This window comes from Carassius auratus, chromosome 45, assembly GCF_003368295.1.
Source record: "Carassius auratus strain Wakin chromosome 45, ASM336829v1, whole genome shotgun sequence".
Lineage (NCBI taxonomy): Eukaryota > Metazoa > Chordata > Actinopteri > Cypriniformes > Cyprinidae > Carassius > Carassius auratus.
This window is the reverse complement of record NC_039287.1, coordinates 18,268,878-18,340,966: the sequence shown is the minus strand read 5'-3', so window position 1 is coordinate 18,340,966 and position 72,089 is coordinate 18,268,878. Positions and strand designations below refer to the sequence as shown.

The 72,089-nt window shown below is 41.7% G+C and overlaps 1 protein-coding gene and 1 long non-coding RNA gene across 2 annotated transcripts; both read right to left on the bottom strand.

Moving 5' to 3' along the window:
- Positions 1–12,799: 12,799 nt before the first annotated feature.
- LOC113063476 (monocarboxylate transporter 10) lies at positions 12,800–49,957 on the bottom strand. Its single transcript, XM_026233912.1, has 6 exons — positions 49,430–49,957; positions 32,281–32,425; positions 30,726–31,155; positions 21,080–21,223; positions 20,751–20,979; positions 12,800–14,964 (listed from the first exon to the last, which is right to left on the bottom strand). The coding sequence occupies exons 1-6, from the start codon at positions 49,722–49,724 to the stop codon at positions 14,732–14,734; spliced, it is 1,476 nt and encodes a 491-aa protein (XP_026089697.1). The 5' UTR covers positions 49,725–49,957; the 3' UTR covers positions 12,800–14,731.
- Positions 34,712–41,943, bottom strand: LOC113063477 (uncharacterized). The gene is made up of 2 exons (XR_003278691.1): positions 38,045–41,943; positions 34,712–37,936 (listed from the first exon to the last, which is right to left on the bottom strand). It is a non-coding gene; the product is annotated as an uncharacterized LOC113063477 (long non-coding RNA).
- Positions 49,958–72,089: the final 22,132 nt, after the last annotated feature.

Below are 72,089 nucleotides of genomic sequence, written 5' to 3'. Positions count from 1 at the left end.
CAGTGAGTTTCCTGGGGGAGTGAGTGTCCTGAAACAGGATAGGTGGGGAGTGTCCTGTGTACTGGGACAGGTGAGGGAGTGAGTGTCCTGGGACAGGAGAGGGGGCGAGTGTCCTGTATACTGGGAAAGGTGAGGGGGCGAATATCCTGTGTCCTGGGACAGGTGAGTGTCCTGGGACAGGTGAGGGAGTAAGTGTTATGGGAGAGGAGACAGGGCAAGTGTCCTGTGTCCTGGGACAGGTGAGGGCGCAAGTGTCCTGTGTACTGGGACAGGTGAGGGGATCAATTGTCCTGTGTCCTGGGTCAGGTGAGGGGATGAGTGTCATGTCTACTGGGACAGGTGATGGGGTGAATGTCCTGTGACAGGTGAGGGGGGGGGGTTAGTGTCCTGGGACAGGTGAGGGGGCGAGTGTCCTGTATACTGGGACAGGTGAAGGGGCGAGTGTCCTGTGTCCTGGGACAGGTCAGGGGAGGCGAGTGTCCTGGGACAGGAGAGGGGGTGAGTGTCCTGTGTCATGGGACAGGAGAGGGGGCATTTGCCATGTGTTCTGGGACAGAAGAGGGGGCGAGTGCCCTGTGTCCTGGGACAGGAGAAGGGGCGAGTGTGCTGTGTCCTGGGACAGGAGAAGGGGCGAGTGTCCTGTGTCCTGGGACAGGAGAGGGGGCCAGTGTCCTTGGACAGGAGATTGGGTGAGTGTCCTGTATCCTGGGACAGGAGAGGGGGCGAGTGTCCTATGTCCTGAGACAGGAGAGGGGGTGAGTGTCCTGTGACCTGGGACAGGTGAGGGGGTGAGTGTCCTGTGTCCTGAGACAGGTGAGGGGGTGAGTGTCCTGTGTCCTGGGACAGGTGAGGGGGTGAGTTTTCTATGTTCTGGGACAGGAGAGGGGGCAGGATTCCTGTGTCCTGGGACAGGTGAAGGGTGAGTCTCCTGGGACAGGTGAGGGGTGAGACTCCTGGGACAGGAGAAGGGGTGAGTCTCCTGTGTTCTGGGACAGGTGAGGGGGTGAGTGTCCTGTGCCCTGGGACAGGAGAACGGGTGAGTGTTCTGTGCCCTGGGACAGGTGAAGGGTTGAGTGTCCTGTGTTTTGGGACAGGAGAGGGGGCGAGTGTTCTGTGTCCTAGGACAGGTGAGGGGTTGAGTGTCCTGTGTCTTGGGACAGGTGAGGGGGAGAGTCTCCTGGGACAGGTGAGGGGCAGAGTTTCAGCTAGAAAAAAAATGGTGCCGGTCAAAGTGACTGGCAGAGGTTTCCTTTTGCGGACATTTTGATGATATGGCGGTCAAGTATCGGCTCTTAATTAGTCAAGGTGAGGAAAACTGGAGGCAGGCTATGTAACGTAAAAAATGACATAATCAGGCCGCCGAATGCAACATGTTTATTAGCCTAATTTTCAAATAGACGGAAAAAAAAACATTTTCTACTATGGTTCATTTCTTCATTCGGATCTGTTTGCGATCCATTCCATTCTAAACAAACAAAGCATATGTTTCGTCCTTGTTTCATTATAGATTAAGATAATAATTCATAAATGCACGCATAATTATCAGTGAACTTGATAAAAGTTGCAGATATGTTTTACATGCATGCACAAACAAATGCCTTTCAACTTATGTGTGCAAAATTCAGAATGAAATGAATGTAAAGCAATTTGTACAAATAGAGATTCTAGGTCTACTATACATGTTGTAGACATTAAATAAGCTTATTTAGTTTAATATTTGTTAAAATATTATAATGTTATTTTTTAATTTATGTTGATTATGAAAAGTGAACCGCACGAGTAAGATAAGATGCGCAATATCGAGAGACATGGAGTGGGTCAGACATGATTTTGACCACTTAATTAAGTTTTGTTTAGTAGAAATACTCTTTTGAAGTGAATTTCGTTTTGTATAAATTGTATCTTAATTTTAATAATTTTTTTTTTATCAACCAATTGCCTGGATTTAATACATAAGAAGCAAATATAGCAGACGACAGGCCTAATCATGCAGGCGCCCTCACGGCCACTTGCATTGCTAGTGAACTGGAGTGCATCTCATCCTAATTTAACGAAACTCAGCGTAGGCCTCACAGACATGAAATATATCTTGAAATGTCTTTTTAACAATTTAAAACGATTTTTTTTTTAACCTATGCTAATTACACATTAAATTCAGGTAGACTGAGTCGCTGTCCTCAGTGCCCAGAAAAGCGCTGAAACGGAGATGAAAGGGGAACCAGTTTTTTTTTTTTTTTTTTTTTTTTTTTGGCTTATTTTAACTGGCCCATCCAGTTTTCTGGAGGCCCACCTACAATCAAAATCCTGGCGCCGCTAGTGCTTCGCAGCGGTCTGATATCAAGAAATAACAGACCGCATTCTACATTGGAATTCAACCAAGCCATGTAATAATGTTTAATAACTTTCAAACGAGCCTGTTCCTTCATAACATAGCCAAAGTTCGGTGTATTTTTGCTTTATACATTTTAGGCTTATTCTCAAATTCAGATTGTGTTAGGGGGGGCGGGATTATTAGGCAATTTTATTCGGACAATTTGACCGGAGAGATTTAATTTTGTCGGACATTTCATTTTTTTTCCGGCCAATGTCCGGCAATTACCGGACAACGGAAACCCTGGTGAGGGGTGAGTGTCCTGGGAAATGAGAGGGGGTGAGTCTCCTGTGTTCTGGGACAGGTGAAAGGGCGAGTGTCCTGTGTCCTGGGACAGGTGAGGGGGTGAGTGTCCTGTCTCCTGGGACAGGTGAGGGGGTGAGTCTCCTGGGACAGGAGAGGGGGTAAGTGTCCTGTGTCCTGGGATAGTTGAGGGGGCGAGTGTCCTGTGTTCTGGGACAGGAGAGGGGGCGAGTTGCCTGTGTCCTGGGACAGGTGAGAAGGTGAGTCTACTGGGACAGGTAAGGGGTGAGTTTCCTGGAACAGGAGAAGGGGCGATTCCCCTGGGTCCTGGGACAGGAGAGTGGGCGAGTCTCCTGTATTCTGGGACAGGTGAGGGGTCGAGTGTCCTGTGTCCTGGGACAGGAGAAGGGGCGAGTGTTCTGTGTCCTGGGACAGGTGAAGGGTTGAGTGTCATGTGTCCTGGGACAGGAGTGGGGGTGAGTGTCCGGTGTCCTGGGACAGGTGAGGGGGCGAGTATCCTGTGTCATGGGACAGGTGAGGGGGTAAGTGTCCAATGTTTTGGGATGGGAGAGAGGGCAAGTGTCCTATGTCCTGGGACAGGTGAGGGGGCCAGTATCCTGTATCCTGGGACAGGTGAGGGGGTGAATGTCCTGTGTTCTGAGACAGGAGAGGGGACGAGCATCCTGTGTCCTGGGACAGGTGAGGGGGTGAGTGTCCTGTGTTCTGAGACAGGAGAGGGGACGAGCGTCCTGTGTCCTGGGATAGGTGAGGGGGCGATTGTTTTCTAGGTAACAGGTGAGTCAGGGGATCAGCGCAATATTTTACACAAACGTCCTAAAGTCACGCAATAATAAGTGTGTGAAGTGAATGAATGTAAACTTTATGAATGAAAAGAGCACATATCAAACACCGCATTGCTGTTGCCTCTCTGTGCATCTCTCAGAAATCAAAGCTTGGCAAGAGTAATATCAACTAAAATAATACATCATACATGTTCTACTATTTGTGTATATTTAAAAGGCAATGATTTAAACCTTATAGGCTAGGAAATAATACATGAATGAATAGAATAAGCACTGCACGATCATCAATCAAAAAGCCGCGTTGCAGTCTCTAATAGCTAGCCTACTTTTTTAAACTGCGCAGGAACGAGTGAGCCAAAGGAAATCATGTTGATTTACATAGACCTCTAATATTACAATGCAGTAGCAAGTGTGTAAAGTAAATGAGTGTAAATTTTATAAATGAAATAAGCACAAATTAAATAGCAGTGTTGCACTTGCCTTTTTCCATGCATTTCCTGGAAATTACTTAAATCGATTTTCATATTTCGAAGGCATCCTTACTGTTTTAATTAGAAGATTATTTATGGAATATTTATAGAATATTTATGGATCATGAAAAGTCCCCAAAATGGGACTTGAACTCGCGCTCAAAACTTTGTCTATACAAGGGTATCAGCTTCGACTGTTAGAAGATATTTAAATAAATTTTATAATCATTACAGTTTTATAGTTAAACACTGCATATTTGTTCAGTGATAACTATGAAAAAAAACAAAGTCTCTAAAACCATAACGGTCTTAGCAACTATAATTCTACAAAATTCTGGTTCAAGCTAACAAATACTGGCTTTGCTGATCACCACTACTGTATACTGTACAATATTCTGTGAGGTAGTTTAATCTACAACAATGCATCATGTTGTAAAAGACCATATTTTTGTAGTGCTGCTGTCCTGTGAGAAAAAAAGTAGATCTTTATATCTGTTCTTAACGAATGTACTTCCATGAAGTCCACCTCTGATTAATTTGAAAATGAAAATAACATTTATTGTCAGAATATGAATAAATGTATGCCTAACTATATGAAGGACTGCATCTGAAGGACTCAAACAGAGCACTGTTCAGCTGTCACAGCTGCTGCTGTACTATGATCTTTTTATTTATTTTTTTTAATTCAGTTTTATTTTTATGGTTAACTGCCTAAAATATCTGGGTTGCAAACCTGTCTACATATGATCACCATGGTCAAGACAATAAACTACATAAAATCGCACCTTTGTATCAGTCAGCATTTGAACTGCTATGTGTGTGTGTTTGTGTGTATTTTGTAGCTATTCATATGTATCATTACATTATTCAAGTAAGCTCCAAGCCATGCCTGCATTTAAAGTTGTAATCGGACAAAGGATGCAGCGAACCAGTGTAACATGGTCTTGGCTAAGCCTGAGGTACAGCACCGTCTCCTACATTATGACGTAAAACAACAACAACAAAAATGTGCAACTCTGGCTCCACCTATGCTAGCAGGATTGTCCTCTCTTCATCTCCACTCTTGCACTGTTATTACACCTGGTGGAGGAATTAGGAAATCCTGTTAAGGTGGGGCATCCCACGCACTTTTCTTTTCTCCTTCTCCTCTCTCTCGCTCCAGTTTTTCACAAGATCATCAAACAACCACAGTAAAAGAATATTTAATCAAGCACGGTGAGTAATGGCTTCTCCTGCTATTGTTATTTGCACCTCTTGCCACCTGTAAAGTTTATCTATCTCTGTCGCTGATGAGGGATTCACATGTGATAAATGCAGGGAAATAGTTAGGCTGACAGAGAAGATTTCAGAATTAGAGACACGCATCCAAACTTTAATTGAGAACAGTAAGAATGTTAGGGCTCTAGATACGGCTTTGGATGTGTATAACTCAGGGATTCCTGTACATTGTCCGGTTCTGGCAGAGCCCCTGCAGCAGGGCAACTGGGTGACGGTGAGGCAGCGTAGTCGTGGGTCAAAACACCGCTCTTCTGTTCCGATCAAAACATTAAACAGGTTCTCCCCACTCAGTGATGCACCCACTGAGAAACCTGATGAAAGTGCTCTAGTTATTGGCGATTCTATTGTACGGAACGTGAATATAGAGACACCAGCCACCATAGTCAAATGTTTACCGGGAGCCAGAGCGCCTGACATCTTACAGTTAGGAACCTAGGTGTGCTGTTTGATCGCAATCTTTCCTTAGAAAGCCACATTTCTAGCATTTGTAAAACTGCATTTTTCCATCTCAAAAATATATCTAAATTATGGCCTATGCTCTCAATGTCAAATGCAGAAATGTTAATCCATGCATTTATGACCTCAAAGTTAGATTATTGTAATGCTTTATTGGGTGGTTGTTCTGCACGCTTAGTAAACAAACTACAGCTAGTCCAAAATGCAGCAGCAAAAGTTCTTACTAGAACCAGGAAGTATGACCATATTAGCCCGGTCCTGTCCACACTGCACTGGCTCCCTATCAAACATCGTATAGATTTTAAAATATTGCTTATTACTTATAAAGCCCTGAATGGTTTAGCACCTCAGTATTTGAATGAGCTCCTTTTACATGATCTACACACCAGATCCAGTCTGTATCCAGATCAGAGGGTCACTGCAGTCACCCAGATCCAGTACGTATCCAGACCAGATGGTGGATCAGCACCTAGAAAGGACCTCTACATCCCTGAAAGACAGCGGAGACCAGGACAACTAGAGCCCCAGATACAGATCCCCTGTAAAGACCTTGTCTCAGAGGAGCACCAGGACAAGACCACAGGAAACAGATGATTCTTCTGCACAATCTGACTTTGCTGCAGTCTGGAATTGAACTACTGGTTTCGTCTGGTCAGAGGAGAACTTGCCCCCAACTGAGCCTGGTTTCTCCCAAGGTTTTTTTTTCCATTCTGTCACCGATGGAGTTTCGGTTCCTTGCCGCTGTCGCCTCTGCCTTGCTTAGTTGGGGTCACTTCATCTACAGCGATATCATTGACTTGATTGCAAATAAATGCACAGACACTATTTAATTGAACAGAGATTATATAACTGAATTCAATGATGAACTGCCTTTAACTATCATTTATGTATTTAGTTAAAAGCGCTATATACTGACTTGACACTTTGCGGGCCTGACCTGGCCACAGTTGGCCACTTTGGAACACAGCTTATGTGTTTCCATGCCCTTCTTTGGTTTTTCTGTTCCTGCTCCCTGATTGTTTTCAATTTGTTTCCAGGTGTGTCTCATCTTCCCCTGATTGAGTTATATTCTTAAGGAGTGTTTTGTTCTAGATTCCTAGTGCTACATGTGTCTGCCTACCTGCCTGCCTGCCCTGTAGTTCCCTGTAGTCAAAGATTAAAGACTGTGTTTTATGTTACTCCAGTGTCCTCTTATTCCTCCACAGTAGCCGAAGCATGACAAGTAGGTTATATTGGTACAGGAAATCTGTATACTATATTATGCTCTATTTAAAAGAGAACTGATACCACATAAAAAGTGACATGTGGGTCAGTGGCAAATTCATATGAGATGATGGCAAGGAGAAAAATACATTTTGTTACAAATATACATTTCTTAGGGTTGTTTGGTTTGAACAAAACATACCTTTTCATAAAAAGGTCCAAATATGTTAAATGTGTATCTTTAAAAATCTTAATTATCACATTTGAACCATTTGCCTTACCTTGCTTTATAATTATTTTCATTTCAATCCATTAAATACTTTACAATTTTTCTTTTAAAACAGAATCTGTTTTCACACTGGCCTCTGGATATCAGATAGTCACCATCTGACCTGGTCATTATCAAATATGTTAGGTTTGCTTGGTGGCATAAAAAAGTATGCAATTATTTGTGAATGTAACTGTCTGGAAACACAAGTAAATAATGATTTAAAGATTTCTTATCCCGTGGCTCCCTCTAGTGGACAGCATTTGTTATCTTGAGAGGGCATTTTTACTCAGCCAATGCAAGTCTAAAAATCTTTGATTTTTGATAAATATTCATAGAAAACTTATATAGAAAATGATGATGATTATATGTTTATGATTATAAAATGATTATATAGAAAATATATAGAAAAAAAACTACAGATCAGGTCTAATGTCTCTGACGAGTTTGGTGCTGTAGCATTAAAACCCTAGGGAGATATACAGAACAGTTGAAAAAATTATTGGTCTCAAAATAATAACAATAGGTTTAAATAGTATGACAGTATAAAATAGTATAAATAGCTTATAATTAATAAGTAAAATTAGTGTGCTGGATCAATGAATAGGAGAGATAACACAACCGAATACAATGTTTATATCTTCTTGTTTCTGTCAGGTATTGGTAAGGGAGGAACTCAGGTGCAGACAGGACAACTGACAGTTGTCTCAGGACAACTGACAGGGGACATGACAGGAGCAGACAAGGGACGCGGGGCAACACTTACGGGACGCGGGGCAAGACTTACAGGACGCGGGGAGACGACAGCTGGACACGGGGGAACAACATCTACTGGACACGGGGGGACAACATCTACTGGACACGGGGGGACAACATCTACTGGACACGGGGGGACAACATCTACTGGACACGGGGGGACCACAGGACACGGGGGGACATTAACGAGACACGGGGCCACATCAACAGGACACGGGGCCACATCAACAGGACACGGGGAGACAACGGCTGGACACTTGGGACTTCTGGGGACAGGGTCAGGGGACAAGACAGGACTGACGGGGACTTCTAAAATTTGGACAAGACGGGACAAATAATCAGAAAATGCTTTAGCAGCTAGGACAATTGGCATCTCCTTATGAGATGAAACCGACTGTACAAGAGTCTTTGCTGCAGAGTCGGCCGCGGCTCTCTCCTCCGCTCTCACGACTGCCGACTTGCATACAGCTTTCTTTCCCGGCTCGGGCGCGCTAGCGCTCACCGCTGCTGACTCGGACACGCTCACTGCTGCTGGCTCGGGCACGCTCACTGCTGCTGGCTCGGGCACGCCAGCGCTCTCCGCTGCTGGGTCGGGCACACTCACCGCTGCTGGGTCGGGCACGCTCACCGCTGCTGGCACGGGCACGCCAGCGCTCACCGCTGCTGGCACGGGCACGCCAGCTCTCTCCGCTGCTGGCACGGGCACGCCAGCGCTCACCGCTGCTGGCACGGGCACGCCAGCGCTCACCGCTGCTGACTCGGACACGCTCACTGCTGCTGGCTCGGGCACGCTCACTGCTGCTGGCTCGGGCACGCCAGCGCTCTCCGCTGCTGGGTCGGGCACACTCACCGCTGCTGGGTCGGGCACGCTCACCGCTGCTGGGTCGGGCACGCCAGCTCTCTCCGCTGCTGGCACGGGCACGCCAGCGCTCACCGCTGCTGGCACGGGCACGCCAGCGCTCACCGCTGCTGGCACGGGCACGCCAGCGCTCACCGCTGCTGGCACGGGCACGCCAGCTCTCTCCGCTGCTGGCACGGGCACGCCAGCGCTCACCGCTGCTGGCACGGGCACGCTCACCGCTGCTGGCTCGGGCACGCTCACCGCTGCTGGCTCGGGCACGCCAGCTCTCTCCGCTGCTGGCACGGGCACGCCAGCGCTCACCGCTGCTGGCACGGGAGGAGACAGGGTCACAGGACCGGCAGGCCCCTTCTTCCTCCTCTTCCTCCTCGGGCGCGGTGCAGAGGCTACAGCTGGGTCAGAGGCGGGTTGGGGGAGTTTGGTCTCGGGCAGGGCAGCCTCGGACGCCGAAGACTCTGAAGCTGACTCCCATGAAAGCCGTCTCCCTCGCTTGTTGGGGAGACTTAAGGTAGTGGGAGGTGCCTCAGGATCTTGGGAGGGACCTAACTGATCCCCCAGGGTTGCCACGGCCAGGACACGACCCTCCGGGATCGCCGGCAGCTGGGTAGGTGGGGGGGACCTCTGTGGCTCCTCCTGGGAGATGCTTCCCCACAGCCGGGCATAATTCCGAAGGATCCACTCCCCCTCGGGCGAGTATGGGAGGGTGACCCCCTTCCTGTCGGTGGGGGACGACATCCAACATTGTTGACGGAACTCCAACAAGTGTTGGAGCTCGGGGGACCTCCTGCCTGCTGAGTTCCTTTTTGGTCGGTTCATTCTGTCAGGTTCTTGGTAAGGGAGGAACTCAGGTGCAGACAGGGATTCTCAAACAAAGGGTTTATTACAAAAAGGGGAAAACAAAACCCACGAGGGGGAAAACACGGAGCAAGGTAAAGACTAAATAACTAAAACAGGACTGGACTGACAAGATAAACAAGGACTCTAAATACTAACTATAAACACTCACGGTAATACAAGGACTTCAGCGGGTACAGCACAATCTCACACACAATCACAATTGTAGAACACATAAGTAGTACACAATGAACCGACGCAAGACAGAGCACACTAGGAGATCTAAATAGGGGGAACAATCAAGACACGACAGGTGGCACAGATGGGACAATCAAGACACGACTAGGTTAACAAGGGGGGCGGGGCAAGGGAACGAGACAACACAAGCACATGGCCCAAAGACAAGGCCATGCGCTTGTACACAAAACATGGGTCTGTCATGATCCTGCCTCAAGACTAGGAAAAATCAAGGACACGAGGGCAGGATCATGACAGTTTCAGCTGATGAGAGAGATGAGAACTCCTGACCAGTCTTGTGGACTGAAAGTCAGGCAAGGGAATTTAAAAACAGCCATTCTTTAATGTGCATTAGTGGCTGAGTTAAATTATTAACACTAAACAGTTAGAAATCAGTCCAGTCTCCCCAGTTGTAAATGTCATTGGCTGTTGAAGTCTTCTGTTGCTTATAATAAATTGAGATGTTGATATCACATAAGCAGTCTTTCACAATGCTCTCAGTTACATAGATGCATATTGTTGAATTAGTGAGTATGTGCTGTTTATGGGGATGTTGCTGTGGGATTGTGAGTATGAGGCTGCGAGGGAAAATCAGTATATACCCATTACAAATACTAGACTACACCACTGGTTGGAATCATTGATGACACACATATTCCCATCATCTCACCTTCTGAAAATGAAACGGATATGGAATGGAAGGTGCCAGATAGAAGTGTATTCTGAGATATATGCTGTTAAGCATCAGTGCTTCACCACAGCTGCTATATAAACACAAATTATGCACAGTTTAGTTGGTCATCTTTTTTCCTATAAATACAACAGTTATTCTCTTTTCCTGTTGGATTTTAGTATTCTTCAATATTTGGTGTTATGGAGTCTCCTCTTCATCAGTTCTTTGTTATTTTTGTGACCTTCTTGCTGTTGAGCAGAAGTCAAATGTTAATTTCATTATTCTAATTAAGAAATGCAACAGTTTGGATTATAGAATCTTTAACTATGTGAAAAGATTAGAGTATGTGAAGAAAAGTGGATGATCATTGAAATAGAAACTGAATTAAATTAAATTTATCAAATGTTTGTAAGATCATGTAGCCTAGATCCAGAAACATTTTATGCTTAAAGCTTATTTAATTGGTTTTATACAGTTACACAACTGTCTTTTTTTAGTCACAAGGGGTGTTACTTGTGTATTTTATGATGTAGAATAAAACGTGAAAAAAGCTTGTTCACCACAGACCTTATTTCTGGAGTTTAAACAATAACCCATTCAATTACCCATCGACCTCAGGATGATTAAAGCAGAAGTGCTAAAATACAATTATTTTCTGGGTTTAGACATACACAACTGTATCAGTTCTGCAGATCTCTATTCTGATATGACCGTAGGCTGCATAACCAAACTACTGCCAATTTTACAATATATACATATATATTTTTTAATAAGCTTGTTTCCTTAATTTAAAGTCTCCATGAGTCAGTGTGTATTCAGGTTTAAGTACCCACCAAGATAGAAAAACATGGGTAGCACTTTATTTTTAAGTCCTGTTCCTCACATACATACTATGTACTTATTATAGGAATTACAATAACTATGTAATAACTAGGTACTAAACCTAACCCTAGCCCATGTAATTATCTGTATTACCAGAACTTTCTTGGATAAATACACTGTAAGTACACTATAAGTACATGTAAGTACACGTACTGTAAAATAAAGTGCAACCAAAACACGTAGACTCACACAAACTCGGCTTCTGATTGGCTGGATCTGTAGCTGTTTATAAATGATATCACCTGCGTGTGTTTCCTGTGCTTACATATATTACTCAATCTGGACTGTGATGGAGCAGCGCCATCAGACTGATATGACGTCAGTGTGTGAATGTTACGCACGTCCTGATTTTGCCAAGTCCGATGTGTTCCTAGGTCAACATATTTTGTTGACCCTGGAACAACATTTTACTCCAAAAATATATTCTTAACCATATCCCTACACCTAAACCTAACCTTAACCATGAGTAATCCCTAAAATCAGAGGGAATGATAGATGAATGACACTGATGTACAAGCACCAAACACTGATTTTAAGCATAAACTTCACAAAATCTATAAACTGGTTCTTCAAATCTGATTGGTTAATCACAATGTTGTTCCAGGGTCAACAACGATGTTGTCCCAGGAACATGTCTCACTTGGTAAAATCAGGTTAGGTGAATGTTACTGGATTCTTGTCCATTTCCTTGAATCAGAGGCATGCTGGGACAGATCACTGCTGTGTGAAAACACTCTTGAAGTATTGAATGATCCGCAGTGTTTGTTCACCCATCGAGAAAGACTGGTCTACTCAACAGTTCAGGGATCACATTATTGAATCTTTTATCGAATTATCTATCAATTTTAGCTAGAAAGACAAACATTTTGAAGTTTCTTCAAAGCAAACCTATATATATATATATATATATATATATATTAAAACCTAATTCCTGAAGTGTTTTGTAATTTGAGTGAGTCAATAGTTTATAATAACATCTGATTACTGTGTCAGGATTGATGTCCTCTCCAGTCCTGATAACTGAAGGAGGATGTGATCTGATAGGAACCAGCAGAGCTCTCTACAGTTATCAGTGAGAAAGCTCTGGTTCAGTGTATTAACTTCACTAACCCACCGCTGAAGATAGTTTAGCTTTGTTCACACAGAGTCCTGTTGTCCTGTTTGTTACAAAAATCCATCATCACTGAGAAGCTCTGTATAAACATCTGGACTGATCTAAATACACTGACAGAAATAAACGCCATTGATGGTCTCGTGAGGAACCTTTAACATCAATGGAAGAATTTCATCAGACAGAAGATCCTGAAAAAGCTCTTCAGGTTAATAAACTGTTCTTCACAATGCTTATTTCAAGAACAGTTTCCTGAAAGGTTTTTTGGGGGATCAACATGATTCTTTGATGGTATGACAGCAAAATAATGAAGAATAAAAACAACAACAACAAAAAAACAAAAACAAATATTTCATTAATAAAACCAATAATGTTTTCTTTATTGTAGTTCAGAATCAAATGTGTAGTACATACAAAAAATAGAAATATCATGCAAGCCATTCTAATGAAGCTGTAGTTGCAGATCAGATCCATTGTGAAGTGTTTGTTATTTGATGATTTTCAGAAGCAGTTTATTTTACAGTCCTGTACATACTGTGTACTTTAATGATAACCCGGTAATAACTAGGTACTAGCTTTCTGTTGGTCAGTACAAGTGTGTGCACCTACCATAAAATAAAGTGCAAGCCTATTTTCTTAAGTGCAACCGATGGTGTATTTCGTTTTTCTTGTTATTCAATAAATGTGCTTTTTAAGTGTTACAATCTCAAATAGATGTAGGAAAAGTTTTCAATCAATTGGCGATAATTTGGTGTTTAGCTGAGGCCTAGAGTTATTTGGCAAGTGTGTATGTGTAAGTGTGTGTTTGTTTGTGTGTGTGTTGGTGGGTGTGTGTGTGCGTGTGTGTGTGTTTGCGTGTGTGTGTGTGTGTGTGTGTGCGTGTGTGTGTTTGTGTGTGTGCAGCACAACCTTTTCTGGTTTGGTGTACAACAATGATTTACATGAACATTATACATTTAAAAATCTAATACAAATTGGATCATGTACAAAAAGTAAAAAAAGGAGAGAATCTTCTCAAAAACATGGAAGTGGTTTTTAAAAAGAAAGAATTGAATAAACCAATGAATTTAACAGACGGACACCTCTCTGCACATATTGCTGCTAAGGTTCAGATAAAGGTTGTTTTTTCTGTGAAATGTGTTTGTGTCGTATTGAAATGAGTCAGATACATGCTTTGGAAGCTGCTGGTTAATATTCCATACTAATCAAGAACTCATCTCTGTTCAACAATCATACTGTCAAGGCACTAATAATGCTTGCTGCAAAACATCTGTGAAACACAAGATATAAAACTCAAAAAAGAAGAAGGAAGAGAGCAGGGATACGGATGAAGTACGAGCAGTTGGTGGTCATCGTCACAGACACGCGTCTCTCTTTATTCCCTTACGATCCTCTGATATTTCCAGAATCATGTTAACTGAGGTAGATCACAGGACCAGATGAAGACTCCTGCAGACCGATCATGTGAGATACAGCGGGACTCTTTCAGTCCAGGCCCCAGCGGCTGTGAATCAGCTCACACTTACAGTTAGGCTCGCTCTAACCAACCAATGCCACACAATCCTTAAAACCGAGAGCAATCCCAGTTCATGTCAAACACTGATGTCTGCGCTGAAGGGGCAGGAACACCTGAAAATCATCCTGTAAACGTTCCTCGCCCCGCGTCAAACACAGACTCCGTAAAACACACGCTCGATACTAACTCTCCCCGAGAACACGGACACAGCATTGAAGCAGCATTCATGATTCCTCAGCTGCTACTTCTCAGTCAAATACATCACAGGTAAATGCATATAAAAACACTGTCTCCATGCAGTGACGTTTCCTCTAATAACACTCATGGCTAAAATGTGCATTTGCAAAAGCATGTTTCAGATTTTCCAGGCTCAAGAGGAATGAATACATATTGCATGGCTGATGTTCCCCTTTAAATCAGACGAGTGACTTCATATAGTCTGACATAAAACAATTCATAGCTAGATTCTAAGAGTAAAGCAAACATAAACTGGTTAAAATGAAATCCCATGCATCATCTCTCAGGGCTTCACCAGCAAACATCATCCCTTCTTATCCAATGATTGTCTAACATTTCCCTTTTAAGAAACTCGGTACAAAAATATTCAAGAAAACATTCTGAAAGATGCATAGCTCAAAAATCACAATTGTGGAGAAGCCCTGTTTTATGATGATCCGCATGATCCTGCAGGGATAGAAAACACACACACACACACACACACACACACACACACAGATCTGTCAGTCTCTCCACTGTAAACCTTCACGACTCTCAGATGACAGATTCGGGGTCCTTGGCCTTCATCTCTCCGTCTGTGTCATCTTGTGTGCCACTCTTGCTCTCCAGCATCTTCTCGGTGGTGTCTCCTCCTGTCTGCGCCTCCTTCCTCTTCCTCCGCGCCTCCACCCACGGGATCAGACACAGCATGGCCCCCCCGATGATGGGAGGAATGCCTGCCAGGTAAAAGGCCACGTCATAGCTGCCCAGACGGTCTCTGAGGAAGCCTGCGTACAGAGACAGACAGGTCAACAAGCCACATTTACACCGCTAAAGAGCTTCTGTCTTTCACACTTGAAAGCTGTTCAGAAGTGGCATTAATGCATTTCCACAACAATTCCAGGTGTACACCCTGATACTGGACCTGATGTCACCGAGGGTCTGGTGTGATTTAGTCTTTACACTGAGTTCTGAGCAGGCACAGAGCAGCCTTCAATCAACTGAATCAACACATCCTGAATAAACGAGCCATGTGTGTCTGTGTCATGTTTACATGACTTTTTTAGTACTTTTACCAACACTCTTAATGTTTAGAACTTCAATGTACAGTACAAAACACTTAAATTATAATTTTTCAATTGTTTTTCAGACCTGCTAAGACACTAAACCCCATTCTAAACAGCCTAAACCAACTTGTCAAATAAATCACTCTTTCTGCAAAACTTTGAACAAGTTTGGTCAGTTTAGACATCTAAACATCTCATGCACTCTCTTTGCAAAACTCCAGACACATTCCCTGCAAACAGGCCCTTGGCATGCAGGCTTTTTGCTGGCTCAGTGGGCCAGGACCAGCTCAGACTAAACCTAAACCGGCCCGGTGTGGTCTGGCCCAGAGGAGATCCACAGCTCTCTGTGAGCAGCACACACTACGAGACTGTCCACATTAATCAGACATGAGCAGTTCTCTTCCCTACCACTAGGGATGCTAGAGTGTTTTAGGTTTTGTTAAGTAAAGTCATGTGGTAGAGAGAGTTAGCAATGTGTTCCTGCTCATGTTGGAAGAGAATGAGAAGGTGGATATTATGTCTAAACATACTCTAAAATTAAAACGGTTTAATCTACAAGTTCCATTAAGCAAAGCAGAAGCTAAAGCATACATTAGGAAATATGTGCAATCAGTATGGCAGATATATATTGGGATGATATTTGAACAGCTAGACGTTTATATAATATAGTATACAAAAACACGCTGGTGCTGGGAGGGAGAGCAGGAATCTGAGAATAGGTCACACAGGACTCAATCAGCACCCAACTGGGGAATGAAGTTATTTACTGTAGTCAGCAAGACAGTTCTTCACTGCAGGAAATACTTTTACAAAGGAAGATGTAATATGTGTATATGATTACATCAAGTTATTAAAGAAACAAAGTTAAGTGAAATAATTTAGATTTTTTTTTATTATTTGACTCATTTAGTTTTTATTTATATATATATATATATATATATATATATATATATATATATATATATATATATATATATATATATATATATATATATATATATTATTTTTATTAATACCCCCCCCCCATAAACACAAAAGAAGAAGTAAAAGAAGAAGAGGAAGATGTAGAAAAAGAAGAAGAAGCTGTAGAAGTAGTAGAAGAAGAAGAAGAAGAAGAAGAAGAAGAGGAAGAGTTAGCAGTAGCGAGCGTGGTAGCTCGATGTGTTGTGTCCTAGTTGGGAAAGACGTGATTTCAAGCCCAGTCTAAAGGAGTTTTTTCTCTTCTATATAAAAGTGTACACTGCTGATGTTTTTTGCAGAGATGGTACATGTATGTATGGCCTATGTTTGGACTGATGTTCAGAGTTTAAAACAGTGTATCTGTGTGCATTTTAGCAGTACTCTATATTGATATTGATATTGGTTAGGAAGCATCTGGTGATTGAGAGCTGTGGTGTTTTCTATTTCTCTTACTATCAGCTGACTTCAGCGATGGACAGTGTTTGGACACTGATGTACAGAATGAGAGATGACTTTCACATATATCAACTTTTACATCACCAAATCCTACAATCTTACGTTGCTTTGTTTGCCTTTGTATTATTTATTATTTTAATTTTGTTGTACTTTTGTGTATTTACAGGTTTGTTTATATGTACAGTAGCTGTATTAACCTGAAGTGAACATTTTCTATTTTGTATTTAATAAATCCATTTGAAATTAGAATTTTGGACAATATAGACATGAGGTGTCTGCATCCTTTTCAGATGTATAATAAGAGTTATCCCCACAGACTCAAGTTACAGAAGCTGAACAGATGTGTTGTTCTCGATCAGGGGTACGTTCTGTTCCTGGAGATCTGCCTTCCTGCAGAGTTCAGCTCCAACCCTGATTAAACCAACCTGTCTGTATTATCCAGTGCTCCTTCAGATCCTAACTGGTTTGATCAGGAGCAGGTTGGACCCCCAGTTGTAGATTAACCGTGTGGTCTAAGTGAGGGCTGCCCGTGCAGGGGCCAGCACTAAGGGACCAATGTTTTACCAGGACCTCAGACGTCCTGCGCTGGCCGCCCGCTGGGGGCAGGCTTGTTTGCAGGGAATTCTCTCTCACTAAAACTCTGTCTGCACTGTGATGAACTTGTGATGCAAAACCCTAAACACTAGAAAGCAAAAGCTAAGCACTGTGACATGGTCATCATTTACACACAATAAACCAAAACTGTTCACACTTGCTTCTAAATGTGTGCATACACAAAATACAAAACACCTCAAAGCGCACAGATGGCATGGGTGCATCCATAAAGAGGTGGTGTTAGCGCAGTGGATAAGACACATGCCTTTGGCGTGAGAGACCTGGGTTACGTCAGATAAGGGAGGCAGTGTTGGGGGCGTCCAGGACCAGGGTTGAGAAACACTGCTCTGAGATGTATGTGTGACCTGTGCTGGCAAAATGAGTCGGAACGAGCAGATTTCCACTAATGAGTCCTCTTCACTTCACACTGGAATCTGACTGAGCTACACCTGTTTGGAGACGATAGAGTCAGCAAAGTCAATTCTGAAGGTCCCAGAGCAAAACCACAGAGCAACCTCACATCTTTTCCTCCAGTTCTTATTTAATAATAATTACTATATTATTAATCACAATAAAACTTTCTTTTTTATTTTCCTTTGTTATTAAAAATAGGATATGAAATAAACTGTAGTTTAATCAAGAGCAGCAAATGATTCCATCTTTTAACGTTTGATTAACATTGAGACAGATGTATGTAAGACCTACTGTAATGCATGGATCTGATGTAATATTACACATCAGATCTCTAGACGAGGGCTTAATGAACTCATTTTTGGGAATACCTCAAATTCGACCAAAACTGACATATTCCACTTTTGCTTGTAGCTCAATATCAGACCATGCACATTCACACTCATTCTGCCAGCACAGCTCATATATATATATATATATTCACTAAACTTAGGTGTGATTTCTTTTGTGTGTGTGTGTGTGTGTGTGTACGTTTTATTGCTAAATATTTACTAAATACAATAAACAAGTTTTTTTTTTGTTTGATTGTAACTCCATGCACTCTGTGTTCTCCATGTTTTGATGTAGTGTCTACACAATGATCTGTTGTGTGTATATTACTGACTAATGTGTGTGTGATTCTGAGCACAAGTGAAATGGGTTTGAAGCGATTGTTTGATTTAATTTTGAAGCTTTTGTGTTTGTTTTTAAGGCTTTGAGAAAATGATTGAAGGTTTCATTAAATGTGTTTTTGCAATTCAGAAAAACTGTGACTGACATAAATGTTAATTTACCAGCTTTTCCACAAAGTAAGGCAAATTTTAAAATATAGAAGGAGCAAACAAACCAAAATACTAATTTATAATGTATTATAAGTTTCATATCTTGAAATTATTTAAGATCTGTAAAGTATCTTACTGATATTACAATAAATAAAGTTAAAATCAAATGCACCATATTGCACATTCATCGGATCTTATGGTTGTTTAAGAAAAAACATTATTTTTATATTTATATTTATTGTTGTTGTTTATAAGTGGCCTTTGTCTGCTTTAAGTAATGTGACAAGTTAACAATGGCAAGCTATGAGACTTATAATACAATCCATTGTGAGTTAAGATCATCGGTGTAGATCAGATCGTAAGTGTATTTATTTCTTGTCTCATTAGTGTTTAGAGCAGTTGCTAGGAAACACTTGTTTGTTTACTGTGTGGAGACGTGCTGCGTTTGGTCTCGTACTCTATTGTTGTCAGTGTCATGCGGTTGCTTAGACCTTTATTGTGATAAACAGTAAAGTGCGTTCAGCTGAATTCAATTTCTGCTTTGTCGGGTATAAAAATAAAAAATAAAGGTTAGTATACCACAGCAGTCCTCCAGTTAAGGCCTATTCGTGTGAAGACCGAAGAGTGTAAAGACCATCGACTCTACCGTGAGACTCCACCGGGCAGGGACACCGGCAGGGAATATAAGTATAGTTTTGATTAATCTCTTTTTCCTTCTCCTTGTTTCATTTCTGTTTCAGTTGTTGTTTTTTATAACCAATTCTTACTGTGTTTCCAGATCCCTACTATCATAACCACTCGCAAACCACACATCACACAATGTAGACAGCACAATCTTAACAATCTGCACACTTTGCCTATGTCTGCTAATACACTACTTTCTTTTTCTATTGGTCTCTGGAATTGCCAGTCTGCTGTAAACAAAGCTTTTGATTTCATTACTTATATTATTAGTCATTCAAAGCTTAATCTCATGGCCCTATCAGAGACCTGGATCAAACCAGAGGACACTGCTACACCTGCAGCACTCTCCAATAATTTCTCATTTTCCCACTCCCCCCGTTTGACTGGAAGAGGTGGAGGTACTGGTCTTCTCGTCTCTGATGATTGGAAATGTAATCCTTTACCATCTTTGGGTATCAACAGCTCCTTTGAATCTCATTCAGTTACTGTTACCTACCCTTTTAAAATACATTTTTTAGTTGTCTATCGACCCCGAGGACCACTGGGTAACTTTCTTGATGAATTAGATGTGTTGCTCTCAACCTTTTCTGAGGATGGTACTCCCCTAGTTATGCTTGGAGATTTCAACATCCACCTAGATAAACCTCTGTCTGCTGATTTCCACTCTCTGCTTGCCTCTTTTGATCTCAACCGAGTGTCAACTACTGCTACTCACAAATCAGGCAACCATCTGGACCTTATTTATACATGACACTGCTCTACTGATCATGTTCTGGTTACTCCACTGCACACGTCAGATCACTTCCTCCCACCCTCAACCCATCTCTTTTAGAGAACTACAGACCAGCTTCAGTACTTATTCTGCTTGATCTGTCCGCTGCTTTTGACACAGTTAACCACCAGATCCTGCTATCAACCCTACTGGCAAAGGCGATCTCAGGAACAACACTTCAATGGTTTGAGTCTTATCTATCAGATAGGTTCTTCAAAGTATCTTGGAGAGGTGAGGTGTCCAAGTCTCAACATCTAACTACTGGGGTGCCTCAGGGCTCGGTTCTTGGACCACTTCTCTTCTCTGTCTACATGGCATCATTAGGTTCTGTCATTCAGAAACATGGCTTTTCATACCACTGCTATGCTGATGACACTCAACTCTACTCTCATTCCATCCTGATGATCCGACGGTAGCTATTCGCATCTCAGCTTGTCTAACATACATTTCTTCCTGGATGATGGACCATCACCTTCAACTCAACCTGGCCAAGACAGAACTGTTTGTGATTCCAGCAAACCCATGGTTTCATCACAATTTCACCATCAAGTTAGCCACATCAACCACAACCATAGCTGTTACTGTTAAAATTATGATCAGTTTTTACAGTGAAGAATGCTTCTGTGAGTTTCTCAGTCATTCAGATTTACACAGAATCGTGTGTGTTTAAGAAAGTCTCTAAATCTGTTTATCTGGCATGTCATTTGTAATGTCATTGAGTCATCTTCTGAATGTATGTGTGTAGACGTCAGAGGGAACAGAGCTGAACTCCAGCCAGCAGGTGGCACATGATGATCAGGCTTCATTACCTGCGATGGGGGGCCCGACCGTCATGGGGACGGACATCATGCCCAGGAGGAAGCCAATGGCCTGCGACACGTTTTGGGAGCCGACCAGCTCGAATGCAATGGGAGCCATGATGCAGATGAAGCATCCGTCAAACAGACCCATGAGCAGACACACGGCGATGAGTCCTCCGAACACGTGACACAGAGGAATCATCATAGACATCAGCCCGATCACCAGGAACGAGGACACCTGCAGAGACACACACATCACAGCCACTGAAGGCACACGTAACAGACTCGTGTGTGTGTGTGTGTGTGTCCAGACTCCACAGTGTTGATCAGTCTCTCACCTGCAGGAAGACTTTGTTGACTCCAGGGACGTAGTCGGCCACTCTCCCGAAGATCAGACGACCCACTCCAGACGTGATGCCGATACAGGTGAGCAGAACCTCTTTATTAGTGTCTGCACCGAAACGCTCCTCCACATGCTTCATCTGAGAGACAGAAGGATCTTAATCAGAGGCGGCACTCACACACAAACACACACATCACATGACACATACTTCACCCAGACCTGTGGTAGCGGTGTACACCTTCTGTTTATCTTTATAGAGAATAACCACTGTCCTCGTCAGTCTTGTCATTACTATCACAGAAATCATGCCAGGGTCAATTTTAATATGAAACATTTGTAGCCCTTTTTCTTATGTTCGAATATAAGCAGAAAACAGCAGTTAAGAAGAGTTTTATTCTTAAGGACCTGCCATGAATCCAGCCGCTGCGCTTCATTTCATCTGATGCATGTTTTAACAGACAGAACAGAAAAAGCTTGATTCCTCAGCTAGTCAGAAGCATCTGTGTGTGTGTGAGTGTGTGTGTGTGTGTGTGAGTGTGTGTGTGCGTGTGTGTGTGTGTGAGTGTGTGTGTGTGTGTGTGTGTGTGTGTGTGAGTGTGTGAGTTTGTGTGTGTGTGTGTGTGTGTGTGTGAGAAAGTGTGTTTGTGTGTGTGAGTCTGTGTGTGTGTGTGTGTGTGTGTGTGTGTGTGTGTGTGTGAGTATGTGAGTTTGTGTGTGTGTGTGTGTGAGTGTGTGAGTTTGTGTGTGTGTGTGTGTGTGTGTGTGAGAAAGTGTGTTTGTGTGTGTGAGTCTGTGTGTGTGTGTGTGTGTGTGTGTGTGTGTGTGTGAGTATGTGAGTTTGTGTGTGTGTGTGTGTGAGTGTGTGAGTTTGTGTGTGTGTGTGTGTGTGTGTGAGAAAGTGTGTTTGTGTGTGTGTGAGTCTGTCTGTGTGTGTGTGTGTGTGAGACTGTGTGTTTGTGTGCGTGAGTCTGTGTGTGTGTGTGTGTGAGTGTGTGTGTGTGTGTGTGTGTGTGAGTGTGTGAGTTTGTGTGTGTGTGTGTGTGTGTGTGAGAAAGTGTGTTTGTGTGTGTGAGTCTGTGTGTGTGTGTGTGAGTGTGTGAGTTTGTGTGTGTGTGAGTGTGTGAGTTTGTGTGTGTGTGTGTGTGTGTGAGAAAGTGTGTTTGTGTGTGTGTGAGTCTGTCTGTGTGTGTGTGTGTGTGTGTGAGACTGTGTGTTTGTGTGCGTGAGTCTGTGTGTGTGTGTGTGTGTGTGTGTGTGAGTGTGTGAGTTTGTGTGTGTGAGTGTGTGTGTGTGTGTGTGTGTGTGTGGGTGTGTGTGTATGCTTGTGTGTGTGTGTGTGTAAGAAAGTGTGTTTGTGTGTGTGAGTCTGTGTGTGAGTCTGTGTGTGTGAGTGTGTGTATGTTGAGGACAAACAGGAATTCACTCGGAGCGAACAGACAGGAAAAGTGGCCTGTTTAAGGGACTGTTCTGTTACAGCACTCCAAGCTGATACTTGAACCCGCTTCCTGCACAGCGCTACATTGTGTGTGTGTGTGTGTGTGTGTGTGTGTGTGAGCAGAACCACCCCCCAAACATTTTCATGATGTCTATTATTATTATGTTGGCTTGGCAACAAGCCAACATACTGTTATGCTATTTAAACTTCTTCTTTTTTTTCTTATTATTATTTTTCTGACAGAAATTCTGAACGCTACTCCTCCTAGGGCTTTAAAGCCACAAGCCCCAAACTCGGCAGAAACCTGCGGGATAGAGCGGTGCTGGTTGCTATATCTTTTCAGACTGATCAGACTTAAAGTTTTTTTTTAATTAATTTTTAAATGTCAAATTACATTACCCATAGACTTACATTATCTGAGAAAAATTGCGCCCCTAGTTGCAATAACCGAGATTAAAGGGAGGAGTCAGGTTTCGTTTCACTTTTAAACCGGTTAAAAATACCAAGTAAATAATACAATTTCCCTCAAACTGACAAGCTAAACCAACATATCTGATTATTACAGGGGTCAGGGCTCATTAATAATTTATTTCTGGGCAGAGAGCAGTTAGAAAGACGAGAGAAGAATCAATGCTGCTCAGCTCAGGCACTGTCTCCAGGAGCTCACAACGAGCGAATTCATTCTTATTTAAGACCTTTTAAAACGGCGACTGCACGCAATCCACACGTTAGAACACACCAAGAGCTAAATTCAGATGTTTCTGAACTGTTTAAAGTAATAACATGATATATTCGCGGCAGCCAAATGTCCGCGAGCCCGCGATGTATTTCTCTGAACACTTGAAGTCCACATGACAGCCGCGTTTCGGGGCGAGATCGGACAAATAAATAGGCTAGCTATATAAACTGACAAGCTAAACCAACATATGTTATTATTACCGGGTCAGGTCTCATTTATAAATTATGTCTCTGGCCAAAGAACAGCGAGAAAGACGAGAGAGAAATGAGCGCTTCATCCGCATTTTTAAGCGCTTCCAAAAATAATATCACAGCGAATTGCACTAATCCACCCATTAGAACACAACAAGAGCAGAATTCAGGTGTTTTTGAACTGTTTATGTGTGCAAAATGAAATATAATTTGACAACGTGATACAGCTTATGAATACTTGATGTCTGGGCAGAGAGCAGTCAGACAGACGAGAGAAGAATCACGGCTGCTCAGCTCATGCTGTCTCCACGGAGCTCACAACGAGCGAATTTATTCTTATTTAAGACCTTTTATAATTAAATTATATCGGCGATTGCACGCAATCCACACGTTAGAACACACCAAGAGCTAAATTCAGATGTTTCTGAACTGTTTAAAGTAATAACATGATATATTCGCAGCAGCGCGACTGCCCGCGAGCTCGCCATGTATTTCTCTGAACACTTGAAGAGAATTTACAGCCTGTCACATTAAAACACTGCAGCGAAACGGCACAAAACAATTAGAACAATATATTATACACATGAAAATGAGTGTTTATATGTGATTGTGAGATTTTATCTGTCAGGCTGAACCTCACATCAATTGTTATCCATCGTCACAACATGGTAAAGTCATTTATATATATATTTTTAAGAGCTTCTTAAAATAAATATTCCTGCGAATGCACACAATCCACCAATTAGAACACACTAAGAGAAAAATCCAGGGGTTTTTGAGCCGTGTATGTGTGCAAAATGCAATATTTGACATCGCGAAGGGAAAAAAAAGTCACATGACAGCCGCGTTTGGGGCGAGATCAGACAAATAAATAGGCTACACATTTCATTCACTCTGACAAGCCAAATCAACATATGTTATTATTACCGGGTCAGATATCTCATTAATAAATTATGTCTCTGACCAAAGAACAGAGAGAAAGACGAGAGAGAAATGAGCACTTCATCAGCATTTTTTAAGAGATTCCAAAAATAATATCACAGCGAATTGCACTAATCCACCCATTAGAACACAACAAGAGCAGAATTCAGGTGTTTTTGAGATGTTTATGTGTGCAAAATGACATATAATTTGACAGCGCGATACAGCTTATGAATACTGGAAGGAAAAAAGTCACGACAGCCTTTTAACTCTGGAGTCGATTAACGCATATACGCGTTTTGAGTCATTTTCTGCTGATAACCCTGACAATTACTTAAATTACATTTTCAGTTTTAAACGTACAGATAAGAGCAATACATCAATCGAATCTGTAAAGGGTCTACTTTTTTTTGGATACAAACACAATAACAACAAAACTTTGTGCACTTATAAAATAAAGATAACAAACAAGGTGTGCCGTCTTCAACCTTGTCTGCGCTGATCTTCATTTACAAACACGTCATTAAAATGAACTGTAACTCCATGAATACTCAACGAAGAGACATGAGAGATATATCTATAGAAAGTTTGACATGTCTACTTTTAAACTAAACAAGTGCTGCCGAACAAATATTCTGTAATAAAGTACGCGATGTCCTTTTTTCACGTCTCCCTTCTAATGTGTATGGAAGGCCAAGAGGGTCAAATACACGTTAAATACGCGTTGTTTACTCATGAAAAATCAGCTATATTTCACGTTTTAAATACACGTTAAATACACGTGAAATACACGTGAAGTATGCCTTAAAAATCAGTTTGAACAGGTCAGTGTCATTGGCTGCTGAGGACTTGGGTCAAACCACTTCTGTGTGCTTAGAGGGGTGTACCATTCATAGACAGGCAACCACCATTTAACATGCTATAGATCAGCTTATTCAGCCTTATTATTTAGTCTTTTTTCTTTTCTGTTTTGTATAGCCTATAGAAATAATATATTTAAGTTTCAGTTTTATGAAATATTTATTTTTTAATAAATATTAATTAAAATTTTGTGGTGATAGCATAACGTTTATAAAAGTTACAGTATTTTGTAATGAAACAGGACTTTTTGTTTAGCTCTTGACTCACCGAAGTATACTATATATACTGTCCCTTCTTTAATTTTTCAGTAGTGTGATAACTTAAAATATGTTGTCAGTACTATTAAAATAACATTAAATTGAATGGTATTTAGGAGATTATGGTTTTTGCATGACTTATTTCGCATTCAGCTAGACAACCCTGTCGTAGCTGTTATCATAGCCTAGGCTTTTTATTAAAAAAGAAAACAGCAAGGGACCATGGAAAAAGACTGTTGCAGGTGTATTTTTTATGGTATTATTTATTTATTTTTTTTGCAGCGGGGCAACTCAAGAATGTTGGGCACACAAGTACTGTGGCTCTTTTGCCCCATGGCCAAGATGGCCAAGCCAACATCAAAGTTAGTTCACTAACTTTTAATTCTAGTTCATACTTACTGCTGTACAGCCTAACAGTGAACCATACACACACACACACACACACACACACACACACACACACACACACACACACACACACACACTCATTCAGAAAGAAAGACGTAAGCAGATCAGAACCGGAGGTGTTCAGTTAGTACAGAAGAGGACATGGAAACGTGAAAACACAGGAGCAGATGTAGATGGGATCCTAGGCGTTTGGGTTCCTCCTCCCAAAACACACCAATCTGAGGGCTGCGAGAGGAGCGGCCCACACACGGCACCACGACACACACACACACACACACACACTTACAGAGTTTCACTGCATAAACATGAAGAACAACATAACGCCTGGCAGCCTGCTCGTGTTCTGATTGAGTTGATCCATGACCTGTGCTGAACACATGAAGACCTTACAGACGATACACACCAGCTCGAGGACGACTGACAGCCAGGATCAGCTCCAGACCCCTGCATGCTTCTTTATGTCTTTCTGTAGGAAGTGTTATGTTCATATAAACACATGAACAGTTCTGAAACTCTCTCGCTGACCCGGGCCGTCAGTCGTCCTTATTTTACCATAGGAATTGGGCGTTTTGAATACACTATGTGGGTCATCATGATATCCCACTGGCTAACACAAACAAGGGTTTCTTCAAATTATAAGAGTGATGGTTTTGGCAGCATCTGTCAAAATGTGTTCAAATTAAAAAACCAGTTACATAAACCAGAAGCGCAAGAAATCATTCTTTAGTAAATTGCATTGGGATTTTTAGATATCTGCATTAATTGGTCAAAAAATGTAATCCGATTAAAGTCACAAGTATAGACAAACAGTGTGCTAAAGCAAACAACATGCACACAATTATGATCTTTCATGTCTTTACTGAACACATCCCCCATAAAAATATTCACAGTGCAGTGGAAAAAGTAATTGAACTTTACCTGACGACTTCCATGAGTAGATCATGAGTTGTTTGTTTGTCCATGACAGATTATAATTGTTTGTAAGGTATTTGCTTAAGCACATTTTGTCAAAACTTATGACTTTGATGAACATTTTATGGCCAGTTAATATAGAAAACCAACCAATTCCAGTTTTTAACACTTTATGAATGTCTAATGACTGTAAATGTAAATGTTTTGAAATGAGAAATAATCATGAAATTCAGTCACATGAAAAATGGCAATGGCTGTGACGTGCAGGTAGTGATTATTGTCTTGAGCATTTACAATACTCAGATTGTGCTGGAGTTGGTGTTTAAATCATTGTTTACATATTGCCACATTTCATTCAGTTTTCACATGCATGTGATTTATGAATAGTCTGACTGGCTTTACAAGAGTCCATTTAATCTACACTATGGCTTTACTTTGGGCATCCAGAAACAAAGCTTCAAACTGCAATAGTGAGTATGATGATTATATTAGCTGTGTGCTGAAAACGTGGAGGCGTGGTAGTGTTCTGAGCTATTTATACTTGAGTACACCTTTTTTTAAAGAAAAATCTGTTATGAATCAAAAAATCTTCAATGGTTTAGAAATAGTTATATCACAGATGAGACGTGAAGCAAGTACAAGACATTTCACAATGTGTTTGATAAAGTGTGCAGATGATGACAGTTCATGTGTGACAGCAGGTGAACCGCTGACCTTTAACTGCTGGATCATTATCATAAACGAATAAAAGAATGGACTCTGACTGCTGAAAGTGCTCATCTGCATTTCTTGATGCTTCAGCGCATAACTGCTGACCTCAGCGGCTTCAGAAATGCAATATCATGTCACTGTCAGCATCATGAGACCAGTTTCCTCCAGCAAACAGTCAGCTACACTTACCCATAAAGAATATATAATGCATCCCAACAAAATGGTTTAGAAAATGTGAGTGATGAAATGGGGTGAGCTGTGGGACACGAGGGAGTAGGTACAGTAAATGATAAACAATAAAGAGCCAAGAATAGATCCCTGTGGGACACCTGTTATGATATCAGATGACTAAAATCGAAAATGGCTTAGTTGTTCAAACCAAATATGACGTGAGAGATACTGTATGAGGAAGGAACTACCAACAATTCCTATGGAATGCAAAATATCTATTAAGATTTTATGTGGAATGCCGATAAATCATGAAAAATGGATACAGAAAAAAGTCCAGAGTCAGCTGCTACCAATAAGTAATTTAAAATCTTGACCTGGGCATTCTCAATATTATGACGGGAAAGAAAACTGTTCATTGGTTTTCATTCATTCTTTGTGCAAGCATTCATTGTGGACAGCAAAGTAAGAATTTCATTGCTCAGGGAAACTTGTTTTTCTCACTGTGTGTATGACAATACATGCTTTGAATCCTTGAATATGAATGTAAATAGCATGCAATTTAAGTGTCTGAAAAGTTCACACTTATAAACACACACCTGTGTATCCTTTTAGATCATAATAAGTTAAATAATCTGTCACCGATGGAGTTTCCTTGTCACTGTCGCCTTTGGGCTCTCTTAGTCGGGGGCACTTAATATTTAGCAATTAAACTGGCAATATTATCACCTTGACTGGACAGACACCATTGAAGAGAACTGACCTGAGCTGATGAAGATAGGACCGAATCAACCATGAACTGACTTTAACTGAAAAATTGTCAGTTTACTATTTAGAGCTGCTTTAAAGCGGAATTGAAATTTGTTTGCATTATTGAAACTATTTTCCTGTTTAACAATGTAAAGCTGCTTTGACACAATCTGTGCTGTATAAAGCGCTATATAAATAAAGTTGACTTGACTTAAGTGCTGTTCTTAAAAATTAGCTATGGTGTGCTTCTTTTACACAAGGGAACAGAAAGCAACCAAAAGATTCCTGACCATTTCTTGTCCTGTCTGCTACCTTAAATAATCAGGAAAAGACACATGCAAGTTCTGAGCTTTAGACGACCACACACGAGCACATCAGACTAATATATCAGAGCGTGCATGCTAACAGCCACGACTACTAGAGACTATATGAACAGAGAATACTTGAAGAAACCAGTTTGAGGTGTTAACCTGCTGTTAACCTGAAGTGACGTGTGTTGTTTGGAGTGAAGCAGCGATCGCTGTGAGGACTTCACAACAACACCCAAACCCAGCGAGGCCATGTGCCCTCCAAACTCAAGGAACATGCTTTTGTTTTGACTTGAACAGTTCAAGTGAGCTCTTCAGCCTCTGGCAGATGACAATGACACGCTGAGATGTGTGTTTATCCACTGCTAACCTCCTCGACCCAGAGAGAGCGGCAGGAAAACATCCAGAGGATTCCCAATGAGAGAACAGCTCTCCACAGATAAACAACCTCTTTCTCTTTCAGTGCTGCCCATCATCCAGCCTCTGCAAGGCAACTTAACCTGAGCAAAACACGTCTGGCGATACTACAATAACAGAGCCGATGTTTGTGTAGAGCACAGTCTGCAGCTATGCCCATGCTTCTCACATCAAACTGACCTTTTATTTCAATAAACCTCACAGCATCAACTTCCATCCAATCTGAACAGATTTTAGAACACTAGGTATCACAAACGTTCTGAATACAACACATTCACAAATAGCAAAAACTGCAGTCTGGCTCCAACTTTTGCTAACTATCTTCAACTCATCCAGATTCTTAATCGGAGAAAAAATCAGTACAAAAATTGCGTAGTGCAATCCAGCCTTAAACTAGCAGTTTAACTGGAGGAAGTGTTCTGGATTATGGGCTCATATTTTAGGCGGAAGCAATGGTTTGAAGATAAATATGTTTTAAAGATAGATTTGATTCTTTCGAACACACAGCTTTTGTCTTCAGATGTTAACTGACTGGAGTGCTGTGGATTACTTGTAGATTATTGTGATGTTTTTTTTTCAGATGTTTGGACTCTGATGGCACCCATTCACTGCAGAGATAATGATTCAATGCTACATTTCTCTTAATCTGATGAAGAAACAAACTCATCTACATCTTGGATGACCTGAGAGTGAGCACATTTTCAGCAAATGCAAATGCATAATTATTCCTTTAAGACAGGGGTGCCCTCCTGCAGAGTTTAGCACAAACTTGCCTCAACACACCTGCCGGGAAGTTTCTAGCATGCCTAGTTAGTGCTTGATTAGCTGGTCCAGGCATGTTTGATTAAGGTTGGAGCTAAACTCTGCAGTACACTGGCCCTCCAGGACCGAATTTGGGCACCCCTGCTGTAAGACATAAGGGTTTGGAACAGCATGAAGGTCCTCACATTTGGTTAAACGAAGCAGAACATTTCTATAATGAAGTTCCTGAGGCAAAACTCTCATGTTGTTAAATCTAAAGGTCTTTTCACACTGAATGAAAAAATGTTTGGTGCAATGACACTTTTGAATCTAAACAATAGATCCCTGTGGGGCAATTTAAACCAAGCACAATTATTTGCGGTGTTGATTTTTTCCCCCGTTGCTCCAGGAGGAAACAGGCTGTCCAATTAGATTTGAGCTTAGATCACATGCCTGCTAATGTTGCACAGCTAGAAATCACAACCAGAAGTTATTACAAGCATGATGATGGTTCAAATTTGGTTTTTATTCTTGTAAGCATTATAGATAGTTTGTGTTTCTAGTGTAGAACCAAACTATATTTATCTTAATTTAATGCTTTATATTGAGCAGTGGACGATGTTAACTCCATAAATGAGATACATAACTGAGGAAAAATGCATTGTTGGTCAGCGGCACCTAGCATACAGACGTGAATTAGCAGAAGGCAATCAATCGTTTCGCACTCGGTGTGAAAGCTCCGTTCGTCAGTGATTCATCTGGCTTATTTGCTCTCAGTGTGAAACAGTCTTAAAGCAGAACAGAGAAATTCGGCACACTCACCAGATGAACGTAAGGCACATAGTATCCGTACAGGGCTGCAGGGATCCCAAAGGCCCATATGCGGTATCCCAGAGACCTCCAGATGTGAACGTTAAACACCCTCTTGAGCGAGGGACAGCGGCTGCCCGACTTGCTGCTGCTGACGGGTTTGGGCAGCAGGGGTTTGTAGGTGAGTCCTGCCAACATGAGCAAGAACATGAAGATGCTCATCACACGCAGCGTGTATGCGAGTCCCACGCTCTTCAGCAGGCCGGTCAGCATGTACGGGAGTGTGATGGTGAATACACTGCTGCCCGCCGTCACAATGCCATTCACCAGGCCCAGCCTCCGCTTGAAATAGTGACCCAGGATCACCAGACTCGGCTGATATGCAAAACTGCAGCCACATGCAAAGACTATGCCGTAGGTGAAGTACAATGGCCCGAGAGACCTGCAGAGAATAGTGATTGGACTGTGTTAGCTTTGAAGGCACATTATAAATCAAATTGAATACTATTATTAATGCAAATCAAAGCACAATTGTGAAATTTCTCCAGGCAGTTTTTGTGCTATTAAAATTCTTCCTCTTCTCTCATTTTAATGTTGACTGTGTATCAGTGATTAATAGATTGTTTCTGCTGAAGAATGAACCACTGCAACTCTTGTGCTTTCAAAACATTCATCTATTTCACTGACCAATGGCTAATTTTCAGTTCAGTTCTGGTGATGTTAGTGGTGCAAAAATGAATCACGTTAGCTTTAAAGTCAGGAGTGTAAACGTATAATTGCTTTGTGTTCAGCTAAACTCCATTTAGAGCTACAGTAGTTATGCCCTCCAGTTAGGCAGGCTGCAACATGTTTTAGTGCAGTGTATTTAAGTACAGGTGTTTATTTGTTCATCTTCAGTATTTAGAGAAACTCATACAGTCATACAAAGTGCATTAAGTAATCAGATTACTTTTTAAAGTAACCAGTATTCAAGTCATTACTGTTGTATTAATTTCTTTACTTACAATAATAGTCAAATGCCTTCAGAAACATCTTGTGAAGAGAAGAGAAGAGAAGAGAAGAGAAGAGAAGAGAAGAGAAGAGAAGAGAAGAGAAGAGAAGAGAAGAGAAGTGGGCCAAGTACAGAGCCTTGTGGGACCCCAGTGTCAGACTAAAGGAGTAAAATTGTATGTTTCAACTGAACTTTGGGTTCTTTAGAAACAGGAAAAAAAAGTGTCTTAAAGGACTGAGTAAGATGAGAAGACATCATTAGCTGACCCACAGTCCTTCAAATCATGCTTCAGAATGAAAACATTATATTGTCAGGTGTTCGTGATGATCTCCACATCTATACTCCATCCACTGCTTACAGACAAAACCATTACACCCTTTTGACAGCGAACATAAAATCACACTTATCCAGTACAGTCTATTTGCTAAGCACTGGTAAGTAAACTCGGTAGATAAGGATGGTCATTACCACTTATTTCCAGTTATAGGCAATATAAACATTAATTGAACTCATTAGTAAGAAAAACAAAAACAACAACTCTTTACCTAAAACCTGGGGTGAATATAATGTACTTACTTGACGAAGGAACTGCCCAGAAGTCCCACAAATGCCACCGCTGCCCCTCCGACTGCTGTAATCCGGCAGCCAAACAGATCAGTGAACACGCTGACGATCGGTGAGAAGAAGAAGATCATACCCATCGAGAGAGAGCCGACCCATGCTACACACACACACACACACACACACAGTTCATTTATACAAAGCCAGCAGTCTAAGTAAAAATTAAAAAAAAAAAATTTAGTTTACATTTAAATGTGTGTGATAAACAATTATAAAATGCTGTTTTAAAGATTTACATAAAAAAACTACAACAACAGATTGAGTCAAATAACAGAGCATGGTGGCGGCGGCAACAACAATAGTACAACAAGATAAAAGTTACACCTTCTTTCTTTGCGTGAACATCTGGCCAGCGTTATGCAGATCTTCCCACATCGTGACGCAGATATGTGGGGCGTGTTAGAATGAGCCATTTCAGGAGGGGGGGGCGTTGACTATTAAATTTGATAAAGGAGAACTCTTTGGATTTAAGACTTTAGTCTTTGCAACTTTACATCTCCTTTACGCACCAATAGCTTGTAACACTCCACAGAGAAAGGAACAACTGAAATCGCATCAGAAGACCGCTTTAATCTAACACACCACAGACTTACATTATATTTCTGTGGTATGACAAACACAGGTTTCACTACAGGACTGTTGTACAAAAGATAATTAAATGTCCTCAGTCAAGCTTTGAAATGTATTAGCATGAACAGGATCACGTGAGTTTGCAGTAAAAAACATCCGTGTTTGAGTCGAACACGTGAGCCTGACATACATTACTATTCTTCATGCTGCAGTTTCACAAAGGAAGTCAAAGTGATCATGTGATGGTCTGGGTTATGAAGCGAGACTCTCTCCGACAGAAACACACACACACACACACACACACACACGTCCCTCTAACTTCCCTAAAGAACACCACATATTATGACACTCATGAAGAACTATTTATTCTACTTTATTTCAACAAAACTAGAGTCTGTCTATCAAAAAGCTATTTTAGAGTAGAAATAAATTATATTATTTACAATAAGACAAGCAGCAGCTGTATTAGGCATCACTGTCGGACACAGTGTGGTGCAGCTTCATCATGGCCTTTATTTTATATTCACATCAATATCACACAAAATCATCATGAAGACTGGTGAAGCAAGAAAGAAAGAACAAATGAAAGAAAAAAGAGTGCAAAAATGAATGAAGAAACAGGCAAAAGAAAGAAGGAACGAGTGAATCATAATGAGAAGGACAGAGGGTTTGAGACGTGTGTCTGTCTCCAGCATCAGCGAGCAGGACCTGAGTGAAACCATGGTGTGTGTCCAGTCTGTTATGATTCCTCACACACTCCAGAGAGTATCAGAGATGCTGGAAACACACTGTTAGCACAGCAAACAAACACACTCCCACCGGAGCGCACTGATGACAGACGGATCAAACACACACAACTGGACTCAGTCTGACTGCATCTGATGCTCCAGTTACAGTTAACGAATGTTATCATGACGTCCAGACTGTACAGCTCTATAAACACTGCTGATTTTAAAGGAATATTCCAGTTGAAACTTCTGTATCAGCTGAAGAAATTCAATTACTTTTAAATTAATTTTGATTAATTAAAAAAAACGATGTGAATGACATACACTGCCGTTCAAAAGTTTGTGATCAGTAAGACTTGTAATTTAAAGAAGTCTCTTCTGCTCATCAAGGCTGCATTTATTTGAGAAAAAAAATGGAAATAAAACAGTAATCTCGCAAAATGTTATTACAATATAAAATAATGGTTTCTATGTGAATCTCTGTTAAATTGTAATTTATTTCTGTGATTAAAGCTGAATTTATCATCATGACTCCAGTCTTCAGTGTCACCTGATCTTCAGAAATCATGAAAATATGATGATTTATTATTAGACTTATCAGTGTTGTGCTGACAAATACTTTTTTGGAAACTGCAATGCTTTTTTCTGGATTCTTTGATGAATAAAGAGTTCAAAAGAACAGCATTTATTCATATTATAAATCTTTTCTAACAATATAAATCTTTCTTTCACTTAACAATTTAACACACCCTCGCTGAATAAAAGTTTTAATTTCTTTCAAAAAAAGAAAGAATAAAAATGTACTGACCCCAAACTTTTGAACTGTAGTGTATATTGTTCGAAAATATTTATATTTTAAATAAATGCTCTTCTTTTTTACTTTTTATTGATCAAAGAGTCTTGAAAAAAGTATCACAAGTTGCAAATAAAAAAACAACAACAAAAAAACAATCTGAAGCAGCTCTGATAATAAAAAAATCATCATATTATTCTGATTTCTGAAGATCATGTGAAACAGAACACATGACAAACAGCCCAGTGTTCTTTCACTAGCACTCAAATATGTTGTAGTTAACATTTTTTATTAGATTTTATTTGATATTTTCTGCTTTCATGTTAATTTAGTTTGTTGTGTTTTCTTTATTTTAATTTGATTCAGTTACAGTAGTGTCAAGTTAAACTAAACTAAAGTGAGAAACCATCTGAAGGAAAGGAAGCCTGCGCTGTCTCCTCACACAGAGTTATGTCCTCCTGTTCCTGAAAAACAGCTTCCTGAGAGCCACAAATAAGCATCACGCCACCAAACACTTGACTGTGTGACGTGAAGAGCGCACTGAGATCGATTCCAGTTCCTGTGATCAGATCCATCAGAGACACACACCCAGGACGGAGAGTGGAGAGTCCGGCAGCGAACCATGAACCTGATCACCTGCTGCTCTCTGAACATTACACATCTCCAGACAGATACACACACATATCTACTCTCTTGTGAGATTTATGAGATTTTTCTTGCATAACAGTATGTTTACAGACAAAGCACAATTCACAATAGACATAAACGCAGTAAATACAATAGAATTAAACAAATGTATATATATCTCAGGCTCTGGATCAGACGCTCACACTGCACCAGGGTCAGATTGACAAACACTGATATTAATGAAAATAAAGCTGAAGATTATCACTCTTAATGATAAGATAGTGACGTTATCATGAAGTCCACAGTGTGTCGATCTGTATTTATGCTGACAAACATGAGAGTTTTACAGGACAAGGTTCTTCAGGGCTCTATCTAATCAGCCTTATTTCTCCCAAATTCCATTTAATATTTTCCCAAATTAATTTTTTCCATTTTTCTGGATTCCATTTTAACTAAACCTTAATAATCAAAAATCATTTCTAATCTAATGAATACAATTTTCCATAAAACACTAAACGAAAGACTTAAATATATTAAAATATATACCAGTAATACTGCCCTATGATCAGAAATGAGTCGTGGATATTCTTTAAAATAATGTCTGTCTTCATAAACTGTATTATTATTTTGAAAGGGAAATTCTACCTCATTAAGAATATACAGTAATAGATCTGTAGAAGTTCAGCTGAACTCATTTTTCTGAGTGGATTCAGAGTTCACATCTTAACTTCACTCAACGTTATTTGTATATAACGCGCCTCACATCCAATAATCGCAGTAATCTTTGTGCTTACTATTGATTTAAACTCAGCTTTCAAGTTCAATCTCATTGTGAAGTTCAAAAAATGATAAAAATGCCATTTTTTACACTTTAATTTGTCCATTTGAATGTTGAAATAGGTTTAGAAAGTCTTGACACTAGCGGTTCCACAGGCCTTACAGACAAATCTGTTGAAATGTCACATATTTAGTTTTATTTATTTGAGCAGTAACCATTCTGCTCACAAGGAGCGGGCCGAAGCAAAGAGCTTATAAGCGCCCACCCCCAAAATGAATACATGGTAATACGAAAAAATAATAATAATATTAATAATAAATAAAAAATTAATACAATAAAAATTATCATTTTATAATAGTACAATAGCAACAACACAAGGAAACAATATCAACAAGAAAAAAAACAATTAACGTATTTTATACACTCACAGTATCCTATTGTAGAATATCCCAAGTGACAATTCATTTCTTCTTCTCTATACTTTTCAAAAATGTTTTGTTTATTTTTATATTTAAACAGGTTGATATTTGGACATTGTTTCATCCCCATCTCCAAATTATTCCACAATTGTACCCCATTAACTTTAAGACTAAAACTTTTCAAAGTTGTACTGTTTCTGCTTCCTAAAGTTTAATTCATCACGTAATTCATAATAACCAGTACATTCATGAAACCTGCTTTGTGTTTGACTTGTTATTGATTAGAACTCAACAATGTCATAAAACTTCATAAACTTAGATTTTAAAAATAATGAGTTTGTGTGATCCAAAAACCCAGCTTTATGAATGAATGAATGAATTAAATAATTTTTTGCAACTTTACTATAGGTTTTAATGTGCTTTTATAAGTACTACCCCATACCACCGAACAATAATGTAAATGGGGCAAAATCAAAGAACAGCACAAAGTATGCAGAGCTTTGATGTTGAAAATATGCTTTACTTTTGTAATTACTGAAATATTTATTGATATTTTTGTAACTAAATATTTAATATGAGAGTTCCAAGTAATTCTATCATCTATAATTACTCCAAGTAATTTAACTTCATGCACCCGCTCTATAACAACACCCTCTATCTGAATTGTTTCCTGAATATTGAAATTACCATTGCCAAATATCATCATTTTGCTTTTACTTAGATTTAGTGATCATTTATTTCGTCTGAACCACTTATTAACACGTTAAAGTTCTAAAGTAACAATTTGACACAGCTGTTGTAAATCGTTTCCAGATGCATAAATATTTGTATCGTCTGCAAACAAAATGAATCTCAATATTTAAGATTATTTAAGACAAATCTCATTTATTTGTTTTCATAGGGTAATTGTGTACAACAACTTATAATTAGACTTTTTCCATTTGTTTGCATTACTTCTAATAAATGTTGTAAATAATCACACTTAACAGCAGGTCTTCTGGTGTTAAACTACATTACCCATGATCCTGCAGAGAAATCTCTTAGCTCCGCCCACTCCCATGAAGCTGCCAAACTACTTACATGTTTGTATGTATAATAAGAATTTATTTGCAATAAATGTAAAACATATCATTTGTCCATATACACACAACATCATTTGCAATACTTCATGGGATTGCAGTTTTTCTGTTCAGTTCAACTCTTCCACCTTTCTCTTCTTGTCTGATTTCTTGCTCCAAATCAAAGTTGGTAAAAGCTGGTTTTGTTCCTGACTTATAATGCTTTACCGAAGACTGTTGTAAAGGCCTTGTGTGCGCTGTGTTTCAGCATGTTCCACTTCCTACAGCCTCTCTGTTTGATCAGGTCACATGACTGGGTGGGTGGAAAGCGTTTGTGTAATTTTTACCACAGAATGCGATCGCAGGAAGGATCCTCCTGCAGAAAACAGCCGTCAGATCAATCCTGACTCACTGCCAATAATGAAGGCAGAAGTGAGAGGAAACCGCACGAACACATCTGTTAGCACTTACAGAAACATCCAGAGCCGTATCAGTGGAGTTTGTGTAAGTGCTGCTCCTCTGAGAGCATGAAGAACACTGTGCCGCAGCGCTGCTGTTGACGGACACACATCTGCTTCATGAGGCCGTCTCATCCTCACAGAGCTCCAGGATCCACAGCACGACGCCTCGGGCTCTTCCTGAAGATCACAGAGACTTTATGGCATAAGCCAATCCTTCCATTGAGCATTTCCAGCTCTGAGTCCCGCTCATTATCCAGAAGCATGGGGACGCTGGCCGAGACTCACCGTGACTCTGCAGAATCCTCAGGAACATCTGCTGCTCTCTGAGGGACTGGTGCACGGCCGCACAGCTGGCACACATTAGGTCTGACTGGAGGAGGATCTGGATCTGCTGCACGTACAGCTCAGACGGCGTTAGCACAGCTTACTGTAGTCACACAGATGATGTTTCAGTGTCCAGTTTCAGGACTTCAGACACTCACAGGAGCCACCCGAGGAGCCGTGACTGTAGCGCTGTCCCGTGTTGTGCTGAATATCAGAAGCCCTTGTGTTGGGGGTTTAGACTGACCCCAACTGATGTCTATGCAATTCAACAAAAATCAACACTATGGAAATAAAAATACTCATCTACAACCGGAAACCTCTAAAAAATATATATAAAATGAGATATTATGAACCCTACTTAGATTTATTAAGCTCCTCCCTTTGTGTTTTTCGGGTCACTGCATATTTTTATGTTCAAAATTTGCTGCGCAGACACAAACTAAGTTTTTATTTTCAAATGAACATCCGTGAACACTGAAGAGCAAATAACTTAGTATAAATAGTATCTAACATTCTGTGTACTGTGTGTCAATAGCGTCTGCCGTTGTCATGTTTGTTTCTCACACCCTTGTGAGGGTACACCGTACTTCACACACTTATTTATTTTCATGCTGTAACAGACCTGTATCTGAGATCCATAAAACAAACCAGTCATCTCACACATTCTTGACTGTAAACTTTGAATCTTAAATTTATACATTAAATTCTAAAGTTTGTATTTATTTCATACTGTAGTGTTTGACACAAGTTTTATTCGTTTTATTTTTCTGTGTAACACGTGTTGATGTTTTTGGTTGAATTGCATTGCAACCAATGGTAGGAGATTTGTGCAGCTTTCCCAAAACAGACCTAAACAATCAATCTGGGACCGTGACATTTCAAAAGGGACATTTGTGAATCCCATTTGCCCCTGAATGGAACATTTTAGTACCTTAAAGGAACATTTTTGCACCCAAGTCGAAGTTGCACATATTTGTACCTTTCGAAAAGGTTCTGCCCCAGTGACAGCTTTTGGACCTTTCTATATGTTAAATCTTCACATGCAAGGTCCTAAATGAGAAAAAGTCTATTTATTTTTAAGAAGAAATAAATAGTTTAACCAGTGTTTCAAATCAAGTGGGGGTCAAATTGACCTGAAACACATTATTAGGTTCAGAAGGTGTGGCAACACAACCTCCAGGCCGTATGGATGAACTCTTTTAACTCCAGCTGTATCAGGGTCTTATCAACACCCGCGCAGCTAACACTGGCCATGTCCACTTCCACATGACGCGCTGAACCTGTAGGGCGATGTTGCCATTCTGTAGAGAGCCAGCGATTGGTGCTCCTCACTGTGTCCGTGTTTGCTTACCTGTTTATCTGCCAGGAACCTTCACCTAAAGCGTGTGTCAACACAGATCAAACACTCTGTTGAACTCACATGTGAGGCAGTGCACGTAACTCCACCTGCTTCACCGCGGACAGAACCAAGGCCAGGATCATGAATGAAGGAGCAACTGTTGACGAACTGGACACTGCACGTCCTGTTCGAAGTCGACCTCCATAAACACAATCAAAGAGAACATCCCACAAGACAACAGCACAGAATAAAGCCCAAGCAGAGGTTTGAGGAGCCTTGGTATAAACCAGGTGTGTCTAACTCAATTCCTGGAGGGCCGGAGCCCTGCAGAGTTTAAACACACCTGATCTTCTTTGAAAACAACGTGGTATGTGTGTTGGAGCAGTGTTGAAACTAAACTCTGCAGGAATTACAACAACTGGTGTCAGACATCACTTCTGCAGAGCACACACACACTGAAGAGAGCTGGACTGGATGATGACATCACTGAATCCAAATGACTCTCTGTTATCGTCCTCTTGCATCACTGACACACTATTTTCCTGTTTGACTCTTTAAAGCTACTTTGACACGACCAGTGTTTTATAAAGCACTATTCAAATACAGGAGACACCAGAGAGCTGTAGACCACTCATGAAAAACACCGCAAACTGATTACAACCATCGATTATAACTATTAAACATCAGCAAATCCATTCATTTGAAACTCTTTCATTTTAGCCAACTGAATATTGCTTGTTTCACAGCTAGCCATATTTTGACCATTCATACTTTTTGAATCAGAAAACATTTAGCTGCTTTAATACAGTCCTGTGCTGACAGCAGATAACTCCAGCAGAAGCAGGCAGTAAAGCAGAACCATGACACACAGATAATCCAGTCCCCTGAACCCATCTCTGCACTTTCTACTGCTTTCAGACTTTACTCTTGTTTTCAAGTGTGTGTGTGAACGTACAGAACAGACATGAACGGCTGTGTCAATCATTATGAACTTGTTCAGATTCACCATCTTACGGTGATCTCAAATAACCTCATTATTCAGTATAAAAATTAGAATTTATTTAGAACTTAATACAATTTTATTTTAAAAAATCAAGTCTGTATTCGAATTGCATATAAAATTTAATAATATAAACATCCATTTGCATTACTGTTTTAACTTAACTAACGGAAATTGTGATGCATATTTGTCAGTCATGCATAAATGAAGTTGATTGTTTTTATTGACTAGTTGCATCTAATTTTTCATTTAAACAATCGTATTTTAAAATGCATTAAATTAAATTGCTTAGAATTAGAAAAATTCTTAAAACAGATAAATGTTTAAAAAAAAAAGAAAAAAGTATGAACACGGTTAACATATGGCTAGCTGTGAAAAAAGCAATATTCATTTTGGTATTTGACACACATTTAATAGTTTAATAGTAATATTGCAGAAATCTGACCTGTTTCATTGATGCATGACTGACAAAGATGCATCACATGAAATGTATCAGTTTGTGTTAAAATTGTTATGACCATTTTATATGAAACACGTAAACCTTCAATTTAGCAATAAATATAAATAATATTAGTGCTAATAAAAGATGGGTTGTATTTCTTCTGCTGTGTGTGTGTGTGTCTCGTACTCTCAGCTGTTGTGTGTTTAGCTGTCATAAATGAGTTGTGTTGAAGCTTTTCTTGACAAAGTGCTTTGGAAACATTGGGTCACCGAGACACGTTTGACCGAGCAATATCAGTCTGTTGGGAAACATTTCCTTTGGCAGGTGAAGAGCAACTGAACAGCCCAATGACAGTGCAGTGTCCTGTTCGCTCTTATCTCAGCTCAACCTCACCAGCATGAACATGACTGCACTGATAACAGCGTCTGACGTCTGTGGTTCATACAACTCCGTTCACACAACAGCTCGTCTACAGGACTCACAATGCAAGTGTCTGAACAAATAACCCATGTCAGTCCTGATTCCTCTTCTCATGAATGCATCACCATCATTACTGATGAAGCACATTTTTAGACTGAATAACACCATCATCAGAATGAGAATGAGCTCATGCTTTGAGTTAAAAACACAAGTATGCCACTGCATTCTGAAACTGCACAAAGCAATGACAGCCTGCGACTGCTCATACTGATAAGCCACTTCATGAGAAAAACAAGCACTTACAATAAGCATGACAACTAACTAATAATTACTATTCACAGTTAACAAGTCTAATTTCCATATCTGAGAGATAATTGACATTGCTTACAGAAAATAAAGCTTAATGTATTTGACACCCGAACTTTGGCATCACAAGATGATTCAACTTTTAAAAATAGGACTTCTCACTGAAAAATGACAATAAACCTAAAAAGCAAGAACTTTTATTCCTTTATCATACTCAGAAGCACTGTTGGGGAAAGTCTTAATTAAAAGTAATGCATTACGATATTGAGTTACACCATAACAAGACACAAAAGGTCATTGCAAAAGAGGCTGGCTGTTCACAGAGCTCTGTCCAAGCACATTAATAGAGAGGCGAAGGAAAGGAAAAGATGTGGTAGAAAAAAAGTGTACAAGCAATAGGGATAACTGCACCCTGGAGAGGATTGTGAAACAAAACCCATTCAGAAATGTGGGGGAGATTCACAAAGAGTGGACTGCAGCTGGAGTCAGTGCTTCAAGAACCACTACACACAGACGTCTGCAAGACATGGGTTTCAGCTTCGCATTCCTTGTGTCAAGACACTCTTGAACAACAGACAGCGTCAGAAGCGTCTCGCTTCAAAAAGGACTGGACTGATGCTGAGTGCTCCACAGTTATATTCTGTGATGAAAGTAAATTTAACATTTCCTTCAGAAATCAGGGTCCCAGAGTCTGGAGGAAGAGAGGAGAGGCACACAATCCACGTTGCTTGAGGTCCAGTGTAAAGTCAACACAGCCATATACCAGGAAGTTTTAGAGCACTTCATGCTTCCTGCTGCTGACCAACTTTATGGAGATGCAGATTTAATTTTCCAACAGGACTTGGCACCTGCACACAGTGCCAAAGCACTCACCCATTTTGCAAATATTAGCAGTGTAGCATTATTAAACATACAAAGAGTGCATGTGTCTGCCTATTAATCATATAAAATCAACTATAGATCACAACTGGAATTTATTACAAGCACTAGATGATGGTTTAAAGTGGGTAAACAAATACATCAAAAAATACATACATTTTCAAGTGTAAATGGGTGCTAATTGTACTTCTAATTATATTTTAGGATGCAGCCTATTCTCGTAAGCATTATAGATAGTTTGTTTCTGGTGTAAAACCATGTTTATCTTCATTTAATGCTGTATACTGAGCAGCAGATTATATTAAAATCATTAAATCCATAGATACATATCTGTGGAAAAAATGCACCACCTAGCATGCAGTCGTGAATTAGCAGAAGGTGAACAATCTTTTCACGTTCATCAGGTGATTTGCCTCGCTTTTTCGCATTGCGCTCAGCTTGGAAAGGCTTTAAAAGGTCTTGATCTTGTTTTGGGGGTGTACTAGAACAGGCTCTCAAACTAGGTTGTACGAAAAACACATTATTTTTCTCATATTTTACATTATTACAACACCTCTCTCCCCAGTCTGGCATGAATGGCTTGAATAGTTCCTGTATCAAATGAAGGCCCACCTTCTGAAATACGTAATGTGCTGTGATTGGTTAGCAGGGCCTGTGTGTGTTGTGATTGGCTGCATTTGGTGCCAGCTTCAGTGTAAATATTGCATCATTATTAAATTTGAGTTTAAAGGGATACTCCACCCCAAAATGAAAATGTTGTCATTGATCACTTATTGAGACTGTCCCATAGACTGCCAAGTACACAGCAGTGTCAAGGTCCATAAAAGGTATGAAAGTTATTGTCAGAATACTCCATCTGCCATCAGATGTGCAATCTGGGTTATATGAAGCGACGGGAACACTTTTTGTAAGCAAAGAAAACAAAAATAATGACTTTATTCAACATTTCCTTTGTCAACAGTCTCCTCTGTGTCTCTCCGTATCTCCATATCTTTTCTGTGTCAGCCGCGCCACAAGGATATGCTGTTTTCTTTCAAATCAAAGCTAAATACACATAGATACAGCACAACCTTGTGGCGCAGAAGATACATGAAGAGACATTCTCTAGTCTTCATTCTGAATGGAGGTGGATGGAGTTATGAGGTTTTGCTGACAGGTCAGCTGAGGATCCAATGACATTACGAGGTTTAGTCACAAGCTCTTTTCAATGCTTTGGTCATTGGTTAAATGATTTAAAATAATAATAACAAAATATAAGTATTTTTTTTATTTTTCCACGACACAGCTGATAACCTGTCAGGGCACATTAATGGTTGGGAAACACTGGTGTAGAGTGTGGGATGTGACTCTTATAACAGGGCAGCTCACTGACACTCACAGACAGTCAGATACAGAAAAGACAAACAGTCGCTCAATGCTGGATCAACAGAGTCACGCTTGTTTGCTTACACAGGCCTCATGGACTGCAAGTGTTTGAAGAGCAATTTAAAGGACTTTAAATGGATGTTGGCCTTGCTAAACGGTTGCTAAAGTGCTCTGAATGGTTGCTAAGGTTGCTAGAGTGAGTTTACAGCATGTCTTGTGTGCCTTTTGTTTGAACTGATTGACAAACATGAGACTCTGACCATTAGACAAGTATATGCTACAAGTCAAAGTCAAACTAATTTGTACAGCCCTTTCCACAAAACACAGTTTCAAAGTAGCTTCAAAGAAAATCAGGATGATCATAGGGCCCTATGATTTCTGTGATGCCCAAATTGCAGACAGAATCACCATAAAACCAGAATTTACAGTATAACGCAGAATGCCACGGAATTTGTCAAATTTAGGATGAATAAATCAAAAACTTGCAACAAACATACAGAGTTGTTAACGGTCTTACAATGACAGCTGTCAGTGAAAACCTTATTTCTGAGGTGTTTCTGATAAATTTGGGTCAAAGATGGACCTTCGAATAGGACTTAAGTATTGGATGCCATGGAGGGATGTATAAAAGATTACAGATCACAATGCAAACAGGAGAATTATGTTACAGTCGTCATGATTGCAATGGTAACATCCCGGATCAACACCGTTCATATACTGATGTGAAAACAGTTCGCTATTTAGGTTTGTACATTAGCATGGACTCACTAACTTTAACACGAACGTTAGCTAGTTTTAGCCAAAAATACCTTGCTGAAGCACAAGATCACATTAACGTTCTGCTTGAGCAGATGAAAAGTGTATCTTAAAGGGAGTATGATAACCAGAAAATTTACGCTTTCGTCTTGATTGCAATTGGGGTTGGATGTTTAGGGACATTTTGGTTGGATTTAGGAAATGGAATAAAATAAATTACATTGCCTATCCTCTCAGGATAACTGAAATTAGTTTTACAAGTACTTCAACCATTAAACCGATGCGTGCTTCGGATCTTCCAATGTTTCTCTATTGCGCTGAAACCTAAAGATGTCTGAGTTCCACGCCCTGTGCAACTGATACTCGACTGCCATTGGTTCATCTATGTTTTAGGGGGGGGGCTTACTGATTGGCAGACCAATCACAACAGTGATGCGGGAGTCCCGCCTCCCTCATACATGGCTGCTATCGTCCCTACCTCATTCTGGTTCTTCTCACCATGAAGATCTTATTGGGAAGCTATCCTCAGCAGATCATGTAAAGGGTAGCCACTAAACTGGTCAAGGATGAGCCGAATGTGGTTGCTTATTTGGGAAATGTGCAAAGTTAAAGTTAATATTTTCTTTCTGCTTTTCTTTCTCTAGATCTTTTGTAGTGGGAACCAGCATGTCAATGCATGTACCTTCTCAAGCAGCTGCTTTCTGTGAATTATTCCCTCACGTTATGTGCTGTGAAGGATCGGTATGCTTTCCGGCCATGGCCTGGCAGTGCTATGGGTGAGTGACCCCCCCCCCCCAACATGCCTGGAGAACTGGACCTCATTGAAATGTGTAGGAGAGCAGATGCTAAACTTTCTATTGACTGGCCATCTCAGCAAGAGAGCCAGGGCGCAGAGAGTGATTTACATGATGGGAAGATGCTGTCCTCATGCTCTTCCCTAGTCAAGCAACTGATACCAGCCTTCCGAGCATGTATTGCAGAGATGCGGAGCTTCTGGGACAAACCCTTCTCACATTGGGTACCTGTTAAAGCTTCCTCTAAGCAGGATGCTCACTATATGAAGGAGTTGGGAATGTCCAATATTACGAATGAATCATGTCCCGGGAATAATGAATGCAGGGGCAGATCTCCATTCCAAGGGGAATGCTCTGTACGGGGAATGGACTCTCCACCCTCAGGTAGTGGACCAGTTGTGGGAGAGGTTCTGCCCAAACTGCTGTAGATGGAATACTCACTGCCCTGTATTCTTCTCTCTGGTGAGAGAAGGTCAATCTATGGAGCATGACTAAGTTTGATCGTACCGACTCTAAAATGAGTAAGAGAATGCAGGAAACTGTGGCTGATGTGATATCGGCCTCCTTTTGAGCAGATATATAAAACTGATTTAAAGCTCCTGTCAAAACGCGCAAAATGGGTGAGTAAACTTCATGCTTTGTTGGTTCAAGTATTGCTATTTGCTATGGATTTCTCGCGAGTAACTCTCAAAACTAATCCAGCATTTGTGCCTAAAGTCAGCGAGTCAGCTTTTGCCTGTAGACAGGTGGATTTACTGGAAGAAGAAGAGAGGCTTCATTGCTTGTGCCCTGTCCGTGCATTGCATCTCATGGGCTGATTTTCATAAGGGTAAACATATTTCTTGTCAGTGCCTGTCTCACTGGGTAGTGGATGCTATCACACTGGGTTATAATAGCATAGGTCTTTGGGCTGAGGGCTCATAGTACCAGAGGATTGGCCCCCTCGTGGGCATTATTTAAGGGCATTTCAATTCAAGAAGACATTTGTGCTGCGGCAAGCTGGGCTTCACCACACACTTTTGCAAGATTTTATGAGCTCATTATAGAGCAGTCATTGGCTCATTCCATCCTAAGTGTGTACAAACAAACAAACAAACACTTGTACAGAGGACGCTTTGTTTTTCACGTCTCTGTTCTATTCTGTGAATAGTGGAGGGCTTGTGTTGGTTGACATGCCATCCGTGGACAGCATATCTGCAATAAAGGAGTTGTCTATATCCCATAGTAAGATACTTCACTCCTGTAATAAGTGAACCGGGGTTACGATAGTAACCAAAAGTTTAATTTACTACACACATACTGAAGAGGATGTGATGCTCACTGTGTTTTCAACATCTGCAATAATAATACTAACACTGAAAATAATAAAACTATTACTCAATAATCAATACAATAATCTCTTTCTATAATAATAGTTATTATTCTATAACAATAATTTATTCCATATTTCAACACTTCAGTTTGTTTAATTTCCATTTGATTAAATAATAAATTACATTATTTTGTGTCTTTATTTGATTTATATAAAAACATTTCATAGGGCCCTATTGTTGGTAATAATAAGAATAAATTGTTTTTTATGAATTTAATTAACTAAGACACACTAAGACTTTTTGATAGCTGACTGGATTAAAATGAAATCCAGAAAATTTCAAATAAAAAACACAGAATTTGGTAAAAATAAAACCAATTACATAGGGTGCTAATGAAGTTAATGTTTATAATATCTTACTATCTTCATGCCTTATAGATGCATTCAGCAAATTAGAGCTGGATGATAATATAGTTTATCTTTATGCAACAATATAAACAATCAAGCAGCTGAGATTTGCTATGTAGCATGTATGTGTGCTATGTATAAAGAGTTGGATTCCCATGCATATATAACATTTCATATGGAGACTACACTAAACTGTACAAGGAATCCCAGCTTGTACCATCAGCTGCATTTGCTCTTGTGGTTAATGGAGTGACAGATGGCAGACTGAAAACTGACCTCTGAGTGCTGCTGGCATGAGCTGACAGAGCCGTGTTGATGTGCACATGGACAGCTGGACATGACGCAATCCTCCGCCAGCATTACACAGGAAACGTTTAATGAATGAGCGAAGACAGCCGGTCTGATGGACAAACTCCTGATTGCACTATTCTAATCAGACCGAGTCTGCTAATTGAAAATGTGAAGGCAGCTTACAATGGCAGGAAAGCTTCACAGCTATATTTACTCTGTTGTGTTATCGACTTTAACACATTTCAGCTTAAAGCACTTCAACCACTCTGAGGACAAGACGTTTTATTAAAATCACAATGTCCTTGCATGCCTCTGCTCAACAATAGGGCTTCTGCAGGATCTCAGGACTTAAATTAATTGAATGCAATACTTCAATATGGTTTCTAAATGTAAACGTGAATATGAATATGGAACCACTACACACAGAATGTGGAAACTCTTACTGTATCTTTGATGACACTGCAGAAAAAGTGCTGTTCATCCTCACTTTTATTTTTCAGTACAAATGCCCTAAGATTCAAAATACATTTATGAAGAAACAAAATTACATAAAATAAGTCATTTTCTGAGAAATTGATACAAAAAATTAAATAAAATAAAAACTTCCAATAGACTTAATCACCTGTTTCACACATTTTCATTCCCAATGACAGATTTGTTCTTGTTTTAAGCATAAACTCACTTCATTTTATTCAACTCAGAAAACATTTAGCATCTCAAGTACATCTTGATTTATGAACATTTGCATATCTATATTGGAAAAAAAGACAAAAATACTGAGAAAGACATTATTTTCTTTGCAATGAATGCAACATTTAATGCCAAGACTTTATGAATTCAAGTCTTTCTGCTCTGATTTAAGAGTTTTTAAGGCCTTCAATTTGTCTTTTTGATGCGGTTTTAAGACCTGAAGAACCCTGTAGTCAAATGTGTCAAGGAGCATGAGCTGCTATCAGAGCACCATTAATCTCAACCGTAATATGCAATCAGACGTAGATGAGTCAGAGCACTAACTTTCATAAAGACTCATCTGAAAGATGGAACAGAACTGCTGTAAACATGATAACATCCCACACATGCATGGCTTCTCCTATCTTCTCCTGCAGATCACACCACAGACAGCAGTACAAACACTAAAGACTTTCCTGCCAACATCAGTCAAAGTGTAGTAAAAATGTGTCCGCTGCCACTTGAGATCTGAGTAAATGAGTGATCTAAGGGGTAAATGAATCATGACAGAAACACTGGTGAGAAAGTGAGACATGCACCTCATTGACAGACTTTGATCGAACAAAACTGATCATTTTGGTTGCAGTTTGATGTCAAAACTGACTCATTTCAGCAGTGGCAGTGCTTTTGAATATTTGGTCTAAACTGAGACTGAGTCTGTACTAGAAACTGGAAACTTATGAAAATTAACCACGGTTTTACAACAAATAAAACCAATAAAACATGGTAACTATAGTTAGGCCATGGTAACCACAAATCAAGCATGGTTTTATTACACTGTTATACAAATGGTAACCAATAAGCCAGAAAAATAGTTACTACACTTTTACTACAATAAAATCATGGTTCATTTTCTTAAGGGAACTGAAAGGTCGAAGTGTTTTCTCACTTTTATTTCTGCTGGGCAAAACAATTATTTAACATCAGGATGAACAGAGGGGAATGATGTCACAACATGCGTTTGATCAACGCTTGGTATATTTTAAGGGTTGTGTCAATAAGAAAAAAAACTGAACTGAACTGAACTGAGCTGAGTTTGGAAAATAGGTGCAAGCTGCTAAACATTGACTGCAGTGAGACTGCGCCAGCGAGCCCCGGGTCCCCGATCCGATTTCCCGACACTAAACCGCACAACTTTCTCTATGACATTGTTTCGAAAGCAGGCGAAGAGGTGTAATGTTTCGCTGTGCTGTTGATCATACAGTCAGCCGGGGGACATACAGTAACCGCAAGCCCTCTCACACACACGCAACACACACACACACACACACACACACACACACACACGTGGAGCGCCTGCGTTACCTGTTTTAAAGCGCAGGTCTTCGTCCATCTCGGAGCCGAACTCTTTCAGCAGAGACACGAACAAGATGCCGAACGCGTTCTGGATGCCGAACACCGAGCCGTTGCACCACATCGAGGCCAGCATCACGACCCACCCCCAGCCGCCCTCCGGGGGCTCGAACTCCCGTGGCGTCTTCTCCTCGCTCGCGGAGACTTGATGGTCGCCGTTCTCCTGCTTCTCCGGCTCGTTCGCGTCCTGCGGCGGCGCTGTCGCCTCCGGGGCGTCTGGAGCGGGTTCGGTCTGCGTCTCGGTCATGCTGCTCCGGTCTGCGGTGTGAGAGCGAGTGCGTCAGTGAGCTGAGGATCTTACACTACCGACTGACTGACTTCTGCTGCTGCAATAACCATAAATACAGCTCGGGAGCGGGGGCGGGGCTACAGACCCACCGTCGGAGCCGGATCAGATGGAGAGGTTCTGATGGACGCGACGCGCGCGGGAACGCTGCAGCTGGACGCACTAACTCAAGCTGTCAATCACACTGCTGAATAAAATCATCTGCAGCCTCTCAGACTGAGTGTTGAGGACAGTGCCTGCATCATTCAGCACGCGCCACTGTCCTCTGCTGTCCGCGCGCCGCACGCGCACACTGACACTGACACGTGCTCTGACCGGTGAACACAACAGAACCACGAAACCACAGCTCACTGCTGCCTGACAGATCTCACTGGGTCTGCTGTGCAATACTGTAGGCCTCATCCAGACACATAAAAGCCTCTTTCTATAGAAAACAAGTTTATATCACGCTGGTCTGTTTCCCATACAGACTGTCAGCTTGTTTGTTTACTAAAAAATAGTTTACTCATGAATGAAACACTAGAGCCATCTGAGATGTAGATGAGTTTGCTCTATCATCAGGTTTGTAGAAATGTAGCATTGCATCAGTGTCTCATCAATGGAAGCTCTGCAGTGAATGGGTGCCGCCAGAATGAGTCCAAACAGCTGATAAAAACATCACAATAATCTACAAGTAATCCATAGCACTCCAGTCCATCAGTTAAAGGGATAGTTCACCCAAAAATGAAAATTATGTCATTAATAACTTACCCTCATATTGTTCCAAACCCGTAAGACCTCCGTTTATCTTCAGAACACAGTTTAAGATATTTTAGATTTAGTCTGAGAGCTCTCAGTCCCTCCATTGAAGCTTTGTGTACGGTCTACTGTCCATGTCCAGAACAACCTGTCCTCCAACCAATACGCTTGTATAGTCATTTGTCCAAATCCCTGAAATACGACCCATCAGACCATATACTACAATTGCGCCCCTATCGGCAAAAGGGCGTTTTCATATTAATGTTTGTACTCTTTTATTTGCCCTCTGGTTTGCGTTTCGTGTTAGTAGATTATTGCGTTATACCTTAATGTGTAATCATGCTATCATGGGTTCGATCTCAGGAACGGACGTGCACGAAAATGTATATGCTCAATTTAGCATGATTTCTGTGAGGTTTAGGTTTAGGGGTGGGGTTAGGTGTGGTCATTCGAACCAATAAGCCACCTACAGTAGTAAAATATGTAGGAAATACTGTGAGATCGGTGTAAAACACCCACACATTCCATTTAAATAATGGTGCGTTTTGATTGGTAATGACGTTATACGTCAATTCATGACGACAGACGCAACGCCATACTGTCATTACTTTTACGCCCGCTAGAGGGCGCTTAACTGTGAAGCGTAAATATAGGTCGTAATAAATGCTTGCACAAACGACCTATATGGTCGTTTTTTGTTGGAGGACAGGCTCATCGAAAAAATACATTTTGGTTCAAAAATAGCAAAAACAACGACTTTATTCAATCAATCAATCACTTTTATTTATATAGTGCTTTAAACAAAATACATTGCGCCAAAGCACTGAACAACATTCATTTGGAAAACAGTGTCTCAATAATGCAAAATGATAGTTAAAGGCAGTTCATCATTGAATTCAGTGATGTCATCTCTGTTCAGTTGAAATAGTGTCTGTTTTAATTTGCAATCAAGTCAACGATATCGCTGTAGATGAAGTGACCCCAACTAAGCAAGCCAGAGGCGACAGCGGCAAGGAACCGAAACTCCATCGGTGACAGAATGGAGAAAAAAACCTTGGGAGAAACCAGGCTCAGTTGGGGGGCCAGTTCTCCTCTGACCAGACGAAACCAGTAGTTCAATTCCAGGCTGCAGCAAAGTCAGATTGTGCAGAAGAATCATCTGTTTCCTGTGGTCTTGTCCTGGTGCTCCTCTGAGACAAGGTCTTTACAGGGGATCTGTATCTGGGGCTCTAGTTGTCCTGGTCTCCGCTGTCTTTCAGGTCAGTAGAGGTCCTTTCTAGGTGCTGATCCACCATCTGGTCTGGATACGTACTGGATCCGGGTGACTGCAGTGACCCTCTGATCTGGACACAGACTGGATCTGGTGGCTACGGTGACCTCGGAACAAGAGAGAAACAGACAAATATTAGCGTAGATGCCATTCTTCTAATGATGTAGAAAGTACGGTGTTATGTGAAGTGTTCCGGTTCCAGTTTACCTAATTAATGCAGCCTAAAAATCCTTTAACGGATTTGGATATTAAAAGCATATTAGTATGTTATGTGTATGCCAGGTTAAAGAGATGGGTCTTTAATCTAGATTTAAACTGCAAGAGTGTGTCTGCCTCCCGAACAATGTTAGGTAGGTTATTCCAGAGTTTAGGCGCCAAATAGGAAAAGGATCTGCCGCCCGCAGTTGATTTTGATATTCTAGGTATTATCAAATTGCCTGAGTTTTGAGAACGTAGCGGACGTAGAGGAGTATAATGTAAAAGGAGCTCATTCAAATACTGAGGTGCTAAACCATTCAGGGCTTTATAAGTAATAAGCAATATTTTAAAATCTATACGATGTTTGATAGGGAGCCAGTGCAGTGTGGACAGGACCGGGCTAATATGGTCATACTTCCTGGTTCTAGTAAGAACTCTTGCTGCTGCATTTTGGACTAGCTGTAGTTTGTTTACCAAGCGTGCAGCATTGTCTTCTCTTCAAAACACAGCAGTTTGTGATATCCGGTTAGGGAGTGTCAGCCACATTAAAAAAGTTAACAGCTTAAGTCATTTGTGGATTAATGCGTATTGGAGACGCGAACCGTTTAAAACGATTCAGTTCGATTCGGTGAACTGGTTCAAAAAGATCCGGTTACATCGAATGATTCATTCGCGAACCAGATATCACAAACTGCTTTGTTTTGAACTCTCTCACAACAGACACAGAAGAGAAGACAATGCTGAATAAAGTCGTAGTTTGTGTTATTTTTGGACCAAAATGTATTTTCGATGCTTCAAAATATGATGTCACAAGGACTACTTTGATGATGTTTTTCTTACCTTTCTGGACATGGACAGTAGACCGTACACACAGCTTCAATGGAGGAACTGAGAGCTCTCGGACTAAATCTAAAATATCTTAAACTGTTCCAAAGATGAACGGAGGTCTCATGGGTTTAGAACAACATGAGGGTGAGTTATTAATGACATAATTTTCATTTTTCAGTGAACTAACTCTTTAATATCTGAAGACAAAAGTGTGGTGTCACCACTTGTCCTGTGGGTGGCACTAGTAGATCTGAAATGCATATGAATGTACCTGTAGAGTGAAGATGAGTTAGTCCGAGTAAAAGCATGTTGAAAAGCTATTTCTGTGTTGTTTGCATTATTACAAAGATATAAGATATTGGCGACGAGGATGCTGTGGAATTTAAGTCAGCCTACACCATTTCTACAAAATGTGGGTGAGCCATTGATGGCATTTAAGGCTTGGATTCATGTTTTCAAGAATTATGTTTTGGCCATGGACGAAGAGCTATCTTGGATCAGAAGGCCAGAGACTATTTTACATGCTCACGGTTGCAGATGATAAATACAACATGGCATTCAAGCTATTCGAACATTCTTCGAGTCAAAAGTGAATGTGGTAGCTGAACGGTACAGATTTCGGCAGCGAGGACAATGGCCTGGTGAAACTACGGATCGATATGTTCTGGTGCTAAAGGAGTCATGGAGGAGGAAATGATCCGGGATCAACTTGTGGAAAAACCTAATTCAAATCGCATACAGGAACATTTACTCCTAGAGCTGGATCTTACTTTGAAAAAAGCTGTTAAGAAAAAAGGACATTTCACCAAAGTGTGCTGTGGACACAAAAACCCTAAGTGAGATTTCAATTCCTGAAGTGACTGTGCTTACGGTAGAAAGCCTTTGTGGCGACTCAAGCAAGATAATGTGTACTGTTCAGATTAGTGTATGTGAAACAACACAAAACGTGGAGTTGATGCTGGATACGGGCTCAGCAGTATCAATTATTCCAATGTCAATGTGTAATCAGTATTTTCTTAATTCTACCCTTGTTAAAGCGAAAGTGAACTTAGTAAGCTCTGTTAGATGGCCATATTATTACATCATCATGCCGCACGATAAATTCAGCTGACATTAGTACAGATCCTGAGAAACTGGGCTGCGCACAAGGATTTACACTCTTAGTCAAAGTTTGTGCCGATGTGAAACCAGTACAGCAGAAACTGCGCCGCCTTCCATTAGCAGTCAGTAACACTGTGTCACAGGAATTACAGCGACTCATTCAGCAGGATGGGATCGAACCTATTGAATCATCAGAATGGGTCTTACCAGTTGTGGTCACAAAAAAAAAAAAAAAGATGGAAAGAAACAACTTTGTGTTGATTTGATCCAAATAAGGCCATAGTAGTGGACACTTTCCCACTTACATGGAAGAAATGTTTGCAGTGCTGTGGGGATCAACTGTCTTTTCAACGCTAGATCTTCAGAGCGCCTATCATAAGTCCTACTGCATGAGGATAGCCTCACTTCATTTATCACGCTTGAAGGCTTCTATAGGCGAGTACCTCATGGACTGGCATCAGGGCCAAGTTTTTTTCAGAGACTGATGTCGACCATACTTAAAGGATGTTGTCATTGTCTCAGGAAAGACCATTGAAGAACATGACAAGAACTTGAACGCAGCACTTCAGCATCTAGAAACAGCTGGACTTAAATTGAACCCTGAGCTACACACTATCATTACAACTTATGCTTCTAATTAAAGTCTGGGCGAGGTTGTCACAATACACCCAGACGGGCCATATGTGCTGATGATGTCAGAGCTGTAGGGGCTACCTGCTCAATATACAGTGAAGTACGTAACTTACTGATGTCCAAATGGCCAAACTCCACTAAGGGCCTAGGACCTGATCTGTTACCATACTACAGAATTCAACATTAACTTTTTTCTTCAGGATGATTACGTGGTAAGAGGCACACACAGACATTTAGTACCACAGTCTTTGCGTAATTAATTTTGAATTAAGGCAAATGCCAAGAGAACTGACGATTTATAACCAACCAACACAAACTGCATCTGAAAACTGGAAGTAAATGCAAATGGAAACACCAAAGTACAACACACTGACACATTATCACAGTTTGCTGTTCAGGACTGGAAACTACTTTTTCTGATTCAAAAAGGATGTCCTTACTCCTCATTAAACTGAATTGAATTGAATTAAACGGATGGTCTGATGGACTCTGGGCTTTCCAGCACAAGGCAATGACCCCAAGATGTTCAGGAGAAAATGACTCAAAACGCATATATGCGAAGTCAACATTGAAAAAAAAGGGAAATTACCCTGGTTACTCATCTAAAATACGCATATGTTTAACATTCATCTTTCTGTTGCTATCCCTCTGCTGACAGCAAAAATTCAGTAACTAAGCGAGTTGTAAAGCTAGGTCTGACATGACTTTACTTACAGATCGGCGTGAAATCGTGCTCTCGTAACAACCACGCTATCTTAAAAAGCCCAACATGCCAAGGTTGCTTTCAAGTTAGCAAAACAACTGTTTTGCTGGAAGGGCAAGGGGGTAGCAACAGGACAACAACACAGAGACTTGACAGGTCAGATGGAAGGGCTAAGTTAACGGGATATTTTACAGGAAAATACTAAAACGGGAAGACAGCGGGAAAAGCGCTCAAATACCTAAGAACCCCGGAAAAAACGGGAGGGTTGAGAGCAAGTAACTACACTTTTGAAATACATAGTTAAATGTACATGTAAACGGTTGTTAGCATTAACAGTTACTAAACTAGCAGCTAGGCGGAGCGCAGTTTCCTTTGTCCGGGTTACTGTGTACTGTTTGCCGGCGTTATGATCTGCAGCTCCTGAAACCATCCATTTGTGAACTGTACATGAGACTTCAATGACTTGTAGCTTCAGAAGTATTCTGAAGTGTAGGCGCTCACAAAACAAACAAGATAGCCGAAGATATCTATAATGCAAAAGTGCAGCAGCAAGTCGTCATTGGTACTCCACTCTTTGTTGGGAACATATGGATCCAAACCGTTAAAATTTTCGCGATTTTAACATAATTTTTCTTTCTCCCAACTCTGCTTCTTCTCGTTCGAGCCCTATTGCACCTCGGCATGTGGAGTTGGTTTACAATACATCTGGGAACACAACAGTGCATTTTACAGTCTGTATTTTTCAAAAAACACAATACTATTCATATTATTTTGAAACACAATATAAAGCATGTTTCATGTTTGGGACAATGTATTATGCTCTTTCCACACAGCAGCTCATTCTGTGTCCTCTATTTTTCAGATGCTTGTAATATTAGCCTAGTGTTTAATGATTTAAATGGCTCATCCTACATAGTTTATAAGTTATATATCAATATATCATACAAACTCGATATGGAGTATATACTCAATACACAAATGTTCCAAATCTGTATGAGATTCTTTCTTCTGTTGAACACAGAAGATGATATGTGAAGATATGTTCCCTACTATGGAAGTCAATGGTTACCATCAGCTGCTAACTGTAACAATGTAACAATGTTCAAAGTCATGGGAAGAAGGAGGTGGACGACTGTCACGCACAAACAAAATCAAAACACAAAATAAAACCCATGTCCTCTCTTGTCCTTCACTGTCGTCCTCCTCCCTTTCTCCTTCAGGAGCTCCTCCGTGGGACTCGAGACCGGTGAGTGGAGCAGGTGTCGCTCATTCTCATTAACTCCTCCGGCCTCGCTCTGTTCCCATTTTAGGATTTAGGATCAAAGGACCCATGTGGACTAACCAAACATGCACACCTGGTGCCTCTAAATGAGTTTTTTTTTGTTCAGGCTCACCTTTCAGTCTCCTGCTGCCCAGTTCATCTGAGAGAAGGCTCATTGGTTAGACTACAGCCCAGCATCCCATGTGCCTCAACTGATGCTCCTCCCACCACAGCAACACGGCCAACCTAAAAGAGTGTTAGGGACATATGTGCACAAAACATGTTACAGGTTACAAATAAATGTCTTGGGAATGTAGTTTTCCTGCTTAAAAACATTTAAAACAACATTCACCTGGTACATGCATGTTAAATGAAAAACTTTCTTTACTCAAAATAATTAAATAAAAAAACAAATAAAAAATATATTTTATTTTATTATTCTTATTACCATCACACGCCTGGCATCTTCACATTGAAGAATCCTCTTTGATTCTTCTAACTCAGTCAAATCCTTTAGAGGGAGTGGAAGGTGATGAGTAGAGATTGGTAGCTGCCGTCTCATGAAACCCCAGACCTCTTTAGCCCTCTCCAGAGGTCTTTAACTGTGGAACCTTGTTCAGCCAGTATTACAGTCATTTTACAATAAACAATGTCTTAAAAATGAAAACCCACCATACTCTGACCGAGATTTAAAAAACAAGGTAAAAATGACAATTTGCATGAATGTATTCTTACCTAATGCAAGCAAACCTGGGAAATATCCCTCTGATGGGCCTACGAAAAGGCAAAAATGGAAGTTGAAAAACAGCCATTGGTCAACCAAACATTGGTTTTAATTACTTTTGTGACATACTTTTTTATCCTTTCAAGATGGTGCCGGTGTATGGCTTGCCATCTGGTAACTGTTTTTATGTTATTTTATTTTATTCTGTTTGTCTCATTTCTGCTCCTGGACACAACTGCTGTCTTGGTTTATGATCGTCTTATGCTGATTAACATAAAAAATTCTGTGGATAGACGGTTTGAGCAAGAATATGGAAGACTATCACTTCTTCCTCTAGTCCTGTCTGAAGTGCCGCCGGCCTTGTGTCGGCTTCCCTGGCCTTTTTTCCCAAAAAAGTATTGAAGAAGACGTGAAAAATGAGGTGTACTTTCTGTCAAGCTTAAGGCTAAACTGCTGAGTGAGGAGGATTGAACTCTTTTTGTGAGAATGTATGCATTTTTATTGAATGAACATCCAACACACAAACATTTGAAAACATGAACTTGTGGCACTTGGGAGCAGGGGCACACTCTCCTCCTCTCTTCAGACCATCAGGATTGATCCTTGAGGTAAGCCAGGTTTAACCAAAGGTGCCTCTGAAGGACGACCACAAACCCCATGGCCTTACCCACAGCCTGGGCCGCTCGCTTTGTCACCATCAGCGCAAAGTCCTCGACGGGGGTAGAGCACACATACCCGTGGGCCCCCGCCCCATCCATATGGAAAACATGGCCTGTGTGGCAGAGTGGACGTGCGCTGATTGGGTGCAGACCATGTTTTTATAACCACGTCAGGAAAGAAGGGGGCTGACACCCTCGAGTCAGCTTTCCGGGTGGACCTGAAATACCAAGAGTCAAGCTTACTCCTAAAAGCCTCCATGGGAGGACTCCAAGTAAGCTCCAACTCCTGGAAAGCCCTTGAGGTCTAGGGGTCCCATGCTGTCCCAATCCTCCCTATCAGAGGACAAGATGGACATCATGTCATCCCTCTCCTCCTGGCTAAAGGACACACACTCTGCGATGTTGGAAGGAGGGCGAAAGCAGTCCTCGGGTTGGGAGACCGGGGAATGGGGCGACCGCTGGGGATGGCTGAGCAGCAAGAGGATCCGTCAATGGGAGGAGGAGGAGGACCCACATGCGGCACGCTGGTAGGCCTTGAGCCACACTGCGGTGGATCCAGACAATGCCCACAGTTGGACTGCACCGCCTCGGGCAGGCCCAGGCAGGTGACACCGTAATCAGGTTGATATGGCGGCTCTATTGGTCCCGCGCAGATTTTACACATTGTTGCCACAGTGAATTCAGCTGGTGAAGTAGAAGATTCAGATGTAATTGTTGCGTGCACTGCATTTTATACTGCCTCTCAAGCTTGTCTGTATTTGCATGCGATTGCATACTTTGTGCCAATTGGCCAGACTGTCATGAGCCAATAGGACTTCAGGAAAGGTTGGCAGAAAGGAGCTCCCTTTACAGAGAAATAATTCAGTTATCTCTCGTGAAATCTCAAGAGGGAACCTGAATTCTTGGTATTAACATGCATTCTTTAGGTAATTCATTACATTTACATAAATTATATATAACTTAATAAAAAATATTATTATGATGAATATATAAATTATAAATGCTGTAAATAATAATTTAAAAATATTTCAGTTGATCATATAACTGGATGACCACAAGAATTAGAAGGATTCTGTGACATTCAATGGAGCATCATTATCAGACTCTGGCTGAATGTGCTCCTCTAGCAAGCCAAAAACAATAAATGAAACCATTAATTACTAAAAACATAATAATAATGTCTAACAGGTTCATCTCACTGGTCACAGTTTTTTTTTATTAATCCACAAACTCAGCAGGCAGAATTGTTTTTTCGGTGCTAGTGGTGATGAGTTCACAAAATTAACAGGATTCATCCTCTAATGAGCATGTGCTCTCTACATTTCACAAATAATGTACCAAATTTATTTGCGTTAAAGTTTTGGATGAGGGATTGACAGTCTAAATTCCACTGTGGGGGAAATACAGACCAAAAATCAATATTGATTCAATATCTGTCTTTTCAACACTGAAAAGCATTGGTCCAGTGTTATTTAGCACTGAATTTTCAACCTCACCCAAAATAATGCTTCTGATGGAATTTCAACATTGAATCAATCTCACCTTGCTATCTGGGAAGTTACTTTAATTATTTATTGTTATTTATTACTTAAAATCATATTTAGTCAAAACTGTCAGTTGTTTGTGAACTACATCTGCTGTGAAGAGTGATCTATTTGAGCACACTGAAATGCTTGAATCACATCAATCGGTGTCTCTGTGTTTTAGGTAAATAAATGAAACATTAAAATAACACAGATTAAATAAAATAACTCATGCACATTCAAATTCCCCTCTGCCTTAAGGTTAACAGTTTTATTAAAATGCTATGCATTTAGCCCTATGTGACGTCTGTTTTTATATTGTTTACAAACAGTATACATTTTTATATTGTTTGGATTAACTAGCCGAGTAGACAGATATGTATGTTTATTTAAACAATACTGAAAATAAGTAAATATTGTTAGCTGATGCTAACTGTCTAGCTAACAAGCTTGCTGGTGCTAAGTTGAGGTCATTATTAGATATAACGTTCAAATATATTTATGCAACCATCTAGATAGATTACATCTGAGGGAAAAAGAAAGGATGTGATGTTCAGAACATAGTAACTACAGTAATTATCAAAGTGGGAAGTGATGCCCTCTGGGGGCATTTGATCACGAGTGTTTACACCACAGACAAGGTTTGAGAAGAAAAAAATCATTATCAAAATATAATTACTGTATGTTTCACTTAAAATGTTCTTTCTCGTTTCAGGCCTTATTCTCATGTCATGTCATTGAATTGACAGAGGAACTGACTGTTTGTGTTTATATACAATAACGACTGTATATACAGTACAGCACACACCTATAATTGCTGAAATCTGTTTTAGGACTGAATCATTCCTTCAAAAACTCTACAACAAGTCTCCATTCATTTATTTAAAACAGTCTGATAATACATTAATTTTAATTAATATTTGTAGACAGACTTGTTAAAGGGTTACTCCACCTCAAATGTTGTCATTAATAACTTACTCCCGTGACGTTCCAAACCCTTAAAAGCTTTGTTCATCTTCGGAACACAATTTAAGATATTTTGGAAGAAAACAGGGAGGCTTGAGACTGTCCCATAGACTGCCAAGTAAATACCATTGTCGAGGTCCAGGAAAGTATGAAAAGCATCATCAGAATAGTCTATCTGCCATTAGTGTTTCAACCGTAACGTCATGAAGCATCGCGAATACTTTTTGTACACAAAGAAAACAAAATTAATGACTTTATTCAACAATGCCTATCCTCCAGCGTCTGGTTTGAAAGCAAACAGTGCATCAGTCCAACATGGCTGACACAGAAGAGCGTACGCTGCCTGCGGTGTGAATAATGACAACATTTTCATTTTTGGATGGAGTATCCCTTTAATAACAAACATTTGGTCAGAATTTCAAGTAAATTAGTCTATTAGTCTAATTTAGTTTTTTGCAATGTTTGCTGCTTCAGCTGTTGTGGTGTTCATTCGCATTGTTTCTAGATTATTGTGTAATTGCTAAAAGCTTGATTGGTCAAAAGAAAGAACCTTTTTACAAAAAATAAATACATTTCACTGTTAATCATAGCTGCAACACATGTAAAAGTGTGAATAAGTACTAGTCAGGTTAATCACCATCATACTAATTCGATTTTAAGAGCAGACTGATTGCTATAAAAGGAGGGAAGAAGTGTTTCTGGTCAATGTGTTCTTGTTAGCAATGATTAACTCCAAAGAAACACGTCCAGCCATCATTGCTTTGCATCAAAATGGTCTCACATGCAAGAAATTTCTACCAAGAAAATTGCACATAAAAGAGACAGGATTGACTGCAGTGATGAAATCTTCAGGACATCACAGATGCTCCAGCAAGTGCCAGGAGAGTCTCCTCCCGAGGGGTCAGCTACGGAACAGGACCGTCTCCTCCCTAGGGGTCAGCTACGGAACAGGACAGTCTCCTCCTGAGGGGTCTGCTACGGAACAGGAAAGTCTACTCCCAATGGCATCAGATACGGAACAGGACAGTCTTCTCCCGAGGGGTCCGCTACAGAACAGGACCGTCTCCTCTCGATGGGGTCAGCTACGGAACAGGACAGTCTCCTCCCAATGGGGTCAGCTACGGAACAGGACAATGTCCTCCCGATAGGGTCAGCAACGGAACAGGACAGTTTCCTTACGATGGGGTCAGCTATGGAACAGGACAGTCTCCTCCCGAGAGGTCAGCTACAGAACAGGACAGTCTCCTCCCGAGGGGTCAGCTACGGAACAGGACCGTCTCCTCCCGAGGGGTCAGCTACGGAACAGGACATTCTCCTTCCGATGGGGTCTGCTACGGAACAGGACAGTCTCCTCCCGAGGGGTCAGCTACGGAACAGGACCGTCTCCTCCCGAGGGGTCAGCTACGGAACAGGACCGTCTCCTCCCGAGGGGTCAGCTACAGAACAGGACAGTCTCCTCCCGATGGGGTCAGCTACGGAACAGGGCCGTCTCCTCCCGAGGGGTCAGCTACGGAACAGGACAGTCTCCTTCCGATGGGGTCTGCTACGGAACAGGACAGTCTCCTCCCGAGGGGTCAGCTACGGAACAGGACCATCTCCTCCCGAGGGGTCAGCTACGGAACAGGACCGTCTCTTCCCGAGGGGTCAGCTACAGAACAGGACAGTCTCCTCCCGATGGGGTCTGCTACGGAACAGGACAGTATCCTCCCGAGGGGTCAGCTACGGAACAGGACTGTCTCCTCCCGAGGGGTCAGCTACGGAACAGGACCGTCTCCTCCCGAGGGGTCAGCTACGGAACAGAACAGTCTCCTCCCGAGGGGTCAGCTACAGAATAGGACAGTCTCCTCCCGAGGGGTCAGCTATGGAACAGGACCGTCTCCTCCCGAAGGGTCAGCTACGGAACAGGACAGTCTCCTTCCGATGGGGTCTGATACGAAACAGGACAGTCTCCTCCCCAGTGGTCAGCTATGGAACAGGACCGTCTCCTCCCGAGGGGTCAGCTACGGAACAGGACCGTTTCCTCCCGAGGGGTCAGCTACGGAACAGGACAGTCTCCTTCCGATGGGGTCTGATACGAAACAGGACAGTCTCCTCCCCAGTGGTCAGCTATGGAACAGGACCGTCTCCTCCCGAGGGGTCAGCTACAGAACAGGACAGTCTCCTCCCGATGGGGTCAGCTACAGAACAGGACCGTCTCCTCCCGAGGGGTCTGCTACGGAACAGGACAGTCTCCTCCAGATGGGGTCAGCTACAGAACAGGACAGTCTCCTCCCGAGGGGTCAGCTACGGAACAGGACAGTCTCCTCCCCAGTGGTCAGCTATGGAACAGGACCGTCTCCTCCCGAGGGGTCAGCTACGGAACAGGACCGTTTCCTCCCGAGGGGTCCGCTATGGAACAGGACAGTCTCCTCCCGATGGGGTCAGCTACAGAACAGGACTGTCTCCTCCTGAGGAGTCCGCTACGGAACTGGACGGTTTCCTCCAGAGGGGTCAGCTATGGAACAGGACAGTCTCCTCCCGAGGGGTCCACTACAGAGTCATGTCTCCAGCAGTACAGAGTTTGCTCAGGAATGGCAGCCAGTTGATGTGAGCACATCTGCACACACAGTAAGGCCAAGAATTTTGGATAATGGCCTGGTGTCAAGAAGGGCAGAAAAGAAGCCACTTCTCTCCAAGAAAAACTTCAAGAACAGACTTAAATTCTGCAGGAAGTACAATATTGGACCGAAGAAGACTGGTGCAAAGTTATTTTCTCTGAAGCTCCCTTTCGACTGTTTGGGACATATGGAAAATCGAGTGTTCAGAGAAGGAAAGGTGAACACTACCATGAGTCCTGTGTTGTGCCAACAGTGAAGCAGCCTGACACCATCCATGTGTGGGCTTGCTTTTCAACAGAGGAAGTGGGCTCTCTCATAATTCTGCCACAAAACACTGCCATGAATTAAGAATGCTATAAAAACGTCCTGCAAGAGCAACTTCTTCCAACGATCCATGAGCAATTTGGTGATGATCTGTGCATTTTCGCAGCATGATGGAGCACCATGTCAAAAACCAAGAGTGATAAAGAAGTGGCTCGAAGATCATTACATTGAAATTTTGAATCCATGGCCAGGCAACTCCCCGGATCTCAAACCTATAGAGAACAGGTGGTCCGTCCTCAAAAGGTGAGTGGACAAGCAGAAGCCCACAAATTGTGATCAACTTAGTTAGAACTAATAAGGCAAAAATGGATGGCCATCAGTCAGGATTTGACCCAGAAGTTAATATCCAGCATGCCAGAGCGAACTACACAGGTTAAGAACAACAAGGGTCAACACTGTAAATACCGTCTCATTATATATATTTTTGCTAATAAAAGCCTATAAAACATATATGCTTATCATTGTTTTTCAGTATACCATAAAAACAAATGGAGAAAGTAATACCTTAAGGTTAACAATATTAAAATGCTACGCATTTAGCCCTATGTGACGTCTCTGTTTTTATATTGTTCATCAACAGTATACATTTTTATATTATTTGGTTTAACTATCAGAGTAGACACATAAACACATAAATGTTTATGCATAACCATGCTGAAAATAAGTAAATATTGTTAGCTGATGCTTACTGTCTAGCTAACAAGCTTGCTGGTGCTAAGTTGAGGTGAGATATAAAGTCCAAATATTTTTATTCAACCATCTAGATAGATTACATCTGAGGGGAAAAGAAAGGATGTGATGTTCAGAACATAGTAACTACAGTAATTATCAAAGTGGGAAGTGATGTCCTCTGGGGCATTTGGTCACGAGTGTTTACACCACAGACAAGGTTTGAGAAGAAAAAAATCATTATCAAAATGTAATTATATTTCACTTAAAATGTTCTTCCTCAGTTCAGGCCTTATTCTCGTGTCATATATAACTGTGATGTTCTGTAAAACAACAAACTTTAAAATACTCTTTTTCTTGCTGGTGAAGATCTGATGGTCAGGTCTGTTTTCTCTCAGGTACATCACAGTGTAAGCTTCACAGTGAACATTACTCTCATCAGCGTAATCCATATCAACAACAGAAATATATCTCGACTCCATGTAGTGGTTATTTTGGGACAATCCCAGGTATTTTGATCATTAGGACTATAAAAAAATATGTGCTAATATAAAATTTAACTTCGTCCACCACTGGAGATTACAGACACCAGCAATAGCTGAGATGTGAGCCTCATGAAGAGCATCAGAACACTGAACAGGTCACATACATACCTCATAGATATATTAAACACACATACATTTACATTCGACATGATCGATTGATTAGATTATAATTAAGTTGGCAAAGATACAAATAATCTTGATTGATACAACCAGTATAAGAGTGAAGGAGCTTAAAAGTTAAAAGCTTTGTGCTTAAAAGGGTCATTTCTTCTCTTGGAAATTAAAAACACAGACAGGATCTAGAGGAGCCCTAAAAGACTCAATACACTTGGCACCATCTTCTGCACTCTATAGCACTAACAAAATGAAATAAAAAGAAAAACTCTGTTTAAAAGTGTTAAAAGTGCGTTAAGATCAGTCATGGGTCAGAAGCACTTCCTGCAGATGATCTGTGGGCAGAACTCCTGGGACTTGGCGGAGACATCCTGATGGCCCGGTCTGCTGACACAACAGTGTGTTCCCCCCTGCAGGACACACACACACACACACACACACACACGTCACACAGCAGAGAGAGCAGTGCAGAGCAGCCTCTCAAACTCACCAGCAGGACGTTCCCCACAAAACTGAGCCACTGGTCGATATCTAACTGCAGGAAGCATCTGAACATGCTCTCATGCATCCCATAATTATCTCGTCCAATCAGTTCTGGCCTGAAGAGGATTTCAGGTGCCCTATGTGTGACATTAAAAGTCTTGTGCCACACAGACACACAGGCCTTGATAAACTCAGTCAAGTTCATCTGCATTCTGCAGTTATGGGTAAAAATAAGTTCCAAATACACAAGCAGTGAACACCCTGACTCTATGGAGAGCTGCCTTTGGATAAATGAGTAAGAACTGCTGCATGCTTTTCCTCTCAGTAACTAAATAAGTGCAAAAAATGACCGGTTGGAAAGATTAAACCACTCAGTAGAAAATGAAACCCTCTGAACGGGGAATTTAAGCTCTTGAAATCTGGCAACCACAAATGCTTGCACGTTACCAAAGCAAAAGACTTAAACTACTTCAGTCTGTGTGCACTGAATTTTTTATTTAATATATTTTTTTTTTTCACAATTTGAGTTGAATTACTGAAATAAATGAACTTTTCCAAGACATTCTAATTTATTGAATTGAGAGAAACTCCTTGCTCACTGATAAGCACTAGAGTTATTCAGAGCAGCCCTGGTGAACATCAGCGTGAACATGGACTTCATGATAAAGCACATTTTAATTGACATTACAGTTACTGCTTCTCTCGATTTCATCATAGTTGTATGATATACGAGATATTTACCTGCTAGTTATATCTGTTAATCTGTGATTTGCATTTTGCATGTGTTTGTTCGTTTGTTTGACTTGAAGCATTGTGGCGCACTTTGTTTTTTTTTTTTGGATTTGTGCGCAGCGATGCTTCAAGTCAATCGAACAAACAAACACGTGCACATATTTGCATTGCTTTGATCGTTCCCTCTAGAGCTCAACTTCTCACACGCAGCCAGACGATTGGTCGATTATGTACAATACCTGCATGTTATTGGTCAAACTGCTCTGTATGTTTTAGGCATTATTAAAATCCTGGCTGAGACATGTACCATATGAACAGCGCATATGCTCACCCTTATGGTTGATCCTCTGATGTCAAGTCAAGTCACCTTTATTTATATAGCGCTTTAAACAAAATACATTGTGTCAAAGCAACTGAACAACATTCATTAGGAAAACATTGTGTCAATAATGCAAAATGATAGTGTGATGGCTCGTAAAAGAGGAGGAAGCAAATGCAGGCAATCAGAAGAAGTTTATTGATAACTGAGTCCAGAATGTAGGCAATGGTGAAAGAAGGTCTACGGTGGCATGAGAAGTGCTGGATGGTGAAGTCGGTGGTGAATGTGAAGACGGTCAAAGAAAGATGAAACCAGGAACAGACCGGAACACTCACACGAAGACGACAACACGAACACAATCCAGAACACGAACACGGGAGACGGTAATCCAACTTGGGAAGCTGTGACATGAATGAGGATCTGACAACAGACAGAGAGATGGGTGAGTATTTGTAGCTGAGTGGAGATGAGGATCAGCTGGAGCGAGACAATCAACACACAGGTGACAACAATCAACCAAACGAGCACATGGAGACTACGAGAGTACAAATACAAACGCAAAACATGACACGGAGAAAACAATGGATTTCCTACCGTGAGAGTACCCCCTCCCCTAGGACGTCACCTGACGTTCCCAGCCTGCTTTACCTGTAGATTGTAATCATCAATAAGGTGGTGATCCAGTATGTCTCGAGCAGGAACCCACCTTCTCTCCTCCGGACCGTAACCTTCCCAATCCACCAAGTACTGAAATCCGCGTCCCCTCCATCTAGAGTCCAGAATACGATTAACCAAATATGTGGTTTCCCCATTAACGATACGAGGCGGGGGGGGGGGAACCGGGGCAGGCGGGTTAAGACGGGAAAAAATCACCGGTTTAATTTTGGACACATGGAACACGGGATGAACCCTCCTGTACGCCGGAGGAAGGCTAAGACGCACTGTTACCGGATTAATGATTTTGGTAACAGAAAACGGGCCAATAAATTTGGGAGCAAGCTTATTCGAAACGGAACGCATTGGAATATTCTGGGTTGAAAGCCACACTCTTTGACCGACGACGTAACGGGGAGGCTTCGACCGGTGGCGATCGGCCTTAGCCTTGGTGCGCGACCTAGCCTGGAGCAGAGCTCTGCGAGCTCTGGTCCAGGTGCGGTGACACCTCTGGACTAGTGCGTGTGCGGAGGGGACCGAAACCTCGGATTCCGTACTGACAAAATTAGGTGGTTGGTACCCTAAACTACACTTAAATGGAGACATGCCCGTAGATGACACTGGCAAAGAATTGTGTGCGTACTCCACAATAGAGAGTTGCTGACACCAGGACGAAGGATTATTGGAAGCCAAACATCGCAAAACCCTTTCGACATCCTGATTGGCTCGCTCGGTTTGACCATTGCTCTGGGGATGGAACCCGGAAGAAAGACTAACAGTCGCTCCTAACAATTTACAGAATTCTCGCCAAAATTTGGACACAAATTGGGGACCCCTGTCAGAAACCACGTCTGTCGGAAGGCCATGTATACGGAAGACGTGGTCAATGACAGCTACCGCTGTTTCCTTGGCTGATGGTAATTTGGGCAAGGGAATAAAATGAGTCGCCTTCGAGAGCCGGTCCACTACGGTTAAAATCACCGTATTGCCCTTAGAGGGCGGTAATGAAATCTAGCGAAATGTGGGACCAGGGTCTCGAAGGGACAGACAGCGGTAAGAGTAACCCATCCGGAGGTCGATTGGAAGTCTTACCAATAGCGCAAATTGAACAAGCCAAGACGAAGTCGTGGACGTCAGGAGCCATACCAGGCCACCAAAATCGTTGCTTGACTAGAAACCTAGGTCTACTAACCCCTGGGTGACAAGCAACACTGGAACAATGACCCCACTGGAGAACGTCTGACCGTAACCCCTCCGGCACAAACAATCGGTTCGGTGGGCAACGAGCCGGGGGCGTTACCCCTTCTAAGGCAGTCAACACCTTCGATTCGACCTCCCATCTGAGCGCGGAGATAATGATGGTCCCCAGTAAAATGGGCTCGGGAGTAGCAGTACGATCGGAACGCTCAAAAAGACGGGATAAAGCATCGGGTTTGATGTTTTTGGAACCCGGCCGGTAAGAAAGTGTAAAATCGAAACGACCGAAAAACAATGCCCACCGAGCCTGCCTGGAGTTAAGTCTTTTGGCGGTTCTAATGTATTCGAGATTCTTATGGTCCGTCTATACAATGAAAGGTACACCCGACACTTCAAGCCAGTGACGCCATTCTTCCAGTGCAAGTTTGACTGCCAACATCTCTCGATTGCCAATGTCATAATTAACTTCTGCAGGAGATAAACGGTGAGAATAATACGCGCAAGGATGCACCTTTCCGTCTGAGGATGCACGCTGGGACAACACTGCTCCTACCCCCACCTCTGACGCATCGACCTCCACTATGAATTGACGTGAGCGATCAGGGGTGACGAGAATGGGAGCTGAAACAAAGCAGCTTTTCAGTTTGGTAAACGCAGCCTCGGCTGCGTTTGACCACCTGAACGTCAAACTAGGGGAGGTCAAGGCGGTCAGAGGAGCGGCTAGTTGGCTGAAGTTGCGAATGAAACGCCGGTAAAAATTGGCGAAACCCAGAAATCTCTGCAGGGCCTTGCGAGACTCTGGGGATGGCCAATTTACCACAGCCTTAACCTTCTCAGGATCCATGCGAACACCCTCAGTCGAAATGATGTGTCCTAGAAAAGAAACAGACTGTGCATGAAAAACGCATTTCTCCGCCTTGACAAACAATCCATTCTCTAGCAACCGCAGAAGCACTCGTCGTATGTGTTGCACGTGTTCCTGGAGAGACGAAGAAAAAAATCAATATGTCATCCAGGTAAACATATATGAACAGATCGACCATGTCTCGCAACACGTCATTAACGAGTGCTTGGAAGACTGCCGGCGAGTTCATTAGCCCGAAAGGCATCACGCAGTACTCAAAATGGCCTCTAGGGGTGTTAAAGGCAGTCTTCCACTCATCCCCCTCCCTGATGCGGACCAAATGATAAGCATTATGTAAGTCCAATTTAGTGAAAACGAACGCTCCCTGCAACCTCTCAAAAGCTGAAGACATAAGCGGCAAAGGATAGGTATTCTTTACCGTTATGTTGTTCAGCCCTCGGTAGTCAATGCAAGGTTGCAAGGATCCGTCCTTCTTTCCCACAAAAAAGAACCCCGCCCCCGCTGGAGAAGAAGAAGGGCGGATGAACCCTGTTGCTAGAGAACTGGATATATATTTCTCCATGGCCGCCATCTCTGGAATAGACAAAGAATATAACTTGCCCTTAGGCGGAGAAGTACCTGGCAATAACTCTATCGCACAGTCATAGGGACGATGAGGAGGAAGAGAATCAGCACGAGACTTACTGAACACCTCCTTCAGGTCGTGGTACTCCGCGGGCACGTTAGCCAAATCCACTGCTTCCCCCTGAAACACAGACTCAGAAACATTAACACCAGCAGACAAAAGACAAGACAAATGACACTCCTCGCTCCAGCTAACCACAGATCCGAGGCGCCAGTCGATCCTGGGGTTGTGTTTCTGGAGCCAGGTGTGACCGAGAACAATGGGAGATTGAGGTGAGTCCGTGATGAAAAATGAAATCTCCTCCGTATGGTTGCCAGATGTGATGAGAGAAACAGGTAAAGTGGTCTGTGTGATGACTGGCAGTCTGTGTCCGTTGAGTGCAAAAGGTGCAATGGGGTGTTTGAGGGAGGTGAGAGGAATGTTGAGCTTCCTAGCAAACTTAAAGTCCATGAAACTACCCTCGGCCCCAGAATCCAACAAAGCGTGATGATCGAGTGCGTGGGTGGACCACCGTAGACTCACCGGAAGGAGTGTCGATGTAGATGAGGTCTTCCTGGCAGAGATCCCACCCGATAGTAGCCTCCGTTTTACTATCGGGCTTGGTCTTTTACCGGACAGCGCTGGATGTGATGTTCTTGGCTGTCGCAGTATAAACACAGTTCCAGGGATCTCCGCCTGATCCTCTCCTCCCGGGAGAGCCGAGCTCACCCCACCTGCATGGGTTCAAGATCTCCAGGTGGGCTGACCGCAACCTCTGAGCGCTGATGCTGAGCCTCCGGTCTGGTCGCGAGAACTGCTCTCCCCCTCCGTCTGGCGGCTTGGTCGAGTCGGTTGTTAACTCTGATGGTGAGGTCAATCAGGCCATTGAGAGAAGTGGGGAGCTCAACGGCGCGGATCTCCTGTTGGATGCGGTCAGCCAACCCATGCAGGAAGTGATCCCACTGCGCCTCTTCGTTCCACTTACACTCCACCGCCAGGGTGCGGAACTCAATAGAATAGTCGGATACGGACCTGTCTTCCTGACGTAGGTCCGTGAGAAGTCTAGCCGCCTCCCTCCCGGCGACGGAGCGGTCGAAGACCCGTCTCATCTCCTCCGAAAGGGCGTGGAACGAGGCACAGCAGCTGTCTTGGTTCTCCCACACTGCCGTCCCCCAGAGGGCAGCCCTCCCCGTCAGTAGTGACAAGACGAATGCCACCTTCATTTCCTCGGTGTTAAACGTGCAGGGCTGCAGGGCGAAGTGCAGAGAACAATGAGACAGAAATGATCGACAAAACTTTGGCTCACCCGCATATTTCTCAGGGATGGGGAGGCGTGGTTCGGACTGGGAAATCCCCCCGGAGACGATCGGCGGTGTGGGTGGCGTGGGAGGCGCAGCAGGTGGCGGTTGTTGTTGTTGTCGAGCCTGGAGAGCGAGCTCGGACACCTTCGTCACCATTGCTTGGAAAGCTCGACCCATCTCATCTATCGCCTTGTCTTGGCGATCCATACGACCAACGGCTCTCTGCAGAAACTCCTCCAGATGAGATGGGGAGCGATCGCCTGCTGCTTCCATGATGGTCAGATCCTACTGTGATGGCTCGTAAAAGAGGAGGAAGCAAATGCAGGCAATCAGAAGAAGTTTATTGATAACTGAGTCCAGAATGTAGGCAATGGTGAAAGAAGGTCTACGGTGGTGTGAGAAGTGCTGGATGGTGAAGTCGGTGGTGAATGTGAAGACGGTCAATGGATGAAACCAGGAACCGACCGGAACATTCACATGAAGACGACAACATGAACACAATCCAGAACACGAACACGGGAGACGGTAATCCAACTTGGGAAGCTGTGACATGAATGAGGATCTGACAACAGACAGAGAGATGGGTGAGTATTTGTAGCTGAGTGGAGATGAGGATCAGCTGGAGCGAGACAATCAACACACAGGTGACAACAATCAACCAAACGAGCACATGGAGACTACGAGAGTACAAATACAAACGCAAAACATGACACGGAGAAAACAATGGATTTCCTACCGTGACAGATAGTTAAAGGCAGTTCATGTTGACTCTGTTCAGTTAAATAGTGTCTGTACATTTATTTGCAATCAAGTCAATGATATCACTGTAAATGAAGTGACCCTAACTAAGCAAGCCAGAGGCAGTGACCCTCTGATTTGGATACAGACTGGATCTGGTGGCTACGGTGACCTCGGAATAAGAGAGAAACAGACTAATATTAGCGCAGATGCCATTCTTCTAATGATGTAGTAAGTACATAGGGTGTTATGTGAAGTGTTCCCGGTTCCGGTTTACCTTATTAATGTAGCCTAAAAATCCTTTAACGGATTTGAATATTAAAAGCACATTAGTATATTATGTGTAAGCCAGGTTAAAGAGATGGGTCTTTAATCTAGATTTAAACTGCAAGAGTGTGTCTGCCTCCCGAACAATGTTAGGTAGGTTATTCAAGAGTCTAGGCGCCAAATAGGAAAAGGATCTGCCGCCCGCAGTTGATTTTGATATTCTAGGTATTATCAAATTGCCTGAGTTTTGAGAACGTAGCGGACGTAGAGGAGTATAATGTAAAAGGAGCTCATTCAAATACTGAGGTGCTAA

What these genes read in the sequence shown, in the direction of transcription:
- LOC113063476 (XM_026233912.1), bottom strand. Translation starts at nt 49,724, where the DNA reads ATGACCGAGACGCAGACCGAACCCGCTCCAGACGCCCCGGAGGCGACA. An exon ending in ATGTGCCTTACGTTCATCTG is followed by an intron (nt 21,224 to 30,725) that starts GTGAGTGTGCCG and finishes TCTGTCTCTCAG; the next exon opens with ATGAAGCATGTGGAGGAGCG. An exon ending in TCAACAAAGTCTTCCTGCAG is followed by an intron (nt 20,980 to 21,079) that starts GTGAGAGACTGA and finishes GTGTCTCTGCAG; the next exon opens with GTGTCCTCGTTCCTGGTGAT.